Genomic DNA, 60,948 nt, shown 5'->3' on the forward strand with positions numbered 1-60,948 from the left:
TTTGACAACTGCTATGGTAATACTTATTTGCGTGTAGGCTGAATTCCATATTTGCAGCTTGCTATCTCAAAGTTCAACTTACTGGTGAGCGTACTTGTGATGTAATAATGTTTTTTGTAGCTGAATGTTGACTGTCTACCGTAAACAAACGTAACGTATCTCTGATGTGCGTAAATTGTTGTTAGGCTAATACTTCAAACTTAAATATTGCAGAGTCAATCACTATAGAATCCTTCGCGTACAAGTGCATCATTTGGCATTACTGATCCGGTCATACTACCGGTACGTTCATTATTCTGAATTGTATGATTGATTGATTTGTGTCGTGAATTGTGGATTTATGTTTACTACTGAATTATTGACCAATAATTTGTCAGCCTAATGGAAATTAATTCTCGTAAACCGATCTTAACTAGGCCAAGTGAATTGCCACGTTTCTTTGTTTTTTAATGATTATTGACCTAGCGTTATGGTTGTACGGTACGGTAGCCTACGTAATAATTGTGTAAGGTAACATCGCGAATTTATTTATTCAGTGCGTCATTGGCCAACCTGTGGAACTTGTGTACCGTACAGTGGATTGAGAACTGTTTGTCAACAAATTTGGTACGTTTATCAGTTCGACTGTTGTGCTTGCTGAATTGTGACTAGTGTCTTATGTTGTGTTATTTCTTGACAGAAAAACCGTATAAACTTCATTGCTGCGAAGCAGTCATTGGAAACCGAGTGATTTCTTCAAGTTGGCGTGCTTTAACAGTGCTCAGTCCTGCCGGGTGGATTAGGAAAATCGTGACGTCACCGGCGCAATTAACTACCGCACCTGTTGTGTTCGCGTCGCACACAACACCTTAGTTAGTGACAGAAAACAACTTTGGGCACTTCTGATTTAGAACATAGGTCTTTAACCTTTTCGACTTATTTACCTCTTGACATCTTTTGAAAACAAGATTTACTCTTATGTTTTTTTAATGTAGCCTATACCGTAGTCCACTATTTTTGCAAAACTGGTATAGGCTACAAAAACAGAGAAGAGCTTTGAAACGCATAGACCTACCCTAGTGTTTACCCGAATGTAGCTTATAATTAGGCTATATCAAAACTGCTATGTCGACGTTTTCGATTCAAAACTTAGTAGCCTATGGGCTATTTTTGAAACAATGTTACAGAGAGCTTTCCAAATGTCTTGCTCAGGCCATGGTCGTGTTAAAGAATAAGAAACTGCCATGATCGAAATCAATTTTTGTTGTTATGTTTGCAAGTGCGGCGTAGACTTTTTGTTTACGCTAACGCATACGGCCACGTTTTTTTGGGTAGTTGTTGCTTGAGGCTATGCCGTAAAGTTTTCGCGGTTTTTTAGCGCATATAGCGTCAACGCATACTTTTTAATGTCTTTTTTTCGCTACAACACGCCAATAGGCTACCTTTCAGCGCTGCAGTTGAAAGAATGTTTTTTATGCGCAAAGACATAGGCCTACATTGAAACCAAAACGCAGCAAAATGTCAGATGAACACTTTCAGATGCTTGTGTTTCTTCGTGGAAATTCAAAATAAAACTTGTTTGTTTCGAGTGGTTTATACCGTGTGCAGTGCCGGTTTTAGGGTATTTAGGGCCCTGTGTGGAAGATGCTTTGCGGGCCCCAATGACAATGATCCAATTCAGTAGCGTAGCTAGGTATTTTGAAAGGGGGGGAGGTGGTGGCGGCGTGATCGCCGAAGACTACTGGTCACAGCGGTAAACCATAATCTCTTCGTGGGAAAATTGTAACATAAAGTTCCCGGATCCGTTTGTCTGCATATAGTGACCGAAAAAGAAACACTTCTTGAAACGTCTATTCTTAAAGTGTATTCCTGTAAAATTAGCCCGCGGCTATCGAAATGGAGATGCAATGCCTACACCTCAAAACTGTCACTACGATACAGATTACTTGGATAAAAGACGGAGAATTTGTCCAGTTAGCAAGCACCAAATAAACCAGTTAAATGTGCGACCGACTTCCAACAAACAACTTCGAGAATGAATCAGAAAAATTTGTGATAACTCAAAGGCGACGCAACATTTCATGTTTAAACCGGTTTCAACAGGTTTGACCGGTTTGACACAGGTCTTACGGACGATGGTGCAATTTTGGCTCATGTTTTAGGAATTTCCATGACGTAATATTCAGTAGACCCGAACGGTTTCTACATGACGTTTGACCAGGCGAACAACCGTCTGGAACATAGCGACCCCTAGTTATGACAGTCTGACATGGCATAACTAAAAAAGAATTGACGACAATTGTGAGCCAATGAATAAAAACACATGATACACAAATTGTTTGAATCACTCACGTTTAAGTTAATACGCAAATACAAAGGGCATGCAAAGAATGAACAGCAATAAGAATAAACACGACGATACATGAAATTGGTACCATAGGTAGTAGGTACACGCAAAAATTGACGCTATCTACAATGGTTGCGATAATAACCGACTGTTCTGGGCTCAGACAAGTGTCGGCCACCGCAGACAAAACCAGGCTCAAACCCTAACACTTAGGTGTTCTTTACGGGGGCGAGGCACGAAATATCCCTCAACACATAGTCTACTTTCACTTTCCCCGTACTCTCATCATAGTTGCAGACGGCAACTTTAGCTCTACGAACCACAGGCTTCCCTTTCCTAATTTGTGGAACTACCTCATGCACCCTCCCAAGTTGATACTTCCCACGTTTACCAATGTCCTGGAGAGAACCTACCACTACAAGTTGACCAGGCTCCAAACTCTCGGCCACTTTTAGCCATTTTTTCCGGCCCTGAAGACCTGGCAAGTAAAAATCGATCCATTTACTCCAAAACTGCTGAGAAAGTGACAAATTGAACCGATAATCCCTTCTTAATTGGTCACGATCATGTGGTTGCCCAACAGCACAGTATGGGTCTAAGTATGGGGTCAAAAGTGAGGCAGGGGTGATGACAGTAAAATCCCTAGGGTCGTCACTCAAAGGTACCAAAGGGCGTTCGTTCACGATCCGAACGGCACTGCCTGTGTACGTAAGCAGTTCAATAAAATTGGGCTTACGACTTGAAGAGTCCAAAATGTGAAAAAATGCAATTTTAAATTGTTTAACCATTGCCTCCCAGGCGCCACCTTGCGCCGGAGCATACAGAGGTATAAATTCCCAGTTTATCTCTCTCTGTCTCAGGGCGTTGTGAAATTCAGCTGATTCTATCAACTCGGGTAACTTTATTTGAAAGAAGCATTTAGTCACATCAGCCATGAGACCAAATCTACCAAGCCGAAATCTAGCCAAGACATCTACCAGAGGGTTTAACAAGTCAGGACCCGAAAACATTACATCATTAACACAAGTTCCTCGAAATTCAGACTTGCCATCGTAAACAATGCGCTTTTTTAATTGTGACGTAAGAAAGTATGGTAAATACCATTCAAATCCCTTGACATTTCCTGCTTCACCAGTACGCTCAATATAGCCATTTGATTTAAGATCTTTCATGGTGTCAGTAAGGAAATCACGAAGTTCAGGTTGTTTTAAAGCTTTCTTTCTTAAAGCAGCAGCTCTATCTGACGCCAACACAAAATTGTTAGGTAGTTCAATATCTTCCTTCAACGGAACAGGTATCTCAAATCGACCATCTTTCAACTCAATATTCGGTTCAACAAGTTCTCTAGCCAACTTATCATTGCGAGACAATTCACAGGTTTCATTTTGCAACGTCAAATCCTGAATGACTTTATTCAGGTCTGCTATTTCCATATCACGAGACTCAATTTTACGCTGAAAGCCAGAGATGACATCCGACTCTGAAGACGTCTGCACTCTGCACACTTTAGCAACGCTTTCATCTAAGGGTGACTTACCACCACAAGCCAACCAACCGAGAGGAGTGAGTAAAGCATGCGGTTCACTACGATTTTCACCAACACGCTCTTCTTTTGCACACATTAAATAAGCGTTGTCGTTGCCAATCAGTACATCTACAGTACTACAATCATTCAAATGAAACATATTCACGTCATGAAAATGACGGAAACCATTTAAATCTTGTTTATGCGGTAAAGTTTTAACCTCATTAGCCCAAGCTGGGTTAACCACCGAAGTTATATCACAAAACAGTTCATCTGTCTCTAACGACTGGATGTTGAGTTTGACAAGGTCAGCACAAGTAGCTTTCTGACCAGCCAGGGTATCCATTTTAAACGACGCTTTATCGTACGGTTTAAGATCAAGTTCACACACCAAGTCACTCGAAACAAACGTCAACTGCGAACCAGGATCATGCTGACAATACACCAACTTCGATTTGCCAGTCATTGGATTCAAAACACGAGCAGCAGTAACGCGGTTAAAGGCTGCTTTAACATTTCCAATCTTAACATTACGCACAGGAACTCTGGCACGAGCATCATCTTTCCCAACAGAATCCAGAGAATCACGTGACGTCACATAAAAATCATGCAGAAGAAAATAGTGTTTCCTATCGTTGTTAGGCCCACACTTACGACAGTTATTTGCATGAACGCAATCCCTAACCATATGCTGGCGCAAACAATTCAAGCATTTGCCAGCTTTCACAATGACATCTCTCCGATCTTTAGGTGTCAAGCGCAAAAATTCTTTACAATTAGACAAAAAATGATATTCAACTTGACCACGTGACGAACAACAAATGCATGCCAGTAGGTTTTTACGTCTAGCTTCACCACCGCGCGGTGCGCCAACAACAGTCGAGTACTGTGAACTCCCTGACATCACATCATCATGGGGTTTTACGGACGTCTGCCTAACCGGACATGAAGGCAATTTTCCTTTGCTAAACTTTTTAAAATGCTGCGACTCACCAGAATCGCCCATTAGCATAATGCTAAAATCAGTCGACTTACGCGTTTCCTCCCGTACAACAAAATCGAACAAACTCTGAAAAGTAGGCTCATTAGTGCCACCATACTGATCACCTAAAAAGTCAAGATAACGCTGCTTAGCGTCAAACGGGAGTCGCTTAGCCAAATCCAAAACAAAACGTCCTTCCAATTTGTCACGCTGACCATAAGCTTGCGCGTAAAGCAAACACTGCGATAATTCATCTTTAAACTCTTTCAGATCACTGGAAGAGGTCGAAGTCAATTTGCTACCATAGCGATACTTTCTAATTTCCGGTTCTGCAAAAAGACCTCCACGAACCCCAATACGCTGGGACAAGCGAGCTAACGACATTTCTATCCTGTCTTCCTCTGACAAGCCAGGGGTGTCAGAAACCAAATTAGCAATCGTTTGCGCAGCTGTTCTAACACAAGCTGCTTGTAACAAAGTCAAACAAGTCCCCTTAAAGGGCGAAGCTGCCATTAAGGCCGTAACACGATTTTTAAAGAAGATAAATGGCATATTATTACCATCGTAACCAATCAAGGCCGCCTTATCGAAAAACGTCCTACTATTTTGGTATTCAAAAAAGCAATCCTGCTGTTGAGAACTCGATTTAGCGGGAGAAGACAAGCTATATCCCTTAAGGGGCTGAGTGGGCTCAGTCACATGCACAGCCCGATCACGATCCTCACACACGTTAAAATCAGGAGACGCAATACGCCTCTCACAACCACCCAAATTACGTGTAGCTGGGCGATCAAACCCTAGCGGCGCAGAAAACTGTGAAGGGGGCAAAGCATTACTACTAATGGCGGCCCCGTGACCTGTACGCTCTGGGGGAGGAGTTCGGTTGTAATTCGCAGACCTTGGCTCTACAGCCTTCGGAAGACCCTTAGCCGCGGCCCCGAGACCTCCTGAAACAGCTGGAAAACGTGTGGATTGCCCTGGTCCACTCACAGGTTGAACGGGCGTTTGGAAAAGGTTATGTAAATTAAACTGCGATTGATGTTCATTTCTGGAATGCCTAGAAGAGCTCTTCTTAGAGCTACGCCGAGAGCCCACCTCTGATCGATATTCAGCTAAAACTACCTCTTTACGTTGTTCAGCCCTCAACTGAGCGTCTTTGAGTGCGAACTCAGCAGCTCTCGCTTCGGCTCTCGCGGCGGCCTCAGCTGCTCTCGCTTCGGCCTCAGCTCTCGCGGCAGCCTCTGCTCGTACAGCTTCAGCAGCTCTCGCTTCGGCCTCCGCTCTCGCGGCGGCCTCTGCTCGTACAGCCTCAGCTCGTATGGCCTCAGCTCTCGCGATGGCCTCAGCAGCTCTTGCTTCGGCCTCAGCTTGGATCTGGATCTCCTCTCGTCTTAGCTGTAGGTTAATTTGTGCCACTATCCGAGACGAAGTCCTAGACATCCTAGTGCTTACATTTGAGGCGCTATCCTCAGGATGTATGTCAGCATCCAACATATCTGAGAACTCACTTTCTTTTTGTTCAAAGTTATTTTTTAACGAGTTAAATTCGGGGTCTACCCTATCACGAAGTTCTGCCAAGATTGCAGAGTTAAAGATTTTAGTCAAAAGAGCATGGAAATGCCGTAATTCCTCTTCTAAAGTAGATAACTTAGATCTAAAAATTAACAGTTCCTGCTTATCACTCAAAGAACCTAGGGCTACAGAAAGTTTCCCAATTTGAGTCAAAATATCCCGTCTAAGATGCCGGGCCTCTCGAACTGACTTAGCCTCATCGTTAATGGGTCCCTCCCCAGAATGGCCTGCCCGACCGCAAAGAACATCATCAGGCTTAAACTCAGTCGAGTCTACGGCGGTCGAGTCCTTGTCGCCACCGAGTGTAGACATATTAAATGTTGGGGCTAAATTAACAATTAAAAAAATTAAGTTACACAAACACACAAATTATTAGGCTACAGTAGTTATAAAAAACTTAACTGCCAAGACCGTAAAAATACAAAAAAGAATTTAAATGCACGATACCGTAGCTGTACGAGTATGAAGTCCTAAAGTCCACAAAACTTGCTTGGATTCTTCCACTTGAATCTACAAGCACAGATGGATTGTCTTTTAATCTTCTTTCTTGCCAATGATTGTCAAAGTTATTTTTCTTCAGTACCAAACTGAGAAGAAATGTCTTTACTTTTCTTTGCTTCTGTAAGAGTGTAGACTACCAACCAACAAATCTTCTTTTTTTATTTCTTGTACTTCTAATTAGTTCTTCTGCACTAGCTGACAACAAACACGTCGTTTATTTTTATGCCTTCAAGTGCTTCTTGGCCCACCAGCTAACAATAATCGTCGTTTATTTTTATTTTTTGCTTTAATTTCTTCTTGACCTACCAACTGACAAGAACTCGTCTTTTATTATTTATGGTCACAGCGGTAAACCATAATCTCTTCGTGGGAAAATTGTAACATAAAGTTCCCGGATCCGTTTGTCTGCATATAGTGACCGAAAAAGAAACACTTCTTGAAACGTCTATTCTTAAAGTGTATTCCTGTAAAATTAGCCCGCGGCTATCGAAATGGAGATGCAATGCCTACACCTCAAAACTGTCACTACGATACAGAATACTTGGATAAAAGACGGAGAATTTGTCCAGTTAGCAAGCACCAAATAAACCAGTTAAATGTGCGACCGACTTCCAACAAACAACTTCGAGAATGAATCAGAAAAATTTGTGATAACTCAAAGGCGACGCAACATTTCATGTTTAAACCGGTTTCAACAGGTTTGACCGGTTTGACACAGGTCTTACGGACGATGGTGCAATTTTGGCTCATGTTTTAGGAATTTCCATGACGTAATATTCAGTAGACCCGAACGGTTTCTACATGACGTTTGACCAGGCGAACAACCGTCTGGAACAACTACACCCAGCGGCGGGGGCCTCACCCAGAAAATATTAAAAAATGCTTTGAATTTGAGGCATTCTGAGAGCATGTTCAACAAAAATTTGAGTATGAATATTACTGTAAAATGGTGCTGTCCAGTCGCATGGCAAAAGGATAAAATCATGCTTTCTTTGGCATTTTTCGGAAATAAAGCTATGTTTCTATGTTGAGTTGAAAAATTCGTACCCCGATTTCGTACCCTGAAATCGTATAACAAAATCAAATCTCGACCTATTTCGTCCCCTGAAAAGATCGAAAGAAATTTTGAAATGTTTGCGGCAATTCCGATCAGCGACTTCGGCTCTGTTGTTTTTTTTTCTCGATCTTTTCAGGGTACGAAATGTTCAGGGGACGAAATAGGTTGCACCCGTTGAGTCTCTATGTTTTCTTGTTGCTAATTCCTTTGTTGCATTTTTCCATTGAAAATGACAAAATTACTGCATTTTCTGAGTAAATTGCGGGCCCTGTGCGATCGCACGGTTTGCACACCCCAAAGACCGGCACTGCCGTGTGAATGTTAGGCACCTAGCAAACAAAATGAGTTTACGCTAGTGTATGCGCTGACGCCGCCAACGTTTTTTACAAGTTGACGCATACGGCGTATAGTTTTTCGAACGTTTGCGTTTACGCTGACGGCGTCAATATTTTTTGTATGCGCGTACATCACTGACTATAGGCTATGGTGATAAAAAACATAGCCTAATGCAGTCAAATGCGGCTTGGTCAGCACAGGATTTTATGCAGTCAACCTGCTTCAAAACATGGAAATATCACTAATAACCTCAATGGAGTGGGTGCGATGCAGAGATGCTAATTTGAACGTCAAGCAGTTCAGTTCAGTTCAGTTCAGTTGTTTTTTTATTTCTGACCATCATATCAAAACAATACACATCAACATAGCAAAGGTCAAGAAAAAGGTAGAAGCGACAAAACGCGAACGTTAAAACGTGCTTGTGATCGAAGTAAGTTATTGAGTTGAAAAAAATTTGGCACGGTCGCAACACCTTCAGAAAAATTTAAGATATAAAGGGGAAATAAAAAAATAAAAAAATGTTACAAAACAAATAAACATATATAGGCTATAACTTTATTAGCCTACATAACTTTAGCTGATATATTGAAGATTTGTATGGACAGTTGCTATGAAGATCGGCCATGGTGCGTTATCAAGAGTGCTGATGGTCGTAAGGGGAACACGTCTTGATGCGTTTAGCTCATAGCAAGGAGCAAGGCAGGCAAAGAAAACCCCACAAAGAAATCCTACCACGGGCAAAGCCATTTCAAGCGCAACGCACCAGGCCTTGCACATGATGACCAATGCTCTTGCATTGGTCATCATCATTACTAGGGCCATTTAAAATCACATTTTTTTCTATGCATCAGTAGGCTAAGTCGTGAAATCAATTTTAACGCAAAAATCGCATCCCTATGAGGTATATTAAGAAAGTTATGAAGTCATATAAAGTCATATTTTCCTGGTTAGGTCATAAATCAGCTTTTTAAGTTATATAGTCATATTTTTGAGTTATAAAGTCATACCGTTGTATACTTTAAATAAAAAGTAGGGGAAGTGCGGGACCGATGGGACACGGGGACCGAAGGGACAGCGCGATATCTTGCCCTCCAGTGAATATTTTTTGGCAATATTGATTTTGGACACGAAATATGTATCTCAGGTTGTGCACGTGAAAGGAGTAGGATCTAGCTCAACTGTGTAAACAATGGCGGCAAAATATTAATTTTAAGACCCTAAAATAAATTGTAGCTATAGGATTAAAAAAAATCTGTGGAAAATATCAGAAATAACAAATGATTGATAATAAAGTTGTTTTAAATCAGTGATATAAGAAGCAAGGTTTCTGATACTAATGGAGTTTCAGATGTCAACAGAATGGACAGCAGAAAAATATTTCTCAAAATTGCTGATTGCGGGCCTGATGGGACAAGGGCATTTTAAATAGGCATTTTAATTTGTCTTTCCAAACAATGAGAATGTTGCCTCAATTTCTCAAAAAGATATAGAAAAAATAATCCTTGCCACAACCAGTTGATATAACAACACGCCTAAGCGGCATTCTACGTTTCTCAATGATTGTTTCGTCTGTATAGACAATCTACACATGGATATTGCAATTGCTTACTAACATTGACAAAGGATTTTGACTTTTCATGTTGATTTTTCACTATTAATGTGAATAACCAATTTCAGTTCATAAAATCATTTTTTTGTACTTCTTTTGTGCAACTTTAGATATGTCCCATCGGTCCCATAACACTGTCCCATCGGTCCCATAGGAATGGGACCCATGGGACAACCAACAACATTGATAAAATGTTGAATAACTCAATAGCTAATTATTGCATTTCAATAATTTTTACATCATACCTCGTATGTCTGTGGATCTACAAACTATGAAAAAATGGACGACGTAGCATTTATGTGGGAGTCGTTATTAACAAATAAAAAAATTTGTCCCATGGGTCCCGCACCTACCCTACCAATTTAAGCGGTGAAGCAATTAAGCACTAAGAAAGTAAGGCAATTTCTGATTGAACGAAGGCAAACTGTAGGATTAGCCTACATAACTCTTACAGTCACAGACCTATATTTTATGCGGTCACACATTGCATTATGAGGTCACACATAGCATTGTGTTGCAACACAATCTGTTCTACTTCTGTGCATTGAAGTGGGAGGTCATGTGAAGTTCAGTCAGTGGGTAAGCAAGCTAAAAAGCTCAACCTTGATCTACTTATATACAAATACAGTGCAACCAGTGTTGGGCCCGATAACTCATTTTTCAGTTAAGCGATAACGATAATCGATAAACGAAAAATGCCTAAAGCGATAACGATAAACGATAAATCAAAAAAAAGTTAAGCGATAACGATAAACGATAAATTATCGCCGATAATGTCCGATAACGATAATTTTTTTTTTCTTGATTAGCGCTGCCCCATCCCATGCAGCACGAACTGTTTTCATCAACATGACGAAAAATCGAACATAATGTACTGTAAAGGGACAAAACTTTTTGTAAGTTATACATGAATAGAATCGCAACAGCGGCAGTGGGTATCGAATCTTCAACCTCTTGATCCAGAATCAAACCACTGAGGTAACCGCCGTGCTTATAATTATACCTTCAGATACCAGTTGGATGCTTTTATCCATTGAGTTACACTGCTGCTTACGTGCAGTAGGCAAAATAACTAAATCAAATGAAAATACCATAAAAAATTCCAAACTTTGTATTTTGATTTCTGTTTTTAAAGGGCTGTTTACAGCAAAGTCAGCAATAATTGAAAAAATTCCAAAAAACGCAAAATGCTTGAAAATTTATCAGTAATCTTAAGCGTTATTGGTAGTAAAAATGTGCATGCTGTGAAATCCATCAAGCTTGTCAAATTAGTCGTGTTTGTTCAAGAACAATAACATAATTATCGTAATTTACTGATAATTTCAGATAAATTTTTCTGTTTTCTTTGTGAACACCATCATTAAAGCAATGGCAGAACGCTGAGTTGTTGAGATAAGAATTACAATATAGGCACTGTATTATTAGTGGGAATAAAAATATTTGATTGAGCGTTGGCTATGTCGCATAGGTAAATCGTCGTCGTATCCAGGCTTACGCCCGGTGGTTGAAGATTTAGATTAAGTGGACGGGAAGGCAAGGAAGCCAATCTTCATGTCCACCTTCAGGCATGCCTTTAAGTGTCCTGCGAAAGACAGTGTCCTGCCCTTTCGATTGCCGTTCCAGCGCTCTCACCACTTGGCTATGCAGCATAGGTAAATGAGAAAGGTTTACATAATGCATAATTTTTACCACGCAACTCTGTATTTAGCATAATTTTACCACGCAACTCGATACGCAACTGTATGCTCATGAGCGGCGTCGAACCGGCGCCCTTTCGATTGCCGTTCCAGCGCTCTCACCACTCGGCTATGCAGCATAGGTAAATGAGAAAGGTTATACTGTATTTAGCATAATTTTACCACGCAACTCGATGCGCCTATTGTCATGCAAAAACTACTATAAGATGCAAAAAGTGTGATGTCGGTCTGCATGTCAAATGCTTCAAGCAATATCATATTCTGCAATGACTTGTTTCAGTGATGGTGGCGCGAAAGACCATGTTTCCGATGTAAAAGCAGCCTCGTATTGCGACACTTTCATAAACCACTTGCCAATTTCTTTCGCTTCAAAGGAATCTGTACCGCCTGTGCGCTTACATTTTAATTGTAAAATTCACTCGCGATTGCCGATTGCAGCAAAACAACAAGAGACTTGTTGCATGCATTTCATTGCATTGCAATTTGCAACTCTAAAAATTATTGTGTTATCAGGGCCGTCGCTGCAGGGGGCGTGCCCCTCCCATGACAACGACCTGTGCACACACACTTCAGGCACTGAAGAAGAACTGGTTTTAATTTTAGTTTCATGAACTAGGTGGCTAGTAAAAATATTACTTTTCATCTTCTTTCCACTTGTGTGTTGATCCGAAATAAAATTTATCGGCGATTAATTATCGGCGATAATCAAATATTGCCTTTGGCGATAACGATAAACGATAACTGAAAAAATAATTAAGCGATAAAAATTTATCGCCGATAATTATCGCCGATAAATTATCGCCGATACTGCCCATCACTGAGTGCAACTAGTAGCAAACTGAAGAATATAATAGTTAAATATATACAAAGACTTAGACATAGAGAGAATATCTGGTTCAGCATGCCAAAAGTAAAAGAATCAAATGCAGCGAAAGTCAAAGCGATTGTAAAACTTACTAAAGTCATTTTTACGTCCAAATCGTAACTTCAAAGACTCTAACATTCCACCCTACATGAAACTGTACTACAACAGTGGTTTAAAATAAAAATGGATGTGTATTACTGTTATGTTGCGTATGTTTTACTCTTTAGTTCCGTGAGTGACGTTGTTCGCATGTAAAAATAAACGATTTTCACATAAAGTCATATTTTCCAAAAAATAAAGTCATATTATTGATTTTTTAAGGTGATATAAAAATGGCCCTAATCATTACTAGCCTACCTGATAAAATTCAGATAATATGAAACCAAGGAACTTTCAGAAATAATTAATTAAACTACCATTCAACGTTTTATAGGCAGAGAAAACTTTTTCTCGAACCGTAGAAAATTTCATTATCAGATCACCGCTTCAATGCGTGATGGAAATCTACAGATAAATCTGCATCAGGCATTGCAGAGTGCAAAAAACAGTGTTGCAGAACGCGTTTTCGAATATTAAATTCTCATCAGTGCAACTACGTTTATGAACGCAATAACAACGGTTAAATTTAAACTCAATACAATAGCCTACATTACAAACATTATAAGGACATATTCTCAGTGTTCAATTGAATATTAATAAATCCAGAGACATCAGAAAATCACTTCCCGCATGCAATTCCAGACCGACATTACTCGCTTAAGGTGTTTTTTGTTAAAACAAACTTAATGTTCAAAGCAAAAAAAGCCATCACAATGAACATCTACCGAAGTATACTAATTTACATTACTTAGATAAGCACTGAAAATTAATAGACGGTATTGTTATTAATATCAATTCAATATGATTTCAGTGATTATAATACAATGTAATACAGTAGCGTATCCAATTAATTAGCGACGACCTTTTAAAGTACACGTTAATTCGAACAGAAATAAGAATTTATCAAAAGTCTCAGTCATTTTAGAAAGATTTCACCACCGGTTACAGGACCATCTTTGCTTGTTTCCTTGACAGAGTCAACTCTGATTGATTATATACGCCTTGGAGAGTAGCTAGTTGAGAAAATTCAGATAATATGAAACCAAGGAACTTTCAGAAATAATTAATTAAACTACCATTCAACGTTTTATAGGCAGAGAAAACTTTTTCTCGAACCGTAGAAAATTTCATTATCAGATCACCGCTTCAATGCGTGATGGAAATCTACAGATAAATCTGCATCAGGCATTGCAGAGTGCAAAAAACAGTGTTGCAGAACGCGTTTTCGAATATTAAATTCTCATCAGTGCAACTACGTTTATGAACGCAATAACAACGGTTAAATTTAAACTCAATACAATACATTACAAACATTATAAGGACATATTCTCAGTGTTCAATTGAATATTAATAAATCCAGAGACATCAGAAAATCACTTCCCGCATGCAATTCCAGACCGACATTACTCGCTTAAGGTGTTTTTTGTTAAAACAAACTTAATGTTCAAAGCAAACTCTGCAATGCCTGATGCAGATTTATCTGTAGATTTCCATCACGCATTGAAGCGGTGATCTGATAATGAAATTTTCTACGGTTCGAGAAAAAGTTTTCTCTGCCTATAAAACGTTGAATGGTAGTTTAATTAATTATACCTGATAAAAAGAACAATTTTTTTTTCAAAAATGGTTTCTTCAAAATATGAATTGAAGCTGTTTTTCAGTGAATAGGCCTACTGTAATTGGCAAAGACACGTCTCTAATTCCAGATTATGAAAATTGCCACAATTTTCCATCGTTTAAAGCTGGATTTTGACTGTTAGATTTTCTTCCCACAAATGTAGCCAGTTATGCACAACATCTGGAGGCAAGAAAGCCAATTTTTGTGTCCACCTTCAGGCGTGCCAGACACAACCGCGGTGGCCACTTAAACATGACCATTTCCTGTAACAACCGATGATACCGCCAACCAATCAGAACATGTTTAAATGACTACTATCCAATTATTGTGACCCTTGGCCTTGTAGCATTCAGCCAGAGAGTTGATCCTATTTTGAACTTTGGTAATTACAGAATAAAAAAGAGTTATCGTTTGGGTGGAAATCGGACACACGTCATCGATATGACAACCACTGCCTTAACCCCAGGGCCGGTTTTAGGCCGATTTGACCGATTAGATCAAATTGGGCCCCGCACCTTGAAGGGGCCCCGCGCTAGCGGGGGTATGAAGCAGAGGATCAACCTAATGATGATCCAAAAGAAATGTACAGAGTTCAATGCTTCAACTTAGTCCTCGATCAAGCTATTCAGTCAATGGAAAGTAGATTTAAACAACTTAAAGATCATGCAAAATTATTTGGATTTATAAACAGCTTTCAAGATATGCGAATGGAGGAAATAAGGGAGCACACATCAAACCTTGAAGCTGCTTTAACAATTACCACAAGAAGACAGGACGCTGAAGAAAAGATTGTTACAGAAGAAAACAAAGATATTGATGGGTATATGCTAGCTGAAGAACTTGAAGCTCTAAAAACTTTCCTTCAACCCAAAATTAAGCCGTATGCCCTCTTTGAACACTTGATAGAAAACAATAGATTTACAACATTTCCTAATGTTTTCATTGCATTGAGGATTTATTTGACGATGCCAATAACTGTTGCATCAGGGGAAAGAAGCTTTTCAAAGCTGAAACTAATTAAAACGTACTTGAGATCTACAATCGCGCAAGAAAGACTTAACAGTTTGTCAATGCTTTCTATAGAATGCGAGATTGCTAAAGCCATTGACTTTGAAGTTATTTTGAATGACTTTGCTAATAAAAAGGCAAGAAAAGTTTTTTTCTGAAAAACTAAAGGTTAATTGCCTAATTTTCCTTTTTTGCTATTAAAAGTAAAACAACATATCGTAAATAAACATCCACATTACCTTTAATTTGTTTTATAGCAAGTAATAAATGTCTATCTTTGTAGTTTGTATGTACTGGTATGTATTTTATGATATATAAACACCCATAAATTTTGCTATGAAGAGTAGGGGCCCCGTCATCACATTTCTAATTGGGCCCCGCGGTTCCTAGCACCGGGCCTGCTTAACCCTCTACGCCAAGATAAGGACGACGAAACGTTGACTTACTTTGCATCGAAATATTTTCTCTGTTTTTTCTACAACTTCTGATCAGTCCAACGATTCATTTGTTTTACAAAACTTTATTATGTTTAAGTGCCTACATACCTACTACATACCCATAACCCTTCTGAGGGGTGTAGAGTAAAAGGTAAAGATGAGTCCCATACTTGATCCAAGCACCGGGGGTGAGAAGACAAGGTTCTCTTATAATAAGCCTTCGGCACTAACGAGGGTAGGGTGGCCAGTTCCTTTCTCTCGGCCGCCTTACCTTCAGCAACTACGTCCACCTAATATATTACACACACCCTGAGTTGAGGTAAGCGGTGTTTTTCAACAACTAACTTAGCATAAGCCGGGAGTCGAACCAGGATTGCATGATTGGAAAGCAAGCGCCTTCAGTTAGGCAGAAGACGTTCATTCTGTTAATCTGAATGGCAGGTATGCGAAACTGCCGGAATGAAGTTTCTTTAAAGGATTTCTCAGTCCAAGGAAGGTCTTACTCCGGCAATCTAGCTAACTTAAATATTTTTATCAGGTTTCGCAGCAACGAAAGTTGGTCATCAGATTTGGAAAAGAATTTCATCAGCTTATAGCAATGTGAAACAAAGTGCTGCTTTACATGCAATCGTTCTCAGACCACCATCGCACAAATATAGGCGATTACTCGTAACCTAGGCCTACTACTGACGACAACGGCAGCTCACATGATGACTAGCTGCTTGTAGACAGAGTAAATTAACTAGCGGAGCCCAACTAAATGGTCTGAGAGAATATTCAAGTGAATTAGTTTTGATGATTTTATCCCTCTTCAATAATTGATTAACCTACACAACGTAATGGGACGGTTATTACACGCCCAAAGGATTGAAGGACAACAAAATGATGTTATACAGTTATTGAAAAGAACCTAAATAGAGAAATCTCAAGACATCAAGCATTTGCAGTCTACCAGTATATTTGCGAAATATTCTTCGAGCAGAAACCATACTGTATTTTGACGTGACGTATCGTAGTTTGTGGTTCTTCACAAGTCATTTGATGACAACTTTTAAACTCGCTTTTCAAAGTTGGTAAAAAAAACGCAAAAAGGGGACTCAAAGCTGAGTTAACTTGCCTTGGTGATATCGCTCATGAACCATTTCTACATCAGTTCCAACGGCTGTCAAAACAACTTGATGATAAAATTATGCAGCTGACTGCAACGGAATGACCAAAATGGAATTTTTCGCCTTTTTAATTGTCCACCAGCGCCCCAATTTATGTTCTTGACCAATTGCTGCTATAAGATTTTCGCCATTTCCAGAGAATCTTAAATCGTTTATAAATCCGAGGACATCTATAGTGAATAAAATGTTTAGCTTTAAAAATTTGTCTCCACATTTCCATACTCGAATATGTCCATCACATGATCCTGTAGCAACTAAATCAGAATTCGGCAATGCAGCAACAGAGGTGATCCAATTCTTGTTTGGCTCGTCGCTTTTTCCGTGAGCGTTATGAACCACAACAATAGGTTTCTTCTTCATGACACTCCACAAACAGACGGAACCGTCATCGGCACCAGATATCATATACTCTTCGTTTATCATTCGAGCGCAGTCGATTGACCCAGAATGTCCGTGAAATAGCAATTGAGATTCTTCAACTATTTTCCACACACGAAGCTGCAAAAGTTACAAACACAAATTAGGAAAACATACTTTCCGCATGGCAAGATTCTATAGAAAAGTTGCATAAAGATTAAGTGTAGTGAGTTGTGAATAAGAAAGCTAACCTCTTAACTATAAGCAACACATGTATTTATGTAAATGAGAATATTGAGAATGCCTTGCTGAGAAACAATGAAAAGAAATTATGAAATGCTGTATTTAAAGTACAGACTAATATTAGTTCCTGAGTGGAAGAGGTGGCACAAAAATGATTTTCGGTTATTGAATAATAATCTGTTAAATCATGCTGCTGTAATTGCTAACTATGACTCATAACAAAGCAGCCTGGAAAGTGTAAATAGCTTTAGGCTACACTTTTTACATAAGTTTTTCCACAAAACGCCAGATCACTGAAAGAGCAGACACGCTACTTAATTGAATACAATTTTGTGCAGCAAAAAGATTTTTCCTGAAAAAAAAAAACTAATTTTATTCCAAAACAAAAACATGCACTTTGAATTTCATGGTACCTTCTGCCTTCTAAATTTCTTGAGTACATTGCGGTTTATGTTATGGCATGATATTTCATGCAATTTATGTGACTATCAATGACACAAAAGTTTGATGTGAAATACCTTGGCGTGTAAACAGAACTACTGTAGTTACAGAAATAACACACCCCTTCTACTTGCCTGGTGTCTAGTCAATAAGTGCAAACAATACATAGACATTATCAGTGATAAGTAAATCAATATCAAAAGCTTTGATATGCAGCCACTGAAAACAATATAACACACAATGACATTATCATATTAGAGTCTAGCAATTTGAACATTGTAATCACTAATCAATGTATATACACTACAGTATATAAAGGTATATTGATAAGATATATTAAAATATTTTGTGACATTACATGCTTCATGACAATGAATATATACAACAATGACTTACACTTCCATCACGTCCTCCAGCAGTTAGGCATCTTTCACTGTTGAGGCTATCACATGCTTGTATAGCATCTTGATGTCCATATAAAGTTTCCACAAAGCCCATTCCTTCTAAGTCCCATACTTTCACTGTGCGATCCTGTGATGCACTAAACAACTGAAAAGAGTTTAAACGAAAAGCTAGACCAGTGACAAAGCCACGATGACCTTTAAATGTTTTTATATGAGATAACGATTTTGGATTCCATATATATATTATAGTGTCCATGCCACCGGATGCCAAAAACTTCATATCTGTAGTGAGAGCCAAACAAAAAACATGAGACTTATGACATGCTCCTTTGGTTTTCTTCCCTCCTTTAACAAAAGCGAGTCGTTTGTAAGTTTGAAGACACCATTTCATTATCGCACAGTCTTTGGAACCAGTAAAAAGGCTTAACCCATCACTAGACACAACCAGACATGACACCGACTCTCTATGGCCTTTTAAAACATGTATGGCTTCAGAACTAGGCATAAAGCATTTGTCAGCAACTTTGCGTTGTAACTTTCCAGCTCGTTCCAACACATCTTCTTTTAACTTCTTTCCAACTATATCTGTGTCATCTTCATTGCCAGAACCTTCCTGAACTTGTTTTAACTCTTCCAAATACTTCTTTGTTAGTCTCATCTTTTTTTCTTGCGCCGTTTCATCTTCAGAATCTGAATGATCAACGACAGGTTCGACATCATCTTCTTCAAGCTCGGAGTCACTTTGTATTTCTTCGTAACTTTGTTTACTTTTTGCTTTCTTTTTTTGTTTGAAAAACATATTTGATGAACTCTGCATTTCTGTTGATTCCACATTTTTTCTAACTTTTCTTTTCCGTGCTATAACCATAATAATGTATTGTGCGACTACAAACTACACGGCAAGTTCCTTTATAAATTGAAGAGAATTATTATTATACGGTATTTAAAATAAATAAAATTGAAAGTTAAGCACTTATTTAGAATTACAAAAAAACATGTCTTAAAATAACATATATATTATGCTAAACAGGTTCTTCATTATTTTCAAATACAAGTACAAGTCAAAGTCTTATTGTACCATACCCCTACTAATACCAAAATGCAGTGCAGTACAGTAGACTAGATTAATTTCTTGCAATGCATTATACTTAACCAGTTAAATGCATACAGTATTTGAACTGGTCAATGGTCATCTATGCAGTGCATAAATAAATCTGAAATTTTGGATAGCTAGTTAAAATAAACTCCGATCCGTGTGCTATTTTGGCTTTTTTAAAAATATTTCTCCATTTTTTCAGGGTACGAATTAAGTTGCATCTGTGGTGAGAACGTCTGCGCGATGTTCGAAAGGACGTCAGTTCGACACCGCTCCAGAGCACGCGGCTGTGTCTCGGCAAAGACACTTAATGGCAAGCCAAAATAAGGAGAGCAGCTGACTTGAAGGCTATACCGTATTATGTCACTTCGCTGCTTCCTGTCATCTGTTGTATTGCATCTGTGATCGCAGTGTACTGTATGTTATCGCAATGGGTGCAAATAAAAGCATGATTATTACATTATTATTATAAAAGCATAGATGTAGCCTATCTTGTTTCAACGTAATTTGCTGGAGCTTGACAATTTGCTTAATGCTTTGTCACATTAAGAACAGGGAAGCAGCTGACTCAATGACTGATATGCAATCTTTCGCTGCTTCCTATCAATTGTGGTATCTAGATTACTATGATACTATTTTATTTGTATTGTTTAGGAGTGTTCTTTACTATTCTCGCAACAGACGAAATAAATGTTTTCTCTCTCACTTACTGACTGACAAACTCAGCACGAGACTTCATAATTGAAAACCTCGAGAAACTTTTCACATCTTGAATTTGGTAAAGTTTAAATCGCCCTTGTTGCAAGTGTTAATAACTTAATAAAATTGTACAGTAGGCACGATTTTTTGTTTTTTCTTGTTGTAAAACTGAGATCGTGCAGTCACACTGAGCAGGTTTCCTGTAATTTTGTCTTGCTGAATCTTTTATAGCATCAATTTTTTTAAATGCCTTTGAAGACTCACAAAGCAAAAGTTCAGGAAACTTGTCACCTTTTGAAATTTTTCTTTGTGTTATAAAGTCTAATCGCCCTTGCACTTGCAAGTGTTACGGTAATTGTAGGCCTAGTACTATTTCACAAAAAAAAAAATTTTTCTATCTTGCTTCTAGGTTTGGTGGCTGTGCAATTTTAAGATAGTGGTAACACTGTTATCGATGTATATTTTAAACTTTTGGGTTTTGCCATCTTTCCCTTATGCTGGTGTCAAATTCGTGTGTTTACTTTGCCGTTCTGTACATGTTTGCGCCAGCAGCAAAAAATAAAATTGAATTGAATTGAGATGCGTCATGTGTTTCTGACTAGCCCTAGCGTTGCCTGACATTCGAAAATATATTTCCGCACAACGACTTCGTAAATTACTACTGTAATCACAAATCCATTTTATCAGATTTAACCATCCACCAAAAATTGGTTCAGATATTGGACTTTTAAAAACTCAAAAATAATATTTAGAAAAGGTTTCTAACTCCATTTTAATTTCTTTATGCAACGTATTTCACAGTCCTTAACAACATTGAAATTTTTTCAAAGTCTTTACCTGGCAACACTGTGTGTGCCCAGTGATGTTGCCAGGCTTTTTTATTTGCCAAATGTTGGGAAACGATGAAAAAACTTAGCTTCAAGCAAATAACTGTTTTTTTGCATTTTAACTAGCTCTAAGATTATTAAATTATTGATTTTCAAAATATAATAAATTTTTGTTTAGATAACAATTCAAATATGTAGTTAGCTACAGGCTACCCCCACTGACAACTCAAATAAAATGAAATCCTCGCGCCTGTAGTAGGCAACTCTTGCATTTAAAATGACTACAGCTACAGAATTTGTGACAAAACAAACGCGCTGTATTGATAACAATCTATTCGGGCTTATAATTTTCATACATTTCAGTGTGCGTAACTGTAAACGAGCAAAATAAACAGGAATGGGTGGTAGTGGGCAGTGCCACAAGACAGCATTAGATATAGGAAGCGCAGCAAGTCACGCTAGATTGCGGAAATCTTTGTTCTGAGAAAGCTAAGTTTGAAAGCTTGATTATGGCAATGTCGCATATTTGTGGAGCAGTAGCATACGACAGTCATTTTTTTTTGGGTGTTCACATATTTTAGAAAGTTTCAAACACAAGATAGCTCAATTGGTTAGCGCGTGACTTCTGGAACAAAGAAGCTTCAAGATCAAGCGGCGCTGGTTCGACTCTCGGGGTGTGCGCTTGAGCAACGCACGTTAAGGACTGCTCTCCATTCAGCGGCATCTAATGGATGGAATAGTTCCCCGGCAACAAGACTTCAACAATCGGAAACTTCACTCTGTCAATCTCGGTGACCGGGCCTGCGTCAGTGATTCAAAGCCTCTACAAGTATGCGAAACTGCCAGGATTAAGCTCTGCAAGAAGCTTTCCCAGTCCGAGGATAAAGATTCAATCAATCAATCAATCAATCAATTTACACAGTGACTTTTTATATCATAGTCTATCACATCAGTTTATTTTGGTATGATCTAAACAGCTATTGAGCAAACTGCAAATCTAGTAGCCTATGTGTTTAAGGCCTTTGGAAAAAAATTAAATACCTAAAAAATGGTCGCCGTAGGCTACGCCACTGTTCTGGAGGCTTTGAAACACTGACACAAACTCGTTAACTGAGATTAAACAAACTGATCTTCTTCATCATTCAGTGATGCTTTCGCTTGATAAATTGTACAACATGACCATAGAATTGACTAGAAACAAAGAAACAATAAGCGGTAAGGAAAAAAGTGGGGTTTCGAAAAGATAAACTATTACACAATTAACAAGGAAGAAAGAGAAGCATGAACTGCAAGAAAAACAGTGTAAGTTTCCAAAACGGAAAATAAAAATTTCTTTCTTGTCAATTCTATGCGATCATGTTCTAGAATCTAGTGTTTAGCCTACCCTTTCGCTTGTCGTTGGAGTGGTGTTGTCCTGTAAATTATTTAGCTATGACTATCGTCTAGACTCTAGACTAGCCCTGTCTGAATTAGACTAGCCTAGCCTTAGTTCTTCAACTACCATTGAAGTGAATTGCTCAAGCGCACACCCAGAGAATTCAGCGATCTTGCCGTTTCTTCGTTAGCAAAAGGCTGTTTCCTGAAACAATTAAATTATTGATAAAATGTGTAAAGTCTACCAACCGGTCACCTATGTGGGCTAGTGTGACCTATGGCTAACTTCACTTTGGTTTTGTAATTGCGGATAAAAATTATTTTGTAGAGCACAAGTGAAACAGGTTTCCTGCAACGTTTTGAAAATGTCACAGCAAGTGTTTATATCTGTTCTTTATGGAGGTAAATTAACATTTTTAGCATATTCAGTTTTGTTTGGGTGTTCCAGCGGTTGGTCAGTCCGATTCAAAGACATGCCTTCTGTTAATTTTAACAGAATTTTAATGCAAGTTATACTAAAATTTATAGCTTGCCTAAAATTTATTCAATCTCAATTTTTTTTTGTGTAAATAGCCTATGGGAACGTTCAAATACTACGTAACGCTTTTTTTCCAAATTTTTGACCCCCCCCCCCCCCCATGTAACGCCAACGCAACGTTTTTTTCAACCCCCCCCCTCCCCCATGTAACGCTTTTTCACTAAGAATTCAGCACAAAAAACTACCATTCCGTACTCGAAAGCGTTACGTAACGTTTTGCTTGAACCCCTCCCCCCCGATGACGCTAACGTAACGCTTTGCATAAACCCCCCCCTCCCCCTCGAAGGCGTTACGTAATATTTGAACGTTCCCTATGACAATGGTTCTCAGAATTCCAACTGTTTAAATTTGTTTTGATCACAATGTTGTTTTGCCGACGCTTAATTTGGCACTTTCAAGATACGGAAAGCAGCCTGAGTAGCCTATTAAACCATGCTGAGTAGTGAGTATGCAAATTTTGCCAGCGTTCCAGGGTAGTCAGACAGCTTTTGAGAAAAAGAGCCAAACAATGTCGAAAAAAGGGCCAAACTGGGTTAAAAACAGCCAAATTGTTCAATAACGTTGTTAATAATACATAATAACGTTAACAACGTCAATAAGGTTACAACATTACAACAACACAGTCTTCTACAGCTTCTACATTTGACAAGAACAATTCCAAATCTTCATTTTCTACAGTGTTTCCACTCGAATCTTCGGCATTGGCATAAACATCGTCAGCTAAACACTGTCTAAAAAATCGTAACAACACTTTTCAGGCTCAATTTCCGAAAGATATTTATTTAAATAGCTAGTTTGATAGTAGGCTATGTGCCAACTGCTTCTAAAAGGAGCCAAATATTGAAAACTAAGGGCCAAGAGGCCAAACAATTTTTTTGCGTCAACTGCCTCTAAAAAGGGCCAATCTGGCAAGCCTGCAGCGTTCCGTGTGTCGTGCACTGTAGACCTGGGTTTTCTTTTTTTCGGTCATATCGGTCATTGACTGATTTTTTAGCAAAATGTCCGAAAAAAATATAGTCAATTCGGTCAAAATGTCCGAAAAAATATATAGTCAATTTAGTTAAAATGTCCGTTTTGCGTTATTTTTGAACGTGTGTTAGTGTGCAATAATATATCTCTGCGGCCGGGTGTTGCAAGGTTGAGTTTCGCTGATGAACGTTGAAGAAACGTTTGTCTTTTCTAACTTTTCTCAGATAAAACACGACAACGTTTCTCAGCGAAACTTAATGTTGTTGGTAGTCAGGAAGTGCAAATTTTGGTTCGTATCAGCTACTTGAAAGGAAATATTTTCATCAGAAAACATGACCGAAATAAATATAAAATGACCGAATTTTTTCAAGTCATTTCGGACAAATGACCAAAAAGTCTCAGCGAAAAAAAAGCAGCTGTAGGCTACTACAGTTTTCGTGGTTGGCTATAATTAATTTGTCCTGATAAAAATGTAATTTGCTTTTGGCTACGGTCACACCTAAGACTTTTATAGCCTACTATCGCGATTATTTGATTATACAGTTTTTTTAAACAATTTACGCAGATAACAAAGAAGAGCTGTTCAATCCCAACTGCAAATGTTTGATATTGTTGGAATGTCTGCGTGAAAAAAGTGACACTTCAAAAGATGGTGAGACACACTTTCGGAGATTGACGTATTGTCTCACATTTGAGATGCCGTAACTAACTAGGCTATTCTGTCAAAAAAGCATCAGTTTGTAGGCCTAACTTAGGCAAGCCTAAATTGTATTAATCACACTCAGGGCCGGATTAAGGTTTTGGTGGACCTGGGGCTATATGATAATCTGAGGCCTATATTTCATTCCCCTCATTGAATGAAATAACAAAAATTGTACCCAAAGTAGGCCTACAGTATTTACTGATAAAACACATTCAAATGACATGTTTTCTGGATTTAGACAAAGCAAAGCTGTTAATAACATCATCGGTGTCCATTTTTTCCAAAATTTCGTTTTCAATGCAGAGTAGAGCTAAGAGATGCAACCGTTTTCTGGCCCATGGATGAACGCAGTTGATTCTTTACTCTTTTAAACACTGAAAATGAGCGCTCGCTTGAACAATTCGAAATCATCAGATAAAGATATATTCCTAGTACCGTAGTCTACAACATATACGTTAGAAAATGCGTGCATAAACTCATTTTCATTGATGAATCTAAACATTTGAGTTTCTTTGCTGCATTCGCTGCTAAAATGGTGTTGTTTTAGCAGTGCAGAAAAATGAAGCATCTCTTCAGGCAGTGATTCTTCTAGAATCTAGATCAGCGGTTTTCAACCAGGGTTCCGCGAAACCCTAAGGTTCCGCCAGTAAGTCTAGGGGTTTCGTAAGTTTATATTCAAATCCGAGAGTCTATTTTACTATTACGTATATATATGCATATTCTTTAAATATAATCAAATATTTTCTAGGTTTGCCACTTGGCTATTAATAAATTTGCTACACTTTAACACGTTTCGCTGCGTAATAAATGTCATTTTTTACAGTTTGTATTTTTATTGTAGGCTACATAAATAAATCTGAACATGAATATTTTAATTTAATTTTATGAATCAAACGATGTTTTTTGCATAAGGCAATTAAATGATTGAACAGGTGTTCCTCGAGCTTTTGGAACATTTCATTGGGTTCCATTCTACCAAAAAGGTTGAAAACCACTGATCTAGATCAGGGGTGGGGAACCTTTTTAGTATTGCGGGCCACATAAAAAGAGAAATAACACAGGCGGGCCACTAAAAATTTCAAAATTTTGTCCAATTTTTCTGGAACATTCTGCCTTCATCACCAATCTTTCTTTTCTTTCTAGAAGCCATTATACAACGTAAAATTTTGCTAATTTGAGAAGTAGGCTACTCTGCAAAACACTTTTCACGAATGGTATTCAGGGCTTCTCAAAATTTTTTGCTCGCGACCCCTTTTGATCTCCTAAAATGTTTCGCGGCCCTTACCATTAAAACGACCAACAGTGCGAAATATACTATTGTGATATTTATTGAAAAGCTTAAATTTAACGAAAGTCAAAAACAATTTACCGTTCTCAGGTCGATTTGTTTTTATTTATTTCTGACCATAGCAACGAAGCCTATGGGGCTATGGGCACTGGCAGCCTACTGGAAACAAAAACAAAAAACAAACACATTCAGTGTGATGGGTCACGGGTGTGACTGCTTTCTGCAACAAAGCAAGTCCAGACGTGGCTCAGTGTTTGTTATTGCAGGTCTTAAGGCGATTTCAATGCTGTTTAGGTTGGAACGACGGTAGGCGAAGTGAGAATATTTCAGATATATAAATCATTTTGAAATATTTGTTTCCAGATGTTCAAATTTTTGATGAACGCATCAATTTTAGGTTTCAATGCAAAATATTGATGTCTTCTCTTAGGAGGGACAAATTAAATTCGTTCAGTTCTTCAAGCAAATCTGACAATTGGCATAATTCCAAAAGCTAGATGTCATTGCGAAAATGGTGGACCAAGAGTGAATTTTATTCTGTTGGAAAAATCGCGATTTCGGTTTTCAACGTTAATTGGCTAGCCATTTTAAAGCATTGACTTTTGAAAGCCACCTCGCTTCATCATCATCATCATCAACCAATTTTGATTATACAGGCCATGAATTAATCCTCATGTCGAGGGTTTGGCCTGATGCTTCACGATGTAGTAAAAGAGTTTTTAACTCCGATTCCATTTCACCTCTTAAATTTTCAAAAATACGGGCAGCCTATTGAGTGCGCGACTCTGAATAAAGTTAATAACTGTCACAGCATCTCGCACAGAAGTGTTAATATGCAGTCTATTGTGCAAATTGGTATACTTTCTGCGACCCCTGAAGTTCATTACGCGACCCCCAGTTTGGGAAGCCCTGGGCCATAACTGACCGATTAACAATAACTGGTCACATTGTGACGGTCACATTGTGACGTACACATTGTTGTTACAAATGGCCTTCTATGATGGATTAACTAGTCATAGAAAGCCATTCGCAATATACTGAGAATGCAAAGCCTACTCTTTTTTAAGCTGTTGTTTCAATATATTTTGGGTAAAGAAATTTTGACGCGGGCCAAATGGAACAGTCACGCGGGCCGCATTCGGCCCGCGGGCCGCAGGTTCCCCACCCCTGATCTAGATCATCTGGATGATAGTGAAGCAATGTTTTAGTACTCTCTTCAATTTTACAATTAGACATGGTGTTTAATTCCGCCAAAAACAAAAATCTTATTTGAAGACGATCGTATGCTGCAATTCGGGATTTCATACACAAAATAATTTAGTCAATGATTGGCAAATATGAGTCTACTTTGAATCTGCTCGATGGATCAAGTGATGTGTCTTCAGATCCACCTTCGCTATCCAAGCATACTTTTCTTCTCTTCCTTCTTGACATTTCGTCAATATAATGATGACAGCCACTTAACTCTACCCTTTTCTTCGAATTCTGGAAATTGGGATCTTAATGTTAGAACAAAATTATGTAGACCCTAAAGCAAATTTGTTGCCCTATTCGAAGTAATTTTGCTATCCTGCAGCGCCCTACTAGTTTTATGAAATCGCTCCATTGTGCACGACCATAACTCAATTAAAATAACGGTTTCAAGTTTTTCCATTGACAATGATAAACCCCTTGGCTGTTTCTTTAGTCTGTGATTGTTCGTCATTGTTATCGCTGGTGGGCCTATTTTTTTTGTGGGCCTGGGGCTGCAGCCCCATCAGCCCCCGCCTTAATCCGGCCCTGATCACACTGCTCGAGTCCCAAATATTTTTGCAAGCAACCTACTGGTTAGTTTCAAAACTGTTGTTTCGTTTAGGCTACAATACTACTTGGGCAAGCTATGCTATTGTAGCCAGGGCTGTTAGTTCGATCAAAGTAGGAATTCAAAATAAAAATCAAATTCACAAAAGGTTTAGAAGTCCCCGTTCTTCAGTTTTACTTTTTCTGGTAGTGGAGGGATTTGTCATAAATTTCAACAGCGTATCCAGTAAAACGTGAAGTTCTCGAAATCACTTATAAGTTTTCTATTTGAGATGCTTAGACTAGGCCTACTGTAAGCGGCGCTGGTAGCCTAGCTACGACTCTCATGGTGTGCGCTTGAGGAACGCATCTTAGAATATTGTTCTCTCTTCAAAGGCAGCTAGTGGATGGAATAATTCACACATAAAAACACTTCAAACAACCACTGAAAACTTCACTCTGCTAATCTCGGTAACGGGTAACCTATCGAAGTCTGTACAAGGATCCAAAACTTCCAGAAACAACCTATCAAAGGCTTTGTCAATCCGAGTAGCCTATAAAGATTCAATTTTTGTATTAAACTAAAATAGAATGCTATTGCTTACATCGTGATGACGTAACCAACAAGCACGGGAGAATAACCCGCTGTGCTAATAAAAATAATACGCTACCGGTACCTCAAAAGTAGGTAATTTTTAGATTTAGGCTAAGTAAGCCTATGTGATTTTGGAGCGCCCACTTGACGCTCTAAGGATATTATTTAAAGAAATGTGAAAAGTTTTGGTTTTAGGAAAACTTGACTTGATGGAAGAAACTGGTCTAATCGCCAATATATCTGATAAAGAACATTTAAATGAATATGCAAATCATTTTTTGGAAGGAAGAAAAAGATACATTCTTATCAAAATCGTTAGCAATACCAATGCGGTCTCAGGCTATGAAAGTGGTATGAAGTGTTTGTTTTTTTTTCTGTCATTTTGACTGAACTGGCGATTTTTGATAAAAGATCATTGCAGACCACCTCGAATGGCTTTGTAACTAAGTGGATTTTATACATTTTCAAAAAAATCTTGCTTTTCCTGCATGAATGCACAAAAGCATGCATATTGCATACCGATAGTCAATTGTGAATCAAGAGCATCTGTGGACAATGTTGCTTTGGTTGTTTTTACTACGAGGTATAGGCCTTGGCAGCCAGTTGCCGCCTTCCCTTTAGAAGCATAGGACACTGTGCTACCAAACTAGATTGTTTGTGGCTTAGGTCTAGAATAATTGCTTTAAACGACGTGTTAAAGTAAAACATTGCTTTAATCTGTCACTGATCAATGAGGGAGAGAAAAAAATAAACTTAAGCTTATGCAATGTAATAACCAGACGTAAATTTTATATGTGCTATCAGTGCCGGTCTTAGGGTATTTCGGGCCCTGTGCGGAATATGCTTTGCCGGCCCCAATGACAATGATCCAGTTCAGAAGCGTAGCTAGGTATTTTGAAATGGGAGAGGGGATGGTTTAATGGTCGGCGGGCGAAGCCTGACGGCGTGTTCGCCGAAGGCGACACCCAGCGGCGGGAGGTCTGGGGTGGGCTCCCCCAGAAAATTTTGAAAAATTACTTCGAACTTGGTGCATTCTGAGAGCATGTTCAACAAAACTTTGGGTATGAATATTACTGTAAAATGATGTTGTCCAGTGACATAGCAACATGATAAGATCATGTTTTCTTGGCATTTTTCGGAAATAAAGCTATGTCTCTATGTTGAGCCTGGATGCAACCTTTTCAGTCCGATAAGTTAAATCTGGTGTGTCTGCGGTGAGACTTAATTTGTCCGCCGAGATAGCTGCTCAGACTAGACACGTTTGTCCGCTGTCAACAAAATCGAATTTCGACCTATTTCGTCCCCTGAAAAGATCGAGAGAAATTTTGAAATGTTTGCGGCAACTCCGATCAGCGACTTCGGCTATGTTGTTTTTTTCTCGATCTTTTCGGGGTACGAAGACGAAATAGGTTGCACCCGTTGAGTCTCTATGTTTTCTTGTTGCTAATTCTTTTGTTGAATTTTTCCATTGGAAATAACAAAAATTACTGCATTTTTTGAGTAAATTGCGGGTCCCCTAATTTGCGGGCCCTGTGCGATCGCACGGTTTGCACACCCCAAAGACCGGCACTGGTGCTATTTTCAGCACAAACGTATGATCTATATAATATGGAGTCGGAGACCAGTAGGCTAAGCTACATTTTGTTTGTTATCTTTTGACAAATAGTTTACCGCATTATTACAAACAGCTCATTTTTTTTCTTGAATTTCTGACAGATTCTTCTTCTTCACGAACAATCCCTTTCAGATATGAATCTCTCCTTAACAATACTGAGCGACTTTATCCAGAGATAGCTGACAGGCTGGTCCGTTTGTCTAAAAGGACCCATAGTACTTTGAAGGGCAAGAAATGGGTTACAGCGAAGAAACATATAAGTACTTTAAGCTACACAAAATTCAATGTAAAAAATACTCGAAAAAACTCTTCTATGTTGAAATTTGAGCCTTCAAATACGAAGATTTTATGACAATTGAAGTTTCTGATGTAGGCCCAGCCTACTAAGCTATTTCAAGTTATGTTTTGCATGCAAATTTTATGTAAGTTTTTAATGTTTTTTGTGAAGCAAAAGGTTGAATATCATTAGGTTACAGTCCGAAAATTTAAGTTTCATTTGTTTTCACTAAATATACACCGTGGTTACTGGTTAGCCTAGTCTCCCAACCCAAGCAAAAGTCAAGGGTTTGTTCAAATACCATACGGCGCCTTCGAGCAATTGAACAAATGGTTAAATGCTAAGGTTATTCGATTAAATGTGATCAGGACCGTTGAGAGGATATTTCGGGACCGGTACCAAAGGGATTCTTGGGCTCCAAACCAAGACATTTCTAAGTTAAACTCGCTATGTCCCATGAATACCCGATGTCTGCAAGTTCTTGGACCTATTCCTGGGCTCAGGTCTAAAAGTAACCCTCGGATTCGTCTGTCAACGCTACTGAATGTGATTGTCGTAATTAAACTCAGATTTGTGCAAAAACTGTTGCGCAGATAAAACCACAGAGTGCCAAGGCATCCAAAAAGTAAACCAACAACCCAACAGTTTTATTCTGCAGAAGCTAATCTGCACCAACATTTAAGCACATTCTATAGTTTCAGGTATTTTAACAATTAGTTACCTTTAATATTGTGGAATCAAATTTCATAAAGACAGCCTGAGAGGCTGTGAAACGTATTCAGCAAACGTTTTTCGAATGAATTCATTCACATTTTAACAACTTTTATCCTACCACAAGGGCCACCCAACATTTTTGGTCGAAACTGTAAAGTATAAGTTTGGATATATGTCACAGTTGGTGTTACATCGGAAAGGCGTCAAATGAATGAAAGCAAGTCATATGATATTTAAAGCCCCCAGGAAATTTTGAGAAAGATGAACGCTACATGCAGTGTTGTAGCCTATGTTTTGGGTCTTATGCTACAAAATATGGAGTGTCACTTCGCCAGTCGTATTTTAAATGGTTCAAGAGGAAGCTAAATTGAGATCCATACTAGGCCTACTGCACTGGCGACAGCTGAAAAAGACGCACGGGTGCATTTTTCCATTTATATTTTCTTTGTAAGTCCGCAGCATGAGCTGCTTTGAATTGATTTACATGTCCATTGGCAATAGTTTCAAGCGAAGATAAAATCAACTATAGACCAGTGCTACTCAAAGTGTGGTACCGGTGCTGGTACACAAGCACTTGACTGCCGGTACGCGATTAACTTGAAAATATTTTTTTCAGTATTGTTTTTACCAGTATGTGCTTTTCACAATACTCAAGTTATTTTACTTTTGCGGCATAATTGCCGTATTTTCTTATGTCATGTATAACTTTATTTTTGAAATGGCACTGTCGCATGTACAATTGTACATATATGACAACCACTTTCAGACCCAATAACCCAGTGTCATATAGAAGTGATGTTGGAAGTAGCAAAGTGTTGGCGGTAAAAAAAATCGTTCATGTTTTGTTCGACACTACGCTACATCTTATTGAGAATTTGGCTTTGTAGGAACAGATGATGCTAGTGTGCCAACACCGTATGTCGTTTTGCTCAGCAAGAATTCAATACAAATTCAGATCTAAATAAAGCACTTAGGCTACGGTACGCTTAGAACATGAAATTAGAATGAGCCTAAATATTTTTTGAAGGCAAAACGAAACGAATTAAAAGCTGCGCAAAAACAGATGTAGCCTACAGACACGTCTGCCTTAAACCGGTCCGTATTGTGAAAACAGTTGCCAATTCCTGCTTCATACGATGCACGTGAAGCTTGTTCATGAGAATGTCTGTAGGCTATTATTTTGCGACCTACAGATGTATTATTCAACAACTTATTCCGTCACCGTAACGCTGCCCCACCTCGGGATAATGGTAGTCAATGACGCCCGCAATGTGTTATGTCCAGCATATTTTGTCTTCTTTGCTGTGTTTTTCTTTTTTAAATGCTCGTTTTTTTTTGGTATGAGTATTTTTGATAGCAAACGTTTACTAATATTGATCTTGATTTGGCGCGGCCAGTGACAAATTTTTCACGGACGCGCACTGGGCCGGTGGTTGTCGATCCCTGTAGTATAAAATAGCGCTAAGGACTGTAAAAGCTCGAAAACCACACACCGTTGGTGAAATATCAGTGGAAGACTGTGTTGTGAATTTGCACATTGTAAACTAAGATTGAACTTGCTTTGTTTTTTGTTTTTTTTTAATGTGTGACCGGTACGCCAAATGACAGTAAGACCTCTGCCGGTACGCCGTATTTTAAAGTTTGAGGAGCACTGCTCTAGACCACGATCAGCACAAAAACAACGTTGCTCTGTCTTGGCCTATTAACAAAAGCGATGAGAAATGCTACAGCGTCAAGCAAAACTGAACGACAGAGCATGGCATGCGATTGACAATTCAACAGCAACGGTAAAAACGTTTCCGTCAAAAGTAAATCCACAATTCGAACAAACATCATTCACAACCATGATACAATGAATAAAAAAGCTCAGTGTTGAACTTTATGACGTTGGTTCTCCAACAAAATTTACATTTCTACAGTTAACCCATTCGTTAAATTTGCTTCGGCAACATGGCAGTTCATTCTTCAGACCCATAGACTACTTGTCTAAGATTGAAATTTCGGGTCCAAATAACAAACCCCGAGATTAGAGATTATTCGGATACAATCCAAGATCAACAAAGTTGGAAAAGTAGGTTACACACGTCAGTCGCAATAACTTTATTAATACAGTATATATCAACAATAGGCTACACAGTACACATGGATTAAACATCCCAGGAAAAAATCGATTAAAAACTTCAAATCTTAAACCCGTCTTTTGCATTGCATCAAATCGGCACAAGCTTTCGGTTCCGCACAATTTTGAAGAAACACACCAAACAAACATTACGTATTACCATGAAGGTCTTATCTCTACGCCATCTATCACACAATTTCAATGTCTCTGAAAACTGAGTCGGTTATGATTCGTCGCGTCAGGCTTGGCTTGGCACCTCTCATTTGGCAAACAAGTACGAGTTGATAATGAAAATACTTTAAAACACATCGAAAAAATGTTGAGCACAAATAAATTGAAATGCAGCAATGATGCGCTGCTTCGAATATTGCCAGTTGAGGCACCAGCCATACACAGAGGCAGTTACACAGACCAGACGCGCTGATATATTGCCGGTTTAAAAGTAGCATTAAAAGTGATTGATATTTTATTATTGTAAAGAACGATATTTTATTACGGCGGCTATTGAAAGGTACATTTGATTTAAGAAATTAACGGTATACAGTAGTTCAAACTAAACTGAGAAAAAGGATAAATATAAGAGGCTACGACAAAAGTCGCCCATCTGTCAAGTCAGGCTTACTGATCTACGTCATATCTACTGCATAAACGGGTAAGATAACGAACTATTGCGGAAACGTAACCAAAAGTGCAATGAAAAGATAGTTATCTCATACAAGAGACCTCTTTCAAGTTTTGCACGCATAGACGACCTTCAGTGTTCAAGATCCGGTAAATGTCGGAAAGACGTGGTTGTATCCCGGAGGATAGGACGCGTTCGTTGTCTCTATCATTGGTTCCTGAAAGATCATGATACTCAATGACTGTCCATATTTTCATAACTGAACTAGAATAGATCACCAGAGTCTTGGTTGTTTGACTGCAAGCTATCACACAGACGCAAACATTGATTTGCTCTTCTGGAATATAGTTCTATTTATTTTGAGTTACGTGGCCAAGTTGTTCAGTTAAACCCAATTCAATTTCGCATAACCTTCTGCAATAGTTTGCCTCACTGATTACTCATAGAGTTGTCTATTGTAGAACGTTTTTGAGACATCAGTCACACAAAATGGAGTAAAATTCAACAGACCGAACCTCAAAGCACTATTGCGTAAATAAGGTAGATAGGAAGAGGTAATTAATGTGGTTCTCACCGCTGGCTGGTAAGCGTCACGGATGTGATGTCCGGTGGTGGTATTAGCGGGAAACATTCCTGCAGGTGGAGCTGGCTGAAACGATGCGGAACTGTAGCCAGCTCCACTGTGTTGGGTCGCTGCCAAACACAATGACCTGTTAGCTGATGAAAAATTACTGATCCCCACTTGAAAGATATTGCGCAAATGCCAATCTCATTCTATGTGGAGAACTACAGTTTTAAGATTAAGAAATATTTCCACAAAATTATTCAAATAAGATCGTTATTGTTATGCACATTTAGGCTGATTATTATCATTTTAGAAGAGAGGGAGGAGTTTTTCTGTGGTTACCGGCAAAAATTGTAGTGTTTCGGCAATTTGGTCAAAAAAATATATACGCTACAGAATTTTGAAGACCCACGAGAGCACATTATTTCCATGACGGTGTACTGGTATATACAAGTATCAACATTACGAGTTTGAGTTCAATGTTCAACCCAAAAAAACAATACTTTTAAGCTTAGGGGCATGTAAGACAAAGGTGATTCCCATATTTGATCCAAGCGTTGGGGTATAAGACATAGTTTTCATTATGCATATTTCAACAACTAACTCGGAAGTCGAATCAGAGTGTATGATTGGAAAGCAAGCGCCTTATCCGCTGCGCCATTTCTCCACTTAGCGGAAGGACCGGGTCTCAAAATCCTGGTAAGGTTATCGCCCCACCTTTTGCTAAAAAGCTCTTGCGTCGAAGGACTACCGTAAGCTTTTAGACAACTCTGTTGTCTCTCTCTCTCTCTCGTTTGACTTGTAGCAGCTTAGATTGGCAATGCCTCCTCGTGCAGCCAAGATACGGTAGTTGGGTCCAGTTGTCGAATACCAGTGATTCCACTTGGGGGTCGTAAGATGGAACATTCGTGGAGTATGTGTTGCATTGTTTGTTCTACCGCTCCGCAGACACATATCGGCGAATTATGCAACCCCCACCTAAACAGATTAGCTCCAGTACAGCCAACGTCACATCTGATCCTGTTCAATGTGACCCATGCCTTTCTTGAGAGGTCTGCTCCAGGAGGGATGGAGAGTGCTGGCATAACTGAAAACTGGGGAGGGATATGTGGCAGCTCGTTCCATTCTTGGGCCCATGTTTCCATGCAGCTGAAGTTCTTATCCACAAGTTGTATAGCATATCGATGGAATGGGCGCCTTGATGATAGGCGTTGAGGTCTGACTGGTCCATTTGTTTGGGAGTGACTGTGGAGAAGGTGTTGAGGATCGAGTCTCGCATGTAGAGCCAGTTTGTAAGAGGCTTCTTCCCTACGGACATGAGCAGGAGCAATGCCAGCCAAAGTTGGCAGATAAGCAGTAGGTGTGGGGCGGAGACAGCCAGTGATGATGCGCAAGGTGTCGTTAATGCATACATCCATCTTTTTTGTGTGTCTGCTGCGGTTCCACACAGCTGAGGCATATTCGGCTGAGCTGTAGACCAAGGCTAGTGCACTTGTACGCAAGGTTGATGCTCGGGCTCCCCATCCTGTTCCTGCTAGGCTTCTCAAGAGGTTATTTCGCGAGGTAACCTTGGCACGGAGTGACTCGATGTGGGGTCTGTAGGTCAACTGCCGGTCAAGTTTTACTCCAAGGTAAGTTGGGTTAACTCCAAGGTAAGTTGGGGCTCAAGTTGTCAACCTCCACGTGGTGAGCCCCGGATTCGACTAATGACAACAAACCGACAAGTAGCAAGTAGCAAAACTCTGTTGTAAAACATTAGCAACAAACAATACTTTACCCAAATTTGTCGGAAAGCTTTCAACAGGAGATTGCTGAAAGTGGCTGGCTGCTGGGGGGACTGCAGAAGCGTGGTTCCACTGCTGGGGAGCTGGATTAAACTGGATAGACCACAATCCAATCAATAATTTGATGATAAATTAGATTATTTTTTGAAGACAACACACAACCAGTAATACGGAAAGGTAATTACAATTCACAAATAATACAATTATTAAAATTTACCTATTACTGTATTTAATTGTTTTTAAGAAATCTGGTGTTTCAAAAACCAGCACAAAGTGGCATACTTGGAACAAAATCAGGCATTTTAATTAATCCATAGTCTAGCAATTGCAAATCGAGGCAATGCAATATTTTCGATGAAGTGGTAAGTCGGTACATTTCTTTTCGACTTACATGTTGAGGGGAGTAATTCATGTCTGTGGGTGGCGACTTCACAGGAACTGCAAATACAAAATAAATTTATTGAAATATCTGCGACGTGTCGTTAGATGTAAAGATGACAAGCATTTTGCGAACCTTGTACGGGAGGATACTGTGGGGTGTGTTGCTGTGCCATCTGTGATGAAGGTTCTGCGGGATGATTGTAGACCGGAATTTTTTTCTGTTCCGGCACGGTGGCTGGTTCCATGGTGGACTCACTTCCCTGTTGTCTGAACATCAATAATAAGCATCAGTTGGATTTACTTTTGCTCTCGAAGAATAAATGTATGCGCAAAACACACTCAGGGAATTGACAGATTTGTCGCCAAGCATTGACAGCAATTGTGCCGTCACAGTGCCCAAAAACACTATTACATGCTACACAACTTCCGAAGTCCAAAAAAAATGTTTTCGCAGACTCGCTCTTGTGGCGATACTACGCTGAAAATACCGGGAATTTTGCTAAAAAATAAAACGGGAAATCGAATACATCTAAATTCTAGGACCGAGATCCCGGTTTTCAAACCTAATTAGTACATGCAGCAGTCCCCACTTAGTAAGCCCGCGGTTAAAACGCCCACCCACTTATTAAGACCAATTCGGCCCGGTCCGGAATTACTGCATGTATAGGAGTGGCAGAAAATCGTCTCCCGCTTAATAGGCCCATTGGCCCAAAATCGTCCAGTTCTTAAGTGGGCTTAAGCGGGGACTACTGTACTGTATCTATTCCAACGTGTGTTCAAATTAGGAGCACGTGTACTTGACAAGTGTGTTGGTACAAATTATGTATTCCACTTCATTGTTGTATGGGTTCTGGAACGCGAAGGAACTTGTACGAAGCCAAACATATTCACCAGAATGTGATCTGAACCTATACATCATGGTGAGCACCTGCAATGCATGAAAATACGGGATGAACATGGTAATATAGAAACGTTTACGTTAAACACATAAATCAATCTATTTCAAATATAGTTATTACTCTCTAAAACCTCTACAGCCTGTTTCACCCTAAAAGGAGGATCATCAGAAGAGCATCAGATTCAAATAAATTCTATTTAGATAGATCTCTATAATCTATAGAATCTACTTGAATAAGGACCTTCTGATGATCCTCCTTTTAGGGTGAAACAGGCTGTAAAGGTTTTATAGAGTAATAATAACTATATTTGATGTAATTCGCTCTGCTTGGCTTTTTGCTTGGCATTGAGCCCTTTTTGTAGTATTAATAGGCTAGTATTTATTGATTAAATCAATCTAAACGTATGATTACCTATTAGAAGTATCGCCACAACTAAACTACAGAGTACTCGAAGAAACAAACAAAATACACGTGGCATAACAACGGTGAACCGAGGTTCCAATTCCAATACTTCATTGGTACACGTCTCGAAATTACGTGCTATAAGATTACTATAACGGCTTCACCGAATACTCAATATCACCTGGCCTTTCAGAAGTATAACTTGTTTGAAGCTTTCCTTCATGTTCTCCACATCGTCCGGATGATAAAAGTCAGACGGAAGTTTATTGAGCAGATCCTGCAACAATGTCAAGCACTGTAGCTGGGCTTAGTGAATAGTAGTGAAACAACAGGTGATCAATACTCAGACACCAAATCAATAATTTTTTACATCGATTCAACGTCTGCAGACGTACTGTGGCGTCTGCAAACCTTGAAGCAATATGAAAAACAGCTGAATTGCTGTACATTTGTTGGGCGAATGGGTTTTCCTTTACTCTTACAAGGGTAGTTTATCTTCATCGGTGTTACAATTTTTTAAGTTTTGTTGCTCATTTGGTTGAAAACCTTTTTTGCATTACCTGTGGTTGGTATCCGAGAACACGGGTTACTCTCAAGTCAACAAACGTGTACGTTCCATCGCTGCCATGTCTTGACACGAACTCCGACGCGTCTTGGGTTGTGTTCACTTCACCGGCTGAAGGGTGGCTTGTCATCTGACGGGTTAAAGAACGTTTAAAACACAACTATGTGGTTGAAATATTGCTTTTAAGTTTTGAAAACTTGAATTGATTACAAACAAAGATAAGGTTATGCCTCATCTGGCGTTGAAAAATTCTTCAAGTACAATGTACAATGATTTTTGCTTTTTTAAGTTTGATTAGAGCCTAACCACTTTGTTATGTTTTTTTCATCAATGTCATTGTCTCATTTGATATATTTTACGTGCATGGCGTCTGAAACACCGTAACTTCATGTAATGGTTCGGCTGGGTTGGGTGAGTGATCACACGCTTTAAAAAACAATGTCAAGACCTGTAGCCTCGCGACCGCGACCAGGCAATAGTTTCCAGGATTCCCTCCTTGCATGCCGGCCAGCGATACGTCATCCATAACTTCGCCCTGTGCGTCACCACCGTAGCCAGCAGGCGGCCACGCTCTGATGAAACCAGTGACATGCATCACTGCGTGCGCGTTATCTTCGTAGGGATTCAGAGATGTCCTATCAAAAACATATCTTGTGAACGTAGGCGAAAATACAGTTTTAATCGCTGGGCCAGAATAAAATTTCAATGTTTTCACGCTGAAGGATATCGGCAGTCAACTGCGGAATGAAATAAACAGCCACTTCGGGCTTGTGGCATTTATACTACACCTATTTTACAAAATAAAAGCAAGCTTCATAGCTACTTTTATAGGGTAGTTCCTCCGATTGGCGGACAGGGACCCCTGCCGGACAAAACGAGTTCGGGTAATCATAAAATTATTTTTGAGCTTTTTACCATAAAACTTTTTTTCCCAACAAAACGTCATGTTTCATGAAATAAATGTGCCAAAGGGGTCTCGGTGACATGTACAAGTCCAGTTTTAATCCTATTTAAGCTTAAGTCCTTAAATTTTAACGTATTTTGTAAAATTGTAGCAAACTGTCCAAAGTTTTGGAATCGAGATATTTCCGCAATTTTATATCGGATTTTGAAAGTTTTTGAGCGGTCTGCTTCTAACATTTTCTTGTGAATCTCACAATTTATACTCTATTTTAGATTTTTATAAGTGTTTTATAATTATTGTTGTAAAGCGTTTTAGCATAAAATAAGAATAAAGTTAACGGAATAGGCTCCTTGTTTCTGATGTTGGTGTTGAGGTATTACCTGAGTTTTCTTTAAAAAATTAAAACAAACATGACGTTTAAAAGAAACGTGTAACGGCTTCTTAGATAGGCTACCTAACCATTTTGATACGCCGTGTAGGCTTTGTCCGAGATACCCCTTCGTGTCCGGAGTGTCTGTTCGCGAGAGGTGCCGTTGTCCGTAAACTCATCCAGGAAGTGGATCATAAAGATGAACATTTCATCATACAAAACGTTGGCATTGAAAAATAATACTTTCACACATTATTGGCAAACATTCATGCATTCGTCTGGAGAAAAATATTTGAAAAAATGCCACATGACCTACTAGAACACGGCCAAATATGTTGCTATTTGAGGAAATTTCTAAGAGTCTGAATTGTTGCAATCATAGCTATGACAAACCTGTCATCTTCCCATTTCTAGAAGTAAGTAAAATAAGCAATATTTGCATCTAGACATATGTTTGGCTTGTTTAACCGGAGATTAGGTATGTAGGTTTAGCACAGTTTACACAATAATAATGTAATATGTAAGACTTTTCAACTGCACCCTGGAGGTAGTATCGTTTGGTGCAATTGCATGTTCCATTTAAAATATCAAGAATTTTTATGGATTCTATGTTATAAGCTGTTCATTTGATGTGCCAATTTAAATTTTAGTTTGTTTTGTTTTTCGCTAAGTTTAATTTTGCAAGTAAAATATGTCTTTTGGCGAAAGATCCTGTTAAGGCAAACCGGGGCGTGTTGTCACAGTAATTTTTTTTGTACTTGCACTGACTGCTTCGAGTCTATATTTGTAGCACGTGCTTCGTTAAGAGTCATCTTCATTTTGAGGTTAGCAAAGTCAAGAAAAGACAGCAGGTTTAGCTTAAATTAAATTATTATCAAAAATTTGGTCATCGATGTAAATTTCACTAACTTTTCAAAATTGTGTGACGCTTTCGTAAGAGCAGTCTGACTGCAAGTATGAAATCAGTTTTATAGCTTATTATGTTAGGAGTTTAGCTGACACTTTTGAAGTTAATAGCGTGCCTTTTCTAGCCACCATTAAAACTTTTGTCTGACTGCATACGTCGGGGCTAGTTGTCACAGCTGTGACAACACGCCCCGACGTACAAGTTTAATACAAGAATAATAATAAATTTCATTGAAACATTCCAAACAATTTCAAAAACTGGGGAATTCACCCCCATCAACACAAGCCTTGTTTAATTTACGGATTTTTTATTAACTTTAGTGAAAACGTAACGCCAAAGTGTTAAAAAGTACATTTTAGGATTTCAAACCATAAATACTATTAACACAATTTTAAGAGTGCCCTTTTTACTAGAATTTGGGCGGGGGCCCCACATGGACTTGATGCGGCACTGGTTAGCAGGTTTTAAGTTACTGCAAACGTGCAAAAGAACAGTTGTCACAATTTTTTTTTTTTACAAAAATTTGATTTTCTTGAAATCCTTTTGCGGTTAAAAAGTTTAACTAGTGGCAAAAGGAAGTGTAAGTGGACAGTGTACGAATGATATAACCAAATCACTTGCATTGTATATAGCAAAAGCACAAATCGAAAAACCCCAAACCTGTGACAACACGCCCCGGTTTGCCTTATACAGAACACCTAACGACTATATGATGAGACTACCTCCAGGATGCAGTTGGAAAGTCTTACATATTTTACATTTTTATTGCATAAATTGTGCATAACATACATATCTAATCTGCGGCAAAACAAGCCAAAAATATGTCTAGATGCAAATATTGCTTATTTTACATACTTCTGTAAGTGGGAAAATGACAGGTTTGTCATGGCCGTGAATGCCATTATTTTTAGGTTCTTTTGATGTTGAAAAAAAAATGTCCTCCAATCGGTGGAACCACCCTAGTTATTCCATCGCAAGCAGCAAAACGATATGAAAAAGTTTTTCGTGGAGTGAATAGCCTCCTCTGAATTTTAGAAAAAAAATTTGAGCTAACATTGTCCCGTCAATACTGTGCAGAATCAGTTTTAGAAGATAAAATCCAGGAATCAAACAGAATTTCGGAAAAATAGATAACTTTGAACAAGTAGGCTCTAAGTTTTTCTTTCAGTGTCCAACATTAAGGTATAGATACATCAAAATTGCTATAGTGGTGCGTGGGAGAAAGTCCATCCTTTTTCCTCTAACAAGCCAATGTTAGAATGGAGACGCGCCAACACCGATGAGACTTACGCTCTGAGATGCCTCGTGGTTCCTGTGGAGTTCGATGACACATTTCCGCACTTCATGCGACAGATGAAAGCTCTGCGAGTGCCCGCACTCATCTTGACAGAGCTTTGTTGGCCTTCCTTCTTGACAGTTCCTGTCTTCATGTCAAGGATACGACCTGACAGAGAAGCAACATGGATCATCTCGTGTAACCTCCGTGCGGTATTCAGTAACAGGTTAATTCACATTATCAATCAAGTTGAAGTTGACAAATCATGCAAACATGTCCTGGTAAGCTGGTGTACGATAGGGAAATTATACGCTCCGCAATAAGTGAAAAAATTGACCACATACCGGCGATTAAAAAAGTCAATTACTTAAGTTTCTGTCAAAATTTCATCACCGCAGAGTTAAATAAAACAAGCAAACGTCATAAGACAACTTCGGATTTCCGATGATACGTTGGGTATGATCATTAACAAATAGTTACAAATTTACCAGGAGCCTGCTGGGCGTCGGCGATGCACATTTGTTCCTTGATTTTGCTGATGTCATCAGGATGAACCAAATTGTACAAAAAACTATCTTGCCAGTCTGCCTGTCTCTGCAACAAGTTGAAGTATTTCAGCATTAGTTCAATATGAACTGATCAGTTTCTTGCCTCGTCTACACAGAATTTGTTTTACTTAAAATGAGTAGGTATATAACGACTAACGAGTTCACACCAAATCATATCCGATAGAGGGCAGTGGTTTCCAAACATTCATTGCTGACGGCGCCTTTTACAAACTTATAAACACTCAAGGTGCGCTAGCTAGGCCAAAAATTGCAAGTATTTTAAATGGACAAGAAATCGTCCTCGATCAAGGTAAAATATTCAAAAACGAACAATTGTCAAGTGGAAATGATGTTTATTCTGTAAAAGTTAGTATAAAAGGTAATCAGGATTGTTATCGCTTTTGGCAGGGGTTTTTTGACGAATTTTACGTGATAACATCCGTTTTTACCCATAAACCGTTTTGTTCTTTTTTTTCAAAAAAAAAAAAAAAAAACACTTTTGGTCTCTCAAAGATTTACATGTTGAACTGGTACATTATAGCAAGTATAGACAATATGCGATCCCAGTAAAATAATATAAAGCAGTAGAGTACTAACCTGGCCGAGAACGGCCGTGACTGTGTCAGAAACATAAACCACTTGGCTTGTTTCGCAATCACAAACAAACAGAAATCCATCAGCAGCTTCAAGGACAAGATGCTTTAATTCCTAAAAAAAAATTGCGTTACCTCATTGTGCACTCGAACCATGGAGCATTCTCTCTTGAACTGTTGCTGAATATCAACTATTCAGTATCTAACTGAAACGATTTGAACTGCTTCAATAGGTTGAAGAAAAAAGAACCATGGAATAAATACAATATGATACGCTCTTTTAGTGTAAACCAAGAGTGTCCTACAAGTCAGCACCTGTAAACTGAGCAAGTGATGGTTGGCAAGCATATTTAAATAGTTTGATGGACAAAGTAACTTACCTGATCAGTTAAAAAAGACGGTTTAAAATTGTTTTCCATCCCGCCAGCCATTGACCCACGAAGTTGCTTCATATGAGCTACAGCCATTCGAAGAATCGTCAACTTGTCTGGTTTTCTAATGCAACAACAAATAATAAGCGCCTTTTGGTTCAACACAGGCGGTTGTCCATTGACTCTTCACAGTAATACTTGACCGACAAGAGAAAGCGCCTGCACTGTGACACCAGCCAGTCAACGCAGCCTCCACATGTACCGGTATGCAAAATCAAGCTGCAGATTGTCCGAGAAAACACGGAATGGCCCGTTTCGGTGAGTCCGATCCCTTAACGGGGGATTTTTTCAATTTTCTTTTTAAATTATCGGGTATCGTAGCCTAATTATCATTGCCGTTTTAGGGTTAGGGGATGGAAGTTAGGAACTCACCGAACAGTAGCAGACCAGAGAAAACAAATTATTTCAATGTGTAGTTGTGTTCTGGGCATCTTGTCACACACAAAACAAGTGTTACTCAAATGCCCAGTTTCCTTGGAAAAGAGCAGTGTACATCATAGTATGCCATGACAACGTTAATATTGAATTGTTTAACTGCACTTATTCTAGAAGCAGTATGACAAAAACTAAAAAGACAAATTACCTTATGCGCACGCTATAAAAAAAAAAAAAGTAGCTACAACTTTACTTGCTTTTTGTACACATTACACAGTAAATATAATATAACTACCGTACCATAACTAATGAACTGTTACCTTGCTAAAGCACTGCACGTGGGGACCATGTCAGATAATTCTGTAATGTATGCAGTCATTTTATTTCTCCGTCTTCTCTCGATTTCAGAATGATTCTCACGAGCAAACTTTTCTTTCTCTTTTTGCGACATATCATCAAGGTTTTTTCTAAAGTAAAAAAACACCCGGTTATCCAGACATACACTTTGTGTACTACAACATAACACCAACACGTCACTAGTTAGTGCCTGCATGAAATAACATTAAACATAATTTAATCACATTGTGTCAAAAATCAATTTTTGTTAAATTGCTTATAGGCGAGTAAGAATTGACATAAAAATAGCCGGACCCGGACATTTTTGATAACAACCATTTTTCTTCATAAAAAGATGGGTTACCTGTTTGACATCTCAAATCTAAAATTCGGCAAAATTCGGACGTGGGGAAAGGCCTTTTTCACTGGGGCAATTATTGATCGGCGCGCCATCTAGCGGAGGAAAAATTTATGTATTTTCTGTCGTGCTAATTCCCGAATTTTAAGTGAAACAAGGATGATTAACATAGTATCTAGAATTACCCTTTAGCAAAATTTGCTATTTTACGTTGATTCAACGTTGCCAGACGTTGAATCGACGCAAAATAACATATTTTGTTTGCTGAGTGCCTCATGTAACAGAAATTAGGCTTCAATGATAGTGTAAAAGGTGGTCCCATACTTGATTCAAGTGTTGGGTATGAGAAGATAAGGTCCTCATTGTACTAAGCCTTCGGCACTAAAGATAGTAGGGTGGCCAGTTCCTTTCTCTCGGCCATCTTTCCTGCAGCAGTTATGCCCACCCAATTTGTTACACCCTAGGTAGAGGTGAGCGGTGTTTATCAACAACCAAGCCGGAAGTCGAACTAGGTTTGCATAATTGGAAAGCCAACGCCTTACCCGTTGTGCCATTCCACAGTGTAGTGGTTGTAAAATTTTACAAAATGCTAATTAACTAAGATGGATTTCGGAAAATCTAATTTCGTCTGTTACAACGTATCTGACGAACATGAAAATTATGGACTCATAAAATTTGGTAATGATTTATACCTTGAACTTTCACAAAGAAAAGCTTTCAGAAATAGCATAATTAAGGAGTTGGATAACAACTATAACGTCATACCAGCCAAGTCATTAAATCCATTGCATCATCGCCAAAGCTGCACAAAAATACTTAGCCTACCTGAAGAAATAGGTCGTTACATGGGTAGCCATTCTTACGTCGATGCAATGTCGCCAGACTTTTGTTGTCAATTGGAATTTTTATACATCAGGTCACAAGATCGAGTATTCTCTTGGATGTACTATCATCCCTTGGTCTTTGTGCAAGTTAAGGTCTCAAGTAATAGCGTTTAAACGATCAGCTACTGTAAGCCAAGCGAATGATGATAATACGGATGAGGTAGTGGACTCTACAAGTCATCCCGGCTCTTTCTGTCAGTGGGTAGCAGATAACTTCAACTTTAACGAAGATACTCTGACAGGTCATGAACTCATGATACAACGCATGTGATGGGCATTATCAATTGTCAAACACCAAGAATGGCAACTCGACCACTAGTTATTGAAAAACAACACGTCAGTGCAAATGAGCTACTGGAATCAGGCAATTTTGGCAATTTAGTCAAGTCGTATATTGCTGCAAAGACAGGTACTTGGAAAGACGTGCGAATCAAGCAGCTGAACGTATCTTCCGTGTTATTTACGCACCATAAATTGCTTGACACTCTATGGCTGTATTCAAACATATTCAATTCTAAGCCAGTACAATGACAAGGGTTCATGGCTAATGTAGTTAAAGGTGAGTTTCAGGTTTCGTCAGTATCATTTAATCCTATGATACCGCTTAATCCCGCAACAGATGAAGCTGTTTACAATACAATGATATTCGTTCAAGACCAAGCGAGACAAATGAGCATGCTTTGTGCACCGCTAACGTTTGACCAACCCCTCTACTTCAGAGCATTCAAAATTAAACAGGACAATTTTGGTATTTTCAAACATGTTCACTAACGACTTGGTGGTTTTCATCAACTGATGTCCTTTCTCGGAGCAGGATGCAAACTGAAGGAAAGAAGTGGTTTAGATGAATTATGGAAAACTGTGTATGCATCGAAATCTTTGCCAAAAATAATGGAGAAGATTTGTAGGCTACAACGTTTCAGCAGTGCATTATTGCTGACCTACTCGTGTAAATGTGGATAACGTCTTAATTATTGGTAACGATATTATTCGCAAAAGATGTGGAAAGAAACTGAACGAGATTTAGATCTGACCAAGCAAGTACCTTTGCCGTTATGCGAAAAGCCTTAAAATATGGAGATAAAGAGATACACAATACACATGCCATCCACCGAAATCTGTCACAGATTACTGTCTATAGCCTGTTTGCAGGGGTCACTGGAACCGGACAAATTTTCATATGAACTTGCCAATGTTCCACCATCACTTTTCTCAGATGACGGAAGTATACGGAAATCTCAGACATCTGCATTGTTCAAATACATAATCTTGCGAAATGAAAATATTTTGTGCACTAATTCTCGATTATCTTGTATTTCGATTGTATTTGCTGGCTGTGCTTTCATTTACTGACTTCCCTGGCCAAAAGTTAGGAATATGAAAAATTTGCTTGAAATGTTCATTCAATATCTTCTACGCGGGGAAAATACCAATATCAGAGTTGTTTTTGACAATTGTGGTATTGAAACAACCAAAGGAGCAGAGCAAAAGCGCATAAGCTGACCACATCATTCTTGTCCCGACGTAGCAATTCGCTTAGACACACCCATCCCGGCAAATAAACCCGCGTTTTTATCAAATAAACGTAACAATTTATAAACTTATTCCAAAATAATCTTAGTAGTAATGGCATTACTGTGGACAAGGCCAAAGGAGAAAGAGACGTTGATGTTGCTATCGTCCGTAAGGTTCTGGAAGAACATGAAACCTATGGTCAAGTATAGGCTAACTGTGATGGCTGACGATACTGATATACTCATCCTTTTGCTTTATCTCGCACCACGCGGAAACAGCATTTAGGCTACATGAAAACATCTAACGCGAAAATTTCCATTCGTCGAGCTCAGCTTGCTCTCGGAGAAGATATGTGCCGATCTTTGCTATTTTGCCACGCGTTCTCTGGATGCGATACAACATCCTGCTTTAAGCTTTTACGAAACGGGAAAAGTAAAAGTTTTAAAATCTTGAAAGGCCTGGACAAAGTACTACGTAAATGTGCCGACTTCGGAAACAAGAAAGCTTTAAAAGAAAAGACATTTCCAGAATTGGAGAAGAATTCTCCCAAATTCTGTACAAGAGAGTGTTTTCCATCAATACCGTACTTTGAATTTATTGCGCTACCATTACGCTGTATCCCCAAAATATATATCAGTTGAAAGAATGCCTCCAAAAAGTAGAGCATGCTACTTTTACAGCCTTCGTGTGCATCATCAAGTGTCAACATGGCGTCATTTGAAAGCTGTGCTGAGTCCTACTTTCTATGGATACAAGGAAACAGCTTCTGGTCTGGTCCCAATAATGACAGATAATGAACGTGCAGTGTGCACCGAAAACCTTTCTGAAAGAAATTAGGTGTAATTGCAGGAGCGCTAAGCGTTTACGCACATCTTGTGGTTGCTCCAAGAAAGGCTTTAAATGCAGTATTCACTGTGCTTGTGAAGCTCAGTGTGAAAATTCATCACTTTTAGAGTGTTAGATACGCAAGAGCTGTGAGTGTAGAAGTATATTTACTTTAATAAAAATAGTTGCATTCCTAGAACGGGACCTCAAATTGTTACTGTGGTAGTTTTTGCAAGTAATATATTTTTGCAATGAATGATTTGTAAATGAAAGTGAACCCATATATTAAATGTACGCTGCATTTTCTGTTGAAGCAAAGCAATAGTACTGAATAAACGACATTAAATGGTCTCCGTTAATTGCTCAAATCGCTGATGTTTATCTTTCTATTATACGTTGATTATACATCTGCTAACGTTGTATTACCACATGTTTCAGTTGCTAATGTTGTTGAAGTGTCATATAGCCTACATTGAATTACACTTTAACGTAGGCAATTATAATTGCGTGACAATAATTAAACTGTAATAAATGGCCAAATACGTCGCAAATATGGGCGTCGGCAGAACAAATGCAGGGGTGGGGGAGAAGTGGGGGTTGGGAGGGCACAATTTTTGAAGCCAAATTCTACTTGTAAAAAAGCACACAACTTTTAAGCTGCAACATAGGTAAGAAACGTTCTAAATTTAAAGTAACATTTGAGTGGTGAGGTGCAAAAGTTGTGAAAAAAATTACTATTAACGTATGATGTAAATGGTTGTTGCGCCTACGGCGCAAAACTATTTAGAGAAATCAAAAAACGAAACTAGAATTGGTTGAAAACCTGATGAGAAAGTGTTTGTGTGGATGGCTAATACAATTTTTGAAAATTGCATTCTCAAGCAAATTACACGTAAATCGTAATCTTGGGGGGGGGTAAGTGCCCCTTTCCTGCCCACACCCATGATCACAACCTTTTTAAAAAAATATTATTACACTTATCTTTTTGTGAGTGTTAATTACGTGTGTATGCTTACTAAGTTGCATTTTTTTTTGTTTGTTTGCATACTAAGTTTGCATACGTTACTATTAACGTATGATGTATTATAAGTGGTTGTTGCGCCTACGGCGCAAAACTATTTAGAGAAATCAAAAAACGAAAGTAGAATTGGTTGAAAACCTGATGAGAAAGTGTTTGCGTGGAAGGCTAATACAATTTTTGAAAATTGCATTCTCAAGCAAATTACACGTAAATCGTAATCTTGGGGGGGGGGTAAGTGCCCCTTTCCTGCCCACACCCATGATCACAACCTTTTTAAAAAAATATTATTACACTTATCTTTTTGTGAGTGTTAATTACGTGTGTATGCTTACTAAGTTGCATTTTACTTAGAGCAAATATTTACAACCGCTAGACGGCGCACTATGAAAATTTAAAATGCGGTTTTGGGGCAGTTCCCCAAGTCCGATTTTTGCCGAATTTTGGAATCGTCGGTCTGATTACCAGACAAGCCTCCTGCAACCAAAAAATGGTTGTTATCAAAAATGTCCGGGTCCAATGTCACTTCTTACTCGCCTATTAACAGCTACGCTGCTACACCAACACTCAACAACACTACACTAAATTCAAAATCTTGTTTTAAAATAATAGGGAAACAATTCAAAACAAAAATTACTCACTCTGAGTCCATCTTTTTTTTACAACAACTTTTTTCTAAGCAATTCAATATCAAACACCAATTATTTGCCACTGTGCAAAACATAAAAACAGTTAAGTTTTTTTAATCACTCATTGTGCAGTTTGCAAGAAAGCCCTCCTGTTCAAACCAAATTGATGATAAATCAAAACAATCCTGCTTGATGATAGAATATTTAATTTAAAGGAATGGAAAGAAAACGAAGCCAATCTTTGTGTCCACATACATACTGCACTAAAAAGCTTATAAGTAGCAGCATGCTTTTAATGGCTCGCATGAAACCAAAGTGTTAAGAATATAAACTTCTAGTTTAGAAATGAGTATTGTTAATTTGTTCACCCACCAAACCTACTTGTAAGCAGTAAAAATTCTGTGCATTGGATTGGACATTTGCCCAACTAGTAAACAACATTTGCCCAACTAGTTACGTAAACAACAACTAAGGTACGTACGTAACTAACACTAAAGCAAAATTTGACTGAATGAACAATGTTGAGGCAAAATTTGCATGCACCACATCCTCGTTTGGTGAGCCAAATCTCACTGAGGAAATTCTCAATGTCCAACACAATTGAAAAAACTTTAATATTTAAATTTTTCACAGATAAAATTGGCTCATAAAACTGTTCTGTTTTTGTGAACCAACCCAGCAAATTGTCCACTTGAAGCGGTTGACTTTCTCGTATCGTCATTATAACTGAGCCTTGTTGCATTGAGTAACAAGGCTTATACTGGTACAGATAAAATCGGTTAAGCATATCACCTATTTGTCAGACATTTTGGTTCGATTATCCAATTGATACGGTTAACCAATTTGCTCAAAAAATGGTTAATTGTAAATGAGCAGTATTGGTGGGAATGTGCGTGTGAAACTTATAGGCTGCAATGTACATTGTATAATTACAATACAATCCTACCAACTTTTTACAAATCTGGTTAAACTTGAAAGAGTTTATTAGTTCTGTGTTACACAAAACAATATTGTCAGTGATCGTTCCAGAGCATGTACGATCACAGCATTTCTCTGCAAAAGGCAGCAATCGAACTTCTTTTTCATCATCACCAATCTCTGTGACATTGCAACGCAAACTTTGACTGTAAGTGTTGTTGTTTCGAGCATATCCAGTCCAAGAGTTACCACGGTTTCCAAATATAATTAATTATTTTTACAAAAATTATTGAAATTCTTACTGCTCAAAAAGTTACATTGACAATTTTAAGCATTGATTAATCTTAGATGAAAAGGTGTGCATCAGTTTGAGAGCAACTACTCAATTAAACTTAGTTGTAAAATTTTTGTTTTTGTATTGCTTTTGGAAGCGCCGGGCAGCTTTGTTGATTTGTGGTCTGATGTCATTTCTAGACTGCCACGCTGCAGCAGCACGGTAACTTTTGGACCGCAGTAACTCCTGGACCATTACACCGGTCTGTTATGAAATTGCACTTGGGTTTTCTTTTTGAAGTCTTTTGAGCTGTCTCGTAAAATAATTAATTTGCTATGTTTTTCAACTAACAAAACTGCACAAATGAAATCAAGCACTACATTACACAACAGTAATTTTATTCAGTAATTCCAAAAAAACTTAAGTTTTCTGGTGTAAACTTTTGGACATGCTTTCCAACACTTTTCTCTCCAGCCAAAATAATTTGTCTCGTTTTCTAATCCATGTCTGTTCCTCCAAAAGTCAGTGGCTGATGAATGACATCAAAAGCATTTAAAACTTCTTTATTGTTCGGAGGAGGTAGTTTATTGATTTCTTTCACACTTTATTGTATTTACTGGTAAGTGTGATGATTTTTTTGTCTGCTTTTTCGATCTAACGAAGCATAGCTGTGCAAAAGTTGTATGTTTGCATTGCCATGTCTTGCGTATAAGATTACGGCATGGGAGTACAGACACTTGTCTTTGTTTTGATTGCACACATCTGTCGGACCTTTGCTTCATTTCGCCTTAGAGTGTTGCAAACAATTATTCGAAATTAAAAAGAGACATTCTTTTTTCACTAGAATTATACGATTAAATGAATAAACTATGCAAACGAGAAGCAAATCCTGATAGTGTACAATTATATGACTAATTTTTTTAAGCAAGATACGCTTAACAGAAGGTTTTACTTAACATTAGATAGGATTTGGTTTGAAATTTCAGATTTTGATCCCAATAAATGGTTAATACATTTAAGTGGTATGTGCTTAACCAATTTCGTCTGTACTCACTATTAAAAAAGTATGGAAACAAAACTTCAGTTAGAAAACATAGAGTGAAATAATAATGACTTATTCTGACGACATGAAATGTAATTAAAAATATGGCTCAAACGACAACTAATGAGCCGTTTCAAAGTTGAACTAAGTGTGCAAGAAATAGGAGAGCTCAGCATGCGTTGATAATAAAATTTGCCTATTCGCCGCTCTTTTACAACACTGTGGCTCAAAGGCAAACAAGGCATGCAGATTTGAATTTGCATGCAAAACAAAAATCACTATCTGTTGACAGGGTTGCCAGATTGGCTTTTTTACGACCAAATTTAAGAAATTTGACCTTTTTGAAAAGTGTTTGACCGGACAATTTTTGTTTGGTCACTGGGCCTTTTTTAGTTTCCCAATTGGCATTTGTTTGGCCTTTTTTTCTTTTGGTCTTCATAGTTTAATTCCTTGCGGCTTTCTACTGTAGATACTGTGGGTCTGCTACTATTTGGTGAGTCTGATTCGGTGAGTCCGATTCGGTGAGTTCCTAACCTCTAACCCTAAAACGGCAATGACAATTAGGCTACGGTACCCAATAATTTAAAAAAAAAAAAAAATTTTAAATCACCAAATAGGGATCGGACTCACCGAATTGGACTCACCGAAACGGGCCATTCCAAGATACTGTAACTCTAGGCCAGGGATATCTAGAGTTCAGTTCTAGCCTTATAGCCTCTTAGTTCTAGAGATATCTATTCTGTAGATATCCCTGCTCTAGGCCTTCACTGTATCAAAGTTTTCAGTCAGAATTCGGCATTGGCAATGTCACAGTCTCACAGAGCACCAAGGATCTTTCGGTTGGGTGGTCGGTAATCTAATCCTATTTCAGCTGGTTAGGTTTAAACTGGTATTCATTGTATTGCATTGCAAAAACTTTAGCATAACTGGTTTTGAATGCTTAACATGACATATAAAATTAAGACATTAGATTCATGATGTGTTTCAAACCTCATATTTTGCAAAACAGCTCAAACAAATATCAGCGAAGTAAAGCTCAGATTGCAAGAAAAGCTATAAAACCTAAGGCAAATTTGCAAAATTGTCCTGGGGCAGCATGCCCCCAGATCCCCCTGCACTGGCTATGACCCTCCCTCCATTGCATGCCTAGGAAACTCAACCAGGATATGCCACTGCTATAATGGTTGGTTCAATGGTTATATAGGCTAATATATATGTATAATAATTAGGGTAAGCTTTTGCAACTTTTTGTTACAGCTTCCGACGGCTTCCTAAATACTCAGCATTTATGTAGTGTGATGTTTTAAGCTATTTGTAGGAATTTTTAAGGTGTGATTTAAAAAGGAAGTGGCTATTTTTCCACACTTAATGCCATGGTTACAATCAGGTGTTGCCAGAGTTAGGATTGAAGTTAGGAAGGGTTAAGGTAAGGGTTAGAGTTAGGAATAAGATTAGGGTTTTAATCATTGCCCAGGACTAAAAAAATTTCCAAAATACAAGTTTTTGATTTTAACAGCTTTAAACTTTTCTCAAATTAAGGCAGAATACCTTATCTGGCAACACTGTTGAGGCTATTATTACACAATATAGCAGTGTTTTCCAACCCGAGTCCGCGGACTCAAATGAGTCCGAGGAAGGCTCTGGGACCTGGGTGAGTCCGCATTCCGCAAGCACATCAACTAAAGAGAGAATTCAAGAGAAAAGATTCAAGAAGACCTAGCCATAGCCTTCAATGAGGTTGTATCTGTGGTTAATTATATCAAATCCCTCCATTCATATATTTTGAGCATTGTGTGACGAGATGGGTGCGGAGCACGCTGGGCTTTCATTTTATTTGAACATCCGTTGGCTGTCACGAGGTAAAGTGTTAGAGAGAGTGGCTACTGGCTAGCCTATGCAATGAAATCGGTGCTTTTTTAAAAGAGCAGAATCATAAACTTGCCATGCGATTCAGCGACAACGAGTGGATTGCTAAATTGCTGTTCTTATCTGATATTTTCTGCCATTTAAACCAGCTGAACACTACTATGCAGGGAAGAAATAAAATCTTTTTGGATGTATCGGAAGACATTGTCGCATTTAAAGGTAAAATGAAACTGTGGATGCATTGAATAGAAAGTGAGAAGATAGCTGATTTTCCTGCTTTAACCGCATTTGTGGAAGAAGAATTTGATTTGAAGAGCATCGGTGAAATCTTTCTTGAGCACCTTATTTCATTTATGTTCGAGCTGTACAGACATGTTCCTTCCCACAATTTCAACAAAGAGTTTAAGTGGGTGCAAAATCCCTTCGTTTCAGCACTACTGGTTTATCCGAACATAGATTGCATTGGTGAACAACTGGTTGTGCTGCAAAGCGGACAGCCGTGGAAAGAGAAATACAAAAATGTTTCTCTGACTTAATTTTGGGCCAACGTCCAAGTAATGGAACCCAATCTATTTGAACTCTGTTTGCAGGCAACAAGAGCTCTTTTGCCCTTTCCGACAACATATCTTTGTAAAGTTGGTTTTTCAGCACTAGCTATGATTAAAACCAAGCAAGTTACCGCAACCAACTACAACATCAGATGTGCCTTAACGACAATCAACCCCAATTTCCATGAACTGGAGAAGCAAGTTCAGGGACAAGGTTCCCATTGAAATTTGAGAATGTGAGCAATAAACAAATTTCGCTAAAACAAGTTCTTTTGTGATTGCTGTAACATGAGTCCGCAAAGGTTTGGGCTATTGCAAAAATAGTCCGTGAATTGAAAAGGTTGGGAAACTTTGTTATATAGTGTAAATATAGCTTCAGCCATTTAAAAAACATGCTATAAAACTGTTTCTAGTATGGTTCTATTCTCTTTGATTTGCATAACAATGAAATATTTGACATTATATGTAAATAGATTGCTTGAGTAAATCATTGTCGTTTAAATTGACAGCTCTGCAGGAGCTGACAGCGAAATGCTGTAACATAGGTTTCAAAGCTCAAGAACATAAAAATGTATGCATGATCGATAAGCGTACAGAAAAAAGAGAAAAAAGCAGACATCCTGCAAGTCTTAAGTTGTTGGGTTATACAACAGAACCTTTCGAGTACCGTACCGTATCTCATTCCCTAATAATTTTAAAATACTTGTGCATAAACAGGGTTGGGAAAAACCCGGGATTTTTTAAAAAAGCCCAACTCGCATGTTTTTTTTTTTAAAAACCGGGTTTTTTTGGGGTTTTATTTAAAAAAGGTAGATTCATGCTTATTTCACCTCAAATACTACTTTTACCAATATAATCACAGGAAGTGCCTCTCACTCACAGTACATGCTGGCATAACTCAATAAAATAATGCACTAGGGCTCAAGGCTATTTAACTATGAGGCCTTCTTGCCATAGGCGCCGGGTTTTGAAAATTGCCAAGGGGGGCAAACTTTCTAGCCGACTGATTGCTTACATTCAAAATGCTGATGTTTGTTTGTCAGCATTGATGTTTGTTTACGTCTATCTGCCATTGTATATTGCCAAGCTTTATAATGTAGGCTCAGACCTCGAAAGTCCCGGAGGACATGTCCGCCGTCACAGCATGTGATGTCCGCGGGAAGTACCATCTAGATCGGTCATATTTGTCCGCCGAGAAACAACACAGGAACTAGCGATACATTACAAATCGTCATTGCATTGCATAAACAATTATTGCAATAATATATTTTCCAGTGCATTCTAGCGCGCATCTAGAAAATGTGAATACTGTATCCCTTAGCTTCCATTCAAGGAGGAAAACTTTCCATTTTTACGTTGCTTCAAGGATTGATGACATTGAATCAGCGTAACAAAGGTAAATTCTTCGCTAAGAATCGATAGGAGTACAGGTACTTCTACACTAATCACGCGCAATTTAGTTCAAGTTTTACGTCACAATATCTGGCTTTGATCTCAGAGTAATAATGATACAGCAAGGTTGGTTACTAAATTAGATTATACGAGTACGCTATTACAGCAAGATGCAACAAAATTTGTTAAAGGGGCAGACAACCCCATTTTCAAATGCAAATTGAGAGTTGAAATACATAAAGGGGATATTCAAAAACACGTTGCACTTGTTTTTATGAAAAAATACTCATTTGTTCTCACGCAATCTTAAAACAAAGTTTTGGTTTTGTAATTCGAACACACACTGCACGAACTGTTGTCGAAATAAAAATTTTTCTTGGGTGACGTCACGAGAGTACTGCTGGACAAATATTTTGCTTGTTTGAGGTGTGGCATGCGTTTGCAGCAGTCGATAAGATTATTCCAAGTTACAATTGAAGTTCAGATTTAGTTTATTGTAGCCTTGGTGCTAGCTTACATCATTTTACAGACTACACTAAACTTTTTGTTGGACGTTTAACCTAAACATTTTGGGCTAGACCTTGGGGAACGTTCAAATATTACGTAACGCCTTCGAGGGGGAGGGGGGGTTTATGCAAAGCGTTACGTTAGCGTCACATCGGGGGGGAGGGGGTTCAAGCAAAACGTTACGTAACGCTTTCGAGTACGGAATGGTAGTTTTTTGTGCTGAATTCGTAGTGAAAAAGCGTTACATGGGGGAGGGGGGGACTGAAAAAAGCGTTACGTTGGCGTTACATGGGGGAGGGGGGGGTCAAAAATTTGGAAAAAAAGCGTTACGTAATATTTGAACGTTCCCTTGCAGTGTTTGCATAGTTTTGATGGTATTTAACAGCAAGAGGTTCAGACAGTCAAAGGTTGCAGAGATTTGCATTTATTTTTTACTTCATGATTAGTCAGTGCTGCATCCTGTGCTGTATGCACGATGGGCCTACCTACCAGTCTTAGTATTTACTCATGTATATATTTCAATTTGTGATTGTGTATTGGCTAGACAAGTAGGCCTATACTGGTATCTCAATATGCATTCTTCCCCAGTGCTGTGTGAGTAAACTAAGCTAAACCTGTTACAATTTGGTACTCATCATGCCAAATCGGTGTGTTGTACCGTATATAACTGTTTATCTGACAGTTCTAGGCTACTGATTGATTGATTGATTGATTGAATCTTTATCCTCGGACTGGGAAAGCTTCTTGCAGAGCTTAATCCTGGCAGTTTCGCATACTTGTAGAGGCTTTGAATCACTGACGCAGGCCCGGTCACCGAGATTGACAGAGTGAAGTTTCCGATTGTTGAAGTCTTGTTGCCGGGGAACTATTCCATCCATTAAATGCCGCTGAATGGAGAGCAGTCCTTAACGTGCGTTGCTCAAGCGCACACCCCGAGAGTCGAACCAGCGCAGCTTGATCTTGAAGCTTCTTCGTTCCAGAAGTGACGCGCTAACCAATTGAGCTATCGGAGCGGAGAATTTCTTTGTTCCATTTTCCATAAAATCGTACCATAAAAAAAAAATGGAACAAGTAAACACCACAAGAGTGTGGCCAGGATCAACAGAGTCCAGCACAATATGGCGACTCCATTTCAAGGAAACAGATTTTTAAAATCTTTTTCAATTTGACATGGGTCATGCCACACGTCTCAATTTAAACTTTAATGCATGCCCTTCAATTTTTCCAAACAAAAACATTTCAACAACTTTGCAACCGTTGGATTCAAAGTCCAGTAGAGAGACAACTCCACAACAAAATTCCACTTCATCCATGCGACCGGCTGCTAGGAAGCGGCAAGTTCTTGAGGTAATTTTAAGCTAACAATTATATTACTACATGTTTGTTATAAAGTACCGCACATAAGTAGCGAAGTAGCATCCTTGAGAAATTATTTTCCATAAGTTTACAATATGTATGCTGCCTGCTGGTATACTGATTCCCAGCTACATGCACTTTAAGAACGTCCCATGTATAATTCACCAAGTTCATTAACAAAAAATGTTCCTTCATATATACATTGTTGTTTTCTTATTCAGTTACTGGCTAGGGATGCACCCAAATTCGTACCCTGAACAATTCCTACCCCCAATTCGTACACTGAAAAGATCGAGAGAAAAAATTTAAAAAAAGCCGAAGTCATGCCAAACAGAAATGGTTACTTGTGATGCTGTAACACAATATGACGTGTTAGATTTCCGTGCTTGTTCATCAAAAGGATGCCAAGCTGCCTTGAAGCCAATGAGTGCGGCGAAAGGTAAGAAACTTTGACTCTATAATATAACATATTATGAAATAACAGTAGTGTACATTTTAATAGCTTTGGAAAGAGAAGTGATGCCAAATAATACTGTAAAAGTTGCTTTGCTTGATTTGGAATATGTTTATTGCAGCAACTCAGGCTAATGCCCTGGTATTAACACAACCTGTAGGTGTGACCTGCAACTTGCAAGAAAGAAAATGAATTCCACCAGATTACCTTACTTCCACTTCCAAAAAAGCAGGAATGGCTTTGCAAGACATATCTTTTGAAGATAATGAAATGCACTATCCAAATTTCTCAATAAGTAAATTTTCGGAGGTGTCTACCAATGAACGTAGTGAAAAGCCGGGGTAAGTTTGTAAAATTCCAAAACAAAACTTCATTCCTAAACTTTTCATCAAATTTTCCTATAATTTAAGTGATGATCCGCTGGGATGCACGGTGTGACGAAACATTTTAAATAAAGTAAACAATATCACACCAAATCAGAAGAATCGGTTTATTTAAATACAGAGCTTTTGCCACACAAGTGTGGCTTCATCAGTATAAACTTATTCAAATAGAAGTTTGTAAACAATGATATATCTGTTATAGATATTTTATGAATGCTTCCTGATGTATGGAAACACACACATACTGTAAACGGAAGTGCTCAATCTTTTCTTTAAAATAGTGTCATTGATAAGAATTTTTAATATGTCATTGAGCAGAACACTGTACTTCAACAATTGGAAGGTGATGGTATTGACCTCATGTTAGCAGGAGATGGAAGGGTAGATTCTCCTGGACATTGTGGGAAGCACGGCACATACACGATCATGGACACAAGATTGAATAAAATAGTGGATTTGCAACTTCTTCAGGTATGGACTTCAGCCAGTACATTTTATACTTTAGCTAGCAAATCAAGCTTCTTTTACATGACTCATTGAAAAGCCAGTGTGTCTTATAACAAATTTACGTTTATTTTACGTATGTTTGTACGTTATAGTTTCTCTGCTCGGCGCGCTTTCCATTGATTGTTTTCTCTGCAAGCCCATTTTCATAAGAGCTTTTCTTGCTGTGTTCAGTAAAAGGGACTTTTGTTACTTTAAGTTCTGATCGTGTGAGACTGATTTAATTGGTTCGTTTTATATTGTTGGCTTGTGTTTTGCAGATGTACTTCGTCTCTTACTTCATTTAAACGTAATAAATGGTCGTTTCAGTGTGAACATACCCAGATAACAAATCAGTCGCTTTTTACATTGATTCAACGTCTGACGTTGAACGTTGAACATTGAACCAATGTAAAAAAGCGACTGATTTGCTATTATGTGTACTTTTCTCAAAACTGCTCGTAAACAGGCCAACTTCGCCCAGAAAGCAACAATGTAATGATGATTTATTGATGCTAAGCTATTTCACTGAAAACAATTTCACTGAAACAATACAAGTTGTATTTGGCTGTACAGTGTACAATGTACATGCTTCCCATTGCCAAGTCAAGAAAAATTTGCGGCCATGGCCGTCTCCCATCGAATTGGCACATAGGCTACAACACTCGCGGCCATTTAAAAAGTTGTTTTGAATTTGAAGGAGTTACCGTAACAAGAGTAAATGTAACCAAAAGTTGTTTTTACAGACGTTATAGGCACATTGCCTATAGACAGTTTGTTTGCTGGATCTGGGGTTACCTTGGACGTTCAATCCGTGTGCCTCTGCCGTCATGCGTCGTTTCGGCAATTAGGTCGAAATTTTCAAATCAAGATAGCGGCAAATATGTTGGATTTAAATATCCTGATTTGAAATAAAAAGTCAGAATTCAAAGTCTGCTTTGAAAAAAGCTTTTCCGTGTGCACAGAGAGAGTGAATTTTGTACATGTACTTGTACAGACAGTATATACAGTAAGCTATACTAGAGGTCTTAAGAATCTTCTTGATCTAGTTCTTTACAAACTAATATGGTACTTGTCGAAAGGTAGTTACTTTCAGTGTTCATTTTATCAACTACTAAGCCGCTTACAATCGACATAAATACATGTAGTTCATTGTATTTGTTGGAAACGACACTACGAACACTTCCTTACAATGCATCTTGCGCGAACATAAGATCGGCTAGTACTCTTATGACGTCACACGTGATTATCGCACGGTTCAGTGAGCACGCGTCGCTCTGAAACTAAGGGCTAACTAAAATGGCCCTACAAAGGAAACGCAATGAAATTAAAGGAAAATTTCAACGACAACTACTTATTATACATGTCTAGACCACTTACAAACAAAAAAATCGAAAAGTAAGGTTTGGGGTTTACTGCCCCTTTAAGTTTTGGTATTACAGTAAGAAAGAAAAGACTCCAGGAAAATTCACTTTCGCTCACATGACACGCAAAAATAAACTTAAAGAAAAAAGCCTATGAAACTTTGCACAGCAGAAAATAGTAGCGTTGGTGTAGAAATTTTCCGACTCCTGCCCAGAGTATTGTGACGCAATAAGCCACACGACCTCGTTCGGGGGAAGTTAATCAGTTATGTGACGTATTGACCAGCTACACGGCGCTTTGACTCTTCAAGCGCAAGTCGTTGGTCTGATGAAAGCCTTTCAGAGTGACTTTACTGATTTTTTAAAAAGCCTTCTAAAACCGTAGTTATAGTTCTGAAATGGCGAAAAATTATTATCAAGATAAAGTGATTAAGCATGACGATCAACAGCTAAAACTGGTGTGTCCGCCGTAAGACTTGATTTGTCCGCCGAGATAGCTGCTCAGACCGAACACGCCGTCAACAAAAACGAATTTCGAGGCCTGTAGGCTACATCGAATTACATGCTAGTCACTTTGAACTTTAGCTCTTAATACGCGTAAATACTAAACTGAGCAAACTGCACCTCGTTATTGACATTTCCAAGAAAAAACAAAGCGGAAGAAATCAAGAAAAACGTTTTTCAATCATTGTTACAATGCTTCAACAGCACCATGCTGGCGTTTATCAGCTACCGTACTTCTGTTTCTTTTGTTATCTTAGGAGCAGCGCTCTTGTTGCAACAAGTAGGTCTTTTAAATGAGATCGATCCGCAATGATGGTCAAACTAACGCAAATTTGAACTTAGAAACATTTGCTTTAGGATTTTTTTTAGGGGGCAGCCACCCCGAGCTAAATTCATGGGGGAGCGCCGCCCCTCCGGAGTCGGCGCCTATGCTTCTTGCATAAATGAGTTTTGGTGTAGTACAAAGTGGCATTACTTGATTTTTGTGTACAGAAATATCCACTGTGTTTTCAATTTATCCTTAAAAATTTCCTTCACAATCACATCCTTAAGTCCTAATTTGGAGTTTGTTTTAAGTAGCCTACCTTGTAGTACTTTGGTTCATTTCTTCAATTTTGTTATAAAAATTGGACAAATATGACGCTCTGGGTTTTTTTAAGTGGGTTTTTTAAAAAAAAAACACCTGGGTTTTTTTGGGTTGGGTAAAATACCGACACCCTGTGCATAAATGCAACTTTTTTTAAAATTAAGTGCAAATTTCTCACGATTTTAATGCAATAAAACTTGCCCTGATAATAATGTTCATATTAGATCTAAGGTGTGTGTCATACA

General features: G+C 38.5%; 4 protein-coding genes and 1 pseudogene across 7 annotated transcripts; 2 read left to right on the forward strand and 3 right to left on the reverse strand.

Annotated features, from left to right (window-relative positions):
* Positions 1-16,481: 16,481 nt before the first annotated feature.
* On the reverse strand, positions 16,482-19,150 carry LOC145772091 (U3 small nucleolar RNA-interacting protein 2-like). Its single transcript, XM_082583916.1, has 2 exons — positions 18,239-19,150; positions 16,482-17,299 (listed from the first exon to the last, which is right to left on the reverse strand). The coding sequence occupies exons 1-2, from the start codon at positions 19,112-19,114 to the stop codon at positions 16,820-16,822; spliced, it is 1,356 nt and encodes a 451-aa protein (XP_082440042.1). The 5' UTR covers positions 19,115-19,150; the 3' UTR covers positions 16,482-16,819.
* Positions 19,151-22,574: 3,424 nt separating this feature from the next.
* On the forward strand, positions 22,575-30,717 carry LOC145771516 (uncharacterized protein C22orf15-like). The gene is made up of 4 exons (XM_082583212.1): positions 22,575-22,644; positions 24,315-24,401; positions 28,310-28,465; positions 29,831-30,717. Exons 1-4 carry the CDS (start codon positions 22,608-22,610, stop codon positions 30,079-30,081), a joined length of 531 nt encoding a protein of 176 aa, XP_082439338.1. The 5' UTR covers positions 22,575-22,607; the 3' UTR covers positions 30,082-30,717.
* Positions 24,820-27,445, reverse strand: LOC145771697 (uncharacterized; annotated as a pseudogene).
* Positions 30,718-31,145: 428 nt separating the features above from the next.
* Positions 31,146-49,103, reverse strand: LOC145771515 (aryl hydrocarbon receptor nuclear translocator 2-like). Its single transcript, XM_082583211.1, has 15 exons — positions 49,039-49,103; positions 43,782-43,928; positions 43,036-43,150; positions 42,660-42,770; positions 42,003-42,108; positions 41,529-41,682; positions 38,506-38,692; positions 38,053-38,187; positions 37,674-37,769; positions 36,989-37,119; positions 36,325-36,458; positions 36,202-36,248; positions 35,804-35,903; positions 34,036-34,154; positions 31,146-33,678 (listed from the first exon to the last, which is right to left on the reverse strand). Exons 1-15 carry the CDS (start codon positions 49,047-49,049, stop codon positions 33,601-33,603), a joined length of 1,671 nt encoding a protein of 556 aa, XP_082439337.1. The 5' UTR covers positions 49,050-49,103; the 3' UTR covers positions 31,146-33,600.
* A 6,807-nt stretch (positions 49,104-55,910) lies between these two features.
* LOC145772788 (uncharacterized) lies at positions 55,911-59,172 on the forward strand. Of its 4 annotated transcripts, none has more exons than XR_014289322.1 (5): positions 55,911-56,920; positions 57,151-57,368; positions 57,544-57,724; positions 58,085-58,237; positions 58,996-59,172. XR_014289322.1 is itself a non-coding variant. In XM_082584665.1 (5 exons), the coding sequence occupies exons 2-3, from the start codon at positions 57,266-57,268 to the stop codon at positions 57,573-57,575; spliced, it is 174 nt and encodes a 57-aa protein (XP_082440791.1). In that variant the 5' UTR covers positions 55,911-56,920; positions 57,151-57,265; the 3' UTR covers positions 57,576-57,724; positions 58,085-58,237; positions 58,996-59,172. The 4 variants fall into 4 exon arrangements, 3 of the variants coding, with proteins under 3 accessions (XP_082440791.1, XP_082440789.1, XP_082440790.1); XM_082584665.1 differs by having other exon boundaries at positions 57,505-57,724; XM_082584663.1 differs by having other exon boundaries at positions 57,306-57,368.
* Positions 59,173-60,948: the final 1,776 nt, after the last annotated feature.

Source organism: Aplidium turbinatum, chromosome 6 (genome assembly GCF_918807975.1).
Source record: "Aplidium turbinatum chromosome 6, kaAplTurb1.1, whole genome shotgun sequence".
Lineage (NCBI taxonomy): Eukaryota > Metazoa > Chordata > Ascidiacea > Aplousobranchia > Polyclinidae > Aplidium > Aplidium turbinatum.

Bases quoted from the DNA above. Each gene is read 5' to 3' on its own strand.
- LOC145772091 (XM_082583916.1), bottom strand. From the start codon at position 19,114: ATGGTTATAGCACGGAAAAGAAAAGTTAGAAAAAATGTGGAATCAACA. The intron at 17,300-18,238 runs GTAAGTCATTGT...TAACTTTTGCAG, and splicing joins CTGGAGGACGTGATGGAAGT to CTTCGTGTGTGGAAAATAGT.
- LOC145771516 (XM_082583212.1), top strand. From the start codon at position 22,608: ATGTCACAGCAAGTGTTTATATCTGTTCTTTATGGAG. The intron at 22,645-24,314 runs GTAAATTAACAT...CAATTTACGCAG, and splicing joins TATATCTGTTCTTTATGGAG to ATAACAAAGAAGAGCTGTTC. The intron at 28,466-29,830 runs GTATGAAGTGTT...AATTTCTGACAG, and splicing joins GGTCTCAGGCTATGAAAGTG to ATTCTTCTTCTTCACGAACA.
- LOC145771515 (XM_082583211.1), bottom strand. The intron at 37,770-38,052 runs GTAATGCAAAAA...ACATTGTTGCAG, and splicing joins TTCTCGGATACCAACCACAG to GATCTGCTCAATAAACTTCC. The intron at 37,120-37,673 runs GTGATATTGAGT...CATGCATTGCAG, and splicing joins TTATACTTCTGAAAGGCCAG to GTGCTCACCATGATGTATAG.
- LOC145772788 (XM_082584663.1), top strand. From the start codon at position 56,778: ATGCATGCCCTTCAATTTTTCCAAACAAAAACATTTCAACAACTTTGC. The intron at 56,921-57,305 runs GTAATTTTAAGC...ATGACGTGTTAG, and splicing joins GGAAGCGGCAAGTTCTTGAG to ATTTCCGTGCTTGTTCATCA. The intron at 57,369-57,543 runs GTAAGAAACTTT...CACAACCTGTAG, and splicing joins GCCAATGAGTGCGGCGAAAG to GTGTGACCTGCAACTTGCAA.